This window comes from Myodes glareolus, chromosome 9 (genome assembly GCF_982192425.1).
Source record: "Myodes glareolus chromosome 9, mMyoGla1.1, whole genome shotgun sequence".
In the NCBI taxonomy this organism is placed as follows: Eukaryota; Metazoa; Chordata; class Mammalia; order Rodentia; family Cricetidae; genus Myodes; species Myodes glareolus.
The window spans coordinates 8085112-8157200 of record NC_142034.1 but is presented as its reverse complement, the minus strand read 5'-3'; the positions used below and the strand labels follow the sequence as shown (position 1 = coordinate 8157200).

The 72089-nt window shown below is 48.8% G+C and overlaps 1 long non-coding RNA gene across 2 annotated transcripts; it reads right to left on the bottom strand.

Annotated features, from left to right (window-relative positions):
• Positions 1-29801: 29801 nt before the first annotated feature.
• On the bottom strand, positions 29802-60541 carry LOC146893345 (uncharacterized). Of its 2 annotated transcripts, XR_015738670.1 has the most exons (5): positions 60453-60527; positions 49430-49596; positions 48862-49009; positions 31034-31131; positions 29802-30135 (listed from the first exon to the last, which is right to left on the bottom strand). It is a non-coding gene; the product is annotated as an uncharacterized LOC146893345 (long non-coding RNA). The 2 variants fall into 2 exon arrangements; XR_015003451.2 differs by lacking the exon at positions 49430-49596 and having other exon boundaries at positions 60453-60541.
• Between the last annotated feature and the right edge of the window lie 11548 nt (positions 60542-72089).

Sequence of the window (72089 nt, the reverse complement as noted above, 5' to 3'; positions counted from 1 at the left end):
TCCCTAGAGGTCCAAATGATAGGAAATCGACAGTAACCAGAGGGAGCTTGGTTCCAGCAACTAGCAAGCTGCGGGTATTCGGTTTCTATGGCTGCTGTAATTACCACTAACCGAGGAGTTTAAAAATAACCCATCTTTGTTACTTTGTATTTCAGGAGGTCAGGAGTCGAAAATAGGTTTATGCCACTAAAGTTGACAGGCGAGCCAAGCTTTCTTCCTTCTGGAATTGTCAGAAATGAATGCTTGCCTTGCCTTCCTAGCTTCTCAGAATGTCCAGCTTCCCTGGCTTCCAGGTCCTGTTCAGAGCTACAGCCTTGACCTCAGCATCAGGTGTTCTGTTCCCTTCTCTGATAGGACTCTTCCAGTCAACCTGTGGCTATCCCCAGAGCCCGACCAAAGAACCCAAGGCAATGCCTCCATTTCAAGATCTGTAACCACTTCCCCCACACCTCTTTTCATCATGCAAGGCAACACAAACACAGGTTCCAGAGGTGAAGGATGTGGACCTCTCCGAGGGTCATTATTCTTCTTGCCCCACGGCAATGGGCTTCAGGCCTGAGCAGATCTATGGGCTGAAAGGATGCCTGGGTCTTTCTTCCATCTCTACCTCCACACTCAGCTTCCTGTGTGTTAGTCTTAGCGCCCCACAGCATTTTAAATAGCCTTCCTCCTCACATCCAAAGAGAGCCCTGCCCACAGTTCCAAACTATGGCCCAACAGACTAGCAGACAGACAGGGTGGGTGGTGGTGAATCTCTCTTCCACCCCCCCCCCCCCCCAGTTATCAGTCTCTGTATCGATTCCTGGCATTAAATAAGGCTTGTGGGGATGCTTGGGAGAAAGAGGGCTGGGTTTGGGGTTAGAATACCTAGTTTATTTCTTAATCAGCGCATGGCCCATTTTGGGAGCCGAGTTGGTGATGCTGGACCCATCGGCTAGGAAGTATCCCACTGTAATCATTAGGTCAGTTTGAAGAGCCAGCCAGACCAACCACACTGAGGACACAGGAGAAATCCCAACCCTGCTCAACCTGAGTCATCAGCATTTCTAGATGAGAAGGACCCTGGAAAACCACCCATCCTGCCTGGCCTCACCCTAGGACCTTGAAGGAAAAGGTCTCTCCCTCCTGTGGTGAGATGATGAATCTGGGGAGGAAAGAGATGACGAATTGGGTGAATGTGGTCCTTCTGGCCTCTGGGTATAATTAGGACTTCTGGGAATGCCTGTGGTCGTATTTGCTGGAAGATTGCAGAATTAAGAATGCAAACCCCACTAAGGACCCATAGCTAAGAGTGAGCCTGCATCTCAGCTTCCCAGGGACAATGCTGATGCCCTGTGGTCATCAAAGATCTGATAGTTCTCCTCGTACCCAAAGGGATCCCTGTTAGAACAATCAGTGTTGTGATTACCCCAGCAGTAACAGAATGGAAAACCAATTTCTTTTCTCCCTCAACTATCCATTTATCACTAGTCCAGGTAGGGGTTACAAGGAAGGCAACAGTCCAAGAAGAACCCCCAAAACCACAGCTTCCAGGCTTTCTTGTTCTAGCTTTAAGGCCAGGCGTGAGCAGGCTTGGGTGGGACTCAGTGGTTTGCCTGGTGCACCTGAGACCCTGGGTTGCATCTTTAGCCCTGCAGAAGCAAATGAAATAAACACGGCTCAGGGTTGTATACATTCTCCTGTTCCAAAACCACTGTGTGTAGGGGATGTGAAGGCCTCCTTGCAGTTGTCCCCAGCCTTGGCACATTATCTGCTGGGCCCTGACCTCATTGCACCTTCATCCAGATCTCTGTTGGTTCAGGGAAAACACCTTCACAGCCTTTCCTCAGGGTTATTTATGGGAATGTCTATTTCATTATACAATGCATAAATGATGCTCTGTGTGTGTGTGTGTGTGTGTGTGTGTGTGTGTGTGTGTGTGTGTGTGTGTGTAGGCCAGAGGTCAACCTCAACTGTCACTCTTCCTCAGGTACTATGTTTTTTTGAATCAGGGTCTCTTTCTCCAAGCTGGAACTTGCCAATTTTAAGGCTAGGTCAGCTGGCCAGGGAGCCCCATTCATCCGCCATCAACACCTTCCCTAGCACTGGGAGTACAAGTGACCCACCGTGCTCAGTTTTTATAGATGAGTTCTGGGAATTGAACTTGGAACCTCAGGCTTACACAGCAAGCATTTTACCAAGGGAGCTATCGCCCCAGCCAGTCTCTCCCCCTCCTCTGCAAAATGTTTTCTACTCAAGGTTAGTTGAATCCACGGTGGTAGCAACTTGAGACAAGAGGACAGAGTGATTTTGCACACATGCATGTACACATCATTGTATGCAGATTTGCTTGTGCAAGCTGCAAGCTCCCATCATACACTTGCACACACACACACACACAGAGAGAGAGAGAGAGAGAGAGAGAGAGAGAGAGAGAGAGAGAGATCTGACCTAAGCACGTACAGCTGACTTTTTGTGATTGTTTGTTTTACTGAACTATTTGATATTCAGTCTCTTGTGTCTTGCTTCTCTTTCTCAACAATACCTTGGGGATCTCTCTGGGTAGCTCTAATTAATTGTTTTCAATAACATATCACATCGCCTGGTGTGAATGTTCTGTAATTTATGCACCCAGACCTCTGGTGTGAATATCCACTTTCTTTTCTCCAGAATATAATTCCCCACGTTCGCCAGCATATGAATGTGTTACCTCTTTGCCCTAGCGATTCTCACTCAGATGCAATTCAGAAATCTCTAAGCACTCGCGTCCGTTAGAAGAAAGCAATCGGCTGTCATTGTTTTCAGAGATGTCGCACTGACCGCTGAGCTGCCGGCACAGGTTGGTGTCCGAATTCCATCTATATTTGATCTCGAAAAGTGTCTCCAATTCTCATGTTTGCCTGGTGCCATGCTGGATCCGATGAGCTATCAAGGGTGGGTCCCCGCATGGCTGACACCTCTGTGCATTAGAAAGGCCCCTGGCTTTAGAGTCCAGCTTTAAACACTGACCCTGCTCCTTATAAGAAGAGAGAGTCATAAAAATACTCACTGTCCCCTATCTTTCAAACGAAATAAAATCTGGGATACCAACCACACAGAATGATCCAGGAACTTCCAAGCAACATGGATCTACCCCACCAAGGAATCGTGAATCACGTTGGAGTGTGAAGGGGTAAAGTTCAAGTCAATCAATGGCTCTGCTCTCCAAACACGAGAAGCAAACAGAAACAGGCTATGTTTGCAATAATTGGTTGTCCTGTCTTTGTTTGCAGAGTATCGTGCATGGCAGGGATGCTGAAAGCACTTGGTTGCTGACAACGTCCAGAGTGCCGGTAAGCCGCAGGAGAGAGGCCAGGCTGGAAGCGCTTCTCCCTTGCTTGTCAGGAGAGAACAACAACTGGGAGGCAGCCGTGCTGGAGGAGCCCAAATCAGCCTTGTCTTTAATGGTGCTGACTGTTTGTCACAGGGACAGAAAACTGATGGCCGCAAGGTCTTTGAGGGGTGATGTCATAGGGATGCAGTCCCATGATGAGGTTTGGTGGTCTGTTAGGAAATAGATTCCAGAACTGGGGAGATATCTCAGTAGGCAAACCTGAGTTAAGATCCAGGGACTCAGGCAAGACCAGATATTACAACCCCAGTGCTCCTGCTACAGATGAGATGGACAAAGAGGAATTCCCAGACACTCAAGGACCTGGAATACACAGTTACAAACAAGAGAGTCTGTTTCAAATAAGGTGGATGGAGAGGACCATCACCCAAAGTTGTTCTCAGACCTCTGCACAGATGCCATGACATGAGTATGCCCACACCCACATGAATATGCACCCAACACACACACATACACACACACACACACACACACACACACACACACACACAATGACTATTTTTTTTAAGTGGCAAGTAAGACCACAGCAGCATTCTAGGGAGGGGGAGGGCCAGCGGTACCCTTAAACCCTCCCATGTGCCGGCCACAGGTTTAAGGTGGCAGTAGCAGTTGAGAGGACGTTTGGGCACCAGAGTCCACTCCTCGACTCCTGCCCGTCATTCTCCCACTCCTCAGATGCCTCCACCCTACTTCCTCAGGCGGTTTCCACACCACACATCTGCTGTGGGGTAAAGGCCTCCCAGAATGTACCTGTTGACGTTCTGGTGGGATGGTATTTGGAGACGGAGCTTACTTTAGTTTTCAGATGGGCTGTCCCCTCAAGGCCCATGTTAGTAAACTCTTGGCCTTCAACTTGATGCTATTGGGAAGTGGTGGGACCTTTAAGACATGGGACCAGGTAGAGGGATAGTCATTGGTTGTTATTTTGCAAGGAACTGTAGGGCTCTGGTTTCATCACTCTCTTTCATCCCTGGCCCACAAAATGAACAGGTTTTGTCTCAGCATGCTCACCCCATCATGGGTTATCATACTTGTAATGAGTCTTTTTCTGTCCTGCCACCCAGCTTCCAAATAATGGCATGGAGACATTTTATTAATTGTGAAAGCTCACCCTATAGCTTAGGCTTGTACCTAACCATTTCTTGTAATTTAAATTAACCTATTTGTATTAATCTATGTTCTATCACATAGCATTACCTCTCTTCTATGTTGCATTTTCTGTTTCCTCTCTGTGTCTCCTGGCATCTTCCATATACCTAGATGCATCCTCCTCTTCTCTCTATCCGAAGTCCCGCCTATACCTCCTGCCTAGCTACCTCCTACCTAGCTACTGGCCGTTCAGCATTTTATTACACCAATCACAACAAAACATTTTCACCACAGTGTACAAATATCCCACAGTACTCACCACAGGCCCAAGAGCAACAGAGCCAAGGAAGCTCCAAGTCCGTGAGCCAAAAGAAACCCCCTCTTTGATCCCTTCAGCATCGGTTACAGTGATACACAGAACACTGACTACCACAATGTTTTGGGGAAGTTAATGTTCAATGAGGTTGTGAGGGTAGGGCCCCATAAGGGGGTGAGTGGCCTTTTAAGAAGTGAAAGAGGCAGACCACAGCAGGGCACTACAAGAACTCAGTCATCTTTAGGCCACAAAGAATGTTCCCATTGGAACCACATCCTGTGCTACCTTGCCCTCAAGCATCTCCAGCGCTGAGAACTCCATGTCAATCATGAAGAGGTCTCAGTCTAAGGATCATTGTCATGGCAACCTGAAGTAGCTGCATCATCAGCCTTGTTTTTACCTTTGAGAAATCTGGGCACAAAGGTCAAGGGACTGCTTCACTCATTGCCGTGTTCCCAGGAAACTTAGACCATGACACATGAGACAGCACCTTGGGTACTGGCAAGGCAAGAGAGCTCAGAAAAATGCCTTATGTCTGTGGGAAACTGGTGTGGGACAATTGTCTATATTCTGTCAATTATGTTTTAAATAAACGCTGATTGGCCAATAGCCAGGCAGGACGTATAGGCGGGACAACCAGACAGGAAGTAGAGGCAGGTCAATGAGAACAGGAGAATTTTGGGAAGAGGGGAGCTCATTCCTCTACAGTCCTGGCCCAGACACATAAGAAGCAAGATGTAGCTGTCCCACTGAAAAAGGTACCGAGCCATGTGGCTAACATAGATAAGAATAATGGGTTAATATGAGTTGTAAGAGTTAATAAGAAGCCTGAGCTAATGGGTCAATCAGTTTATCATTAATGTAGACCTCTGTGTCATTTCTTTGGGACTTAACGGCTATGGGAACCGGGCAGTACAGAAACCCCTTGCCAACAGGAAGCCAGGAAACAGTAGCAGAGCACAAAAACCCAAAAGCCACTCTCCCACACTCCCCAAACATTCCCATTCCTAAGGGTCAAACTTTGGTCTCAAAACCATCTTCAGGGGCAGCTGCACTTGCTGCTCTTCCAGAGGCTGAGTTTGCTTCCTAGTACCCACATTGGGTGGTCCACAACCCCCTGTAACTCTAGCTCTAGGGATCCAATGCCCTCTTCTGGCCTATATGGCTATGTGAACACACACACACACACACACACACACACACACACACACACACGGGGCGGGGGGCGGGGGGAGGAGAAGACCAGCATCAGTATCCAAAGTCTCCGAGTTTTTTCCCTAAAACACCGTCCCCTGAGCCACAGCTCCGAACAGCTTTTTTGAGGTTTTCTTTTAATGATCAACGCAACACAGTTTAGGATCACCTTGGAAGAGATTCTCCTTGAAGGAATGTCTACCTTAGGTTGGCCTGTTGGCATGTCTGCGAGGGATGGTCTTGACTGCCTTGATTGATGTGAGAACGCCCCACCCCGACGTGGGCAGCACCACTCCCTGGACTGGCCAGCTGTGCACTAGGCACGAATGCATTCCTTCTCTCTCTGCTATTGACTGTGAGTGTAACTAATGGCTCCAAGCTCTGGCTTGGATTTCCTCACAATGATGGACTCAAAGCAGGAATTGTGAGCTGAAATAAATCCCTTCTCTCTGTGTTGCTTTGTGTTGGGGTGTTTTTTATCACAGCAGCAGAAAGGAGGCTGGGGCATCCTCCTCCCAGCATTCCTGTCCCCCATGTCAGCATCCCCTCTGGAATACAATGGGTAACCTTCCTCGCCGAGTAACTCACCCCCATCCTAAAACCACTCCTAGGGCTAAACGTGGTTCTTGGCACATAGTGGGTGCTCTGTATGTGTTGGGGAAATGTTGGTCTGAAATAATTGGTGGCCATAGGCAGATGAAGAGAGAAAGTAGGAGGGACCAGCACACGCCTAGATCTGGGAAAATCCAAGTTCACTTCCAGCCTCTGCTTAAGGCTAATTCCAACCAGGAGGACGTGAGCCATTACTGCTAATTTCCCAGACCCAAGGCGTCATTCATTCATGGAAATTTCCAAAAAGGAATCATATTAGCGGTCAGCCACGCTGTTCTCTCCCCTCAAGGTAAGAGATTTATCGCCCAAACTTACACTTTATCGTGAACAACCGAATAAAAATGATCGATTTCCTTGCCCGCCTTACAGCATCCTTCCACGGTTATTAAAGTCTCTAAAAATGTTTTCTTTTTTAAAAAAATAAAAGAGATGAAAAGAAAGAGAGGTGGAGAGAGAGCCGGGAGACACTGGGAAGGCTGGTTACCGAAGCCATCCATCTTGTCAGCGCCAGACCACATAACCTTGATGTCACGATAGTTTCTGCTCATACCTAGATTTACAATTTGCCAGCCAGCCAAGGAAATGGAAACGCTGAAATTCCCCCTTAGAGGTGAAAGATAGAAGACTCTTTATTTATTTATTTATACATGTATGAATGCCTTGCTTGTGTGCATATATGTAGACCATGTGCATGTCTGGTGTCCATCCATGCAGGTCACAAGAGGGCATCGGGAGTCCTGGAGTTGGAGTTGCAAACAACGGAGAGTTTTGTGTGGGTGCTGGGAATTGAACCCAGGTCCTCTGCAAGAGCAGCCAGTGCTCTTCTTAACTGCTGAGCCAACTCTCCAGTTGCAAAATGGAAGATTCTTAAAGAGTTCAGGAGTTGGAGCACCCCCAACTCTGAAACTCCCTCTGGGCCTCCCCTGGGCTCTTAGCAAGGGTCTCTAACTGGGAATCCTTGACTTCCGAGAGCAATCAAAGAAGTGGATTTCAATCCCAGGATCCTAAACATATTGGACCACTGCTCTCCAGTCTTTATCTGCAGGAGAACAAACAGATATTCCTTCTAGAGGGCTAGAAACTTAGCTATTGGAAGCTTGATTCATTGTACCAGATGGGGTAGAATCTAGCGAAAAGAGGGGACGCTTAAGCCATGGACTAGCAATCCAGCCAACATTGCCAGGCATCGGTAGTGCCAATGTGAGCACAGGTATACAGATGGGCAGTTATGGGTACTGCATCTGCTCATTCTACTGGGTTCCCAGGAGCCTTTGGTTCGCCATCTTGATAATTTACTTTTATTAAGTGTCAAGCAATACAATTTTATGTCAATCATCTCTCTGGTATATTATGAATTCCTTCAGGACAAAAACATCACCACCACGCCCCCACTCCACCCCACCCCCAGTACTTTCTCTTGGATACTTCTACTGAAGCCATTCTATTTGGATATGACAAAATCTGGTTCAAAATCCCATAATTCGGAACCCATTACTAGGTCACCCTGGTCTCTTTCCAAATTAGCCCTCATTAGTCAGTCTTCCAAGGCTTGTTTCTGTCTTCTACTTACAGTTTAACTTGCCCTCAGTCAATTCCACCCCACCCTGCAGGTCCCTACGCCCCGGGTAGGGGTCTGGGAGCTGAGACCCACCATTCAAAGCATGGGCTTCCCCTGGAAGGTTCCCTCCCTAGCACCAGGTTTCACCTTCGAAGAACTGAGTATGCCGTGTGGGTGCATTTTTCCTGGTGTGGCCTGGAAGACAGCCATGAATCTGTCTCGGGCCATTTGACTCCGGCTCCCAATGCCAACCTTAACAGACACTTCCATCAGGCCCGACTCACCAACGATCTATAAGCCATTAACCAGGCAGTATTAGACCTCCCTGCGTGGCGTCTGCTGTGGGAATGAATACAGAAGAGGGAAGGGGAAGGAGAGTAGCGATGAGGGGGAGTATTGGGGGCTGGGTGGGGACGGCTGCTCTCTGGTCGGACCCTGTTGCACAGATCTAATGTGAGCTCTAGAGACCTGATTATCCACTATTTCTCTCCTCTCCATAGGGGTAAGGTCAGAAAGCCAGCTGTCTAGGAAGGAGACAATTGGGGGACCCAGACTCTAACCCCTGCATGGGCTAGGTCTGTTTAGACCCACGTGCCTATGCTCCAGTGAAATGCTCTTCCAGAATGGGACTGAGCAGGTACTCAGTAACAGCCTTGATCAGGAGTGGGCCACAGCCTGGATTCCTCCGGAGAGGAGTTCACATTTGTAATCCCAGCTCTGGGAAGACAGAAACTGCTAAATCTCTAGGGCTCACTGGCCAGCCTAGCCTACTTGGCGAGTCCCAGGCCAGTGATACACCCTGTTTCAAAATGCTAGGTGGACGGTACCTGAGAAACAAAGCCAAAGTTGCTCTCTATGCTCTCTCTCTACCTTTCTCTCTCTACCTGTGTGTGTGTGTGCGTGTGCATGTGTGTGTGTGTGTGTGTGCATGGCGGTATATACATGTGTGCATGTGGGAGGGGCATATGTATGCATGCACGTATGTGTGCATGTGAGAGGTACATATGTATGCATGCATGTGTGTGTGCGTGTACATGTGCGTGTGTGTGTATGCATGGTGGTATATGCATGTGTGCACATGTGTGTGCGTGGGGTGTGTGTGTGTGTGTGTGAGCGTACACATGTGCGCACACACGCATACAGAGATCTGAGGTCAATATTGGATATCTTCTATACCACTTTTCACCTTACGTTTTTTAGGCAGAGTCTCTCACTGAACCTGGAGCTCACCATTCTGCCTAGACTACGTAGCCAGCAAGCCCAAGAGACCCCTGTCTGCATGTGACCGTGCTAGCACTAGGATTGCAAATGCTCACTGCCATATTTGGCTTTTACATGGACACTAGGGATCCCCAGATACCATAACCACCCACGGACTCTAAGCACCAATTCTTTCCAGAAAGTCACAGCCAGCCATGGATGAAAGGCTCCTACAAACCTAATGCCTACCGTGTGGCACACCGGGAACAGATGACAGACAGGTGCCGTGCCACCAGATCAGAAAAGTCCCATGCTGGGTGTGTGGCACTCACACACTCAGAAGCTGACTGGACAAGGCTCTTTCCACCTCGGGCCACTGACAACATCTTCTTCTCATTCCCCATTCCCAGCTTTAGTCTAGATTTGTCGCCCAATGTAATACTTGCTTCTGTGCAGTGCTGTATTGATCTTTGATCTCATAATCCAGATATACGGTGTGTAGCCTGTATCTCCCCCCACACCCCGTGGTGACCCTGGATGAACCTGATCCTTTTACTGTGCAAGAAGAAGACTCGTGTCACTGTGGGTCACTGACTTATTTTATGGGTCTGAGTGTAGGGAGTGGCCTGAGGAACTGGAACTCCCAGGCCTCAGCACACACTGCTTCTTCTTCACACTACAGGGAGCCTCCTGTCGTCCTCGAGATTTTCCTAAATACCAGACCTTGGTTGGTGTCCTGGTTGGTTTTATGTCAGCTTGATGCAAGCTAGAGAAATCTGGGAAGAGGGAGCCTCAGTTGAGAAAATGCCTCCATCAGATTGCCTGTGGCTAATTCTGTAGAACTTTTTCCTCTTTTTTTTTTGACTAATGACAGATGTGGGAATACTCACAGATGTGGGTGGTGTCACCTCTGGGCCAGTGATCCTGAGCTGTATAAGAAAGCTGGCAGAGCAAAACATGAGGAACACACCAGTAAGCAGGGTTGTGCCGTGGTTGTGTCTCAGTTCCTGATGGATGTAAGCTGTGAGCTGAAATAAGCCCTTTCCTCCTCGAGAGGTTCTTAGTCAGTGCTTTAGCATAGCAGCAGAAAGAAGATTAAGACAATGAGGAACTGCAATACTGGAAGTTTATTGGGAAACTCCATAAGAAGGTGGGGAGTGAGGAAAGGAGGGAGGGGAGGCTGCCAGGGTTGCCATAGTCAATCTGGACACACTGTCCTCTGGTCCTCTGAGATGCTGGAGAGCAGGCTAGGAAGTGGGGTCCATCTGTCTAGCCATCTGAAGGCCAGTACTTCTAGCCTGACCTCAAGGAATGGACCTTCCCCAGGTCCGAAGCACCTCCAGCCCCAGACCGTTGTGGGGATGAGAATCTTCCACATGGATGAACTGAGCACCAAGGCTGGCGATGCAAGGAGGGAGGAAAGACCACCCCTAGCTCGTGCCACATCCATCAAGCATGTACCAATCCCTGCTTCCTTCTTTGTCTACATCTGGTTGTCTTTTTTGCTCAAAGATACTAGGTGAAAGGAGAGTCACTCCACTCCCCGCTCTCCCCAAAGGTAAATGCAGTCTTGAGGGACTTTGAAGGAGCAGAAGAGTTAATTCAAGGTCAGATGGCGCATGAGAGGAGATTCCTGTGAGCTGCGGTGCATATCAGCTCCCAGTCCCCTCCTGGCCGTCTTGTGGCTTCCTCCTACGATCCTCCTGGGCACCTTTTATAGGCAGGACTCAGAGGGAGGCACCATGCATGTAGCGGGGCAACTCGGAGATAAAGCAGATACCTTCTGGCCTCCTGTGTTCCCTTGGAGGACAGAACGGGGCCTGGGAGCTGCCATGCCTGGTGGGCTGAGTGGCAGGCCCTGTGTGGGGGGTTCTCACGGGGAGCCATAAAGGGGGAACGTGAACGACAACTTCATCTGCTGTTTCACACGGCTCCTGACACGTTTCTCCCCAGGCAGGGCATGCTCTGAGTTTAGAAGGCAAATGTGCTTGTCATTCCCACCTCCTGCCCTAGCGGGGCATCTCACACCTCAGCCTGGAAACAAACACAGGCCTCACCATGGGGCTTGCTTCCCTGCAAGAAAGACTATGTTCTGGCCCTGCCCTCCTACACACACACACACACACACACACACACACACACAGAAATAAGTACATGCACAAACCATGCAGGCATAAGCATAAAACATATAAGTAAATATACATTTGAACCCATGCACATAAGCACACGTGCATATACATATAGAGGCAAACACACAGGTGCATGCATGCACATAAATATATAATACACATACATGTATGAATGAGCACACGGATACACAGTAAGCACACACATATGTGCATGCTCACAAATAAGTATAACATGCACACATGCATGCACAACACACAAACCATAGGCATACATGAAAGCACATACATGCATGTAGTATGTATCTGAGTACTGGTTGGAAATAATATCCAGACCCCAGCTTCTCCGGTCTTTAACGAGCCATGTGTCCTGGGAGATTGGTCACAGAACTTCATTTTTGTCATCTGTGGTTCTGAAGAACTCTCACGGATGCACAGCTTCCTGTCCAGAGAAGGTATCACCCATGGAAAGGCTTCAGGGGTGTCTCCTAATGGCCATCTATTCCTCCTGAGGGCACTGACTGCCATACTGATGCACCAGGCCAGCTGAGGGGAGAATTATGGCACAGCGGTGGTCAGTGGGTGAAAGCTGACTCATCCTCTCTACAGCAGAGACCCTTGCTTTTGAAAGACTCTCCCAAAAGATCTAACCTGGGAAATACCCTTCCCTACTGGAATGGTGCACCGAGTGGCATCCAACCCTTGGTTCCGTTAGTGGCTATAAATACATGTGCCCCACCTGACCTGTGAGCTGCTGCTGCCTTCAGGGTGGTGAATGGGAAGCTGGGAGGGGCACTCCCTCTGCTTGACCTCTGTTTACGACACTCGTGGGGAACAGAGACTGTCAGATTCGGAATAGAAGGACAAGACAAAGGGTGATAGACAAAACAGCAGCACAGACTTCTATGGGAGAAGTGCTTCAAAGGGGGGGCCTCCAACAAGAACTAGGGTCCCCTGCCCCACTTACAGGCTGGGGTAATTACAGGACTGGATGAGAGGAGATGTAAGTGGGGCATCAGGGAGATAAGACATTTGTAGTTAGCCATTATTAGGGTTACTAAGGAAACTGAGGCGTGTGGCAGGACCACAGTTTGCTAAGGAAAATATTAGCTGCCAGGCGCCTGTGGGGGTCAAGGTATTGTGAAGGCAGCCAATGGGGGGCAGAATGGAATAATTAAGCTAATATTCTTGCTTTGTGTTTTGTAAGAATGAGAAACAGATGGGAGTGCTATGGGTGGGACTGTGGGCATTGTTTTCATAGGGCTGTTAGCATCCTTTTTATAGGATTATTTCTGGCTGAACTGGACATCATCATGGGGCAGTCTTTGGTACTGGAAATTTTGGGGGACGATGCTGTTGACCTGTCTTTTGGAAATGTCATGGGTAAAGCACTTCAGTCTCTGAAACAAAAAGAAAAAAGTCTAGGTAGTTAAATAGATAGAGTCAAAAGGCTCATTGGTGGGAGGGGAAAGATAAGGCGTATCAAGAAGGGAGGCAGCCAGAGAAACCGATGTCCTGTGTTGGACAGTTGTCCCCTGGAGCCACGATGGCAGCAAAATGTGGGTGCTCGACCTTGGAATACACTTGTTGTCTCTCAGACTCCGCGAAAAGGTTTACACAGAAGCAGCAAACAGTCTTCCTGGATAAAGAGATGGGTGCCCTGCTTTTCAAGCATGCCCAGAGCTCTGCCCTTTAGGAGAATGACACCTGCAAGTGAGTCTATGTGGTTATGGAGGGTGTGTTAATGGTGGTCATTTCACCTAGGGTAGCAGAAAGCCTTGGGAAGCTGCTGGAGGCTAAGGATTGAAAAGGATGCCAGATATGCCTGCACAGATGGCAAACGATAGCTAGGACCTCAAGGTGGGAGAATGTTTCAGGTTGAGGATGGAATTGAAGCAAGGGGGGGCATTTATCTTTTGTTCTTGAAAAGGAGATTGATGCCCAAGTCTTAGAAGACAAAGGCGCAGACACTGAATCAGATGAACAGAAGACAGACATAAGCTGGTTTTCCACAAAGGAAGGGAACCTCCAAGGAGTTGAGACCAGAAGATGAGAAGGAAAGGTGAAAATGTTTGGAGTGATGTCCCAGTTCTCTTGGATGAAGCCCTCGTTTTAGAAGACAATATTCTTCAGCCAAGGCAGACCTAGTGAGGGACTGGCAGGGGAACTATAAATAGGGGGTCCCTGTATCCCTGGAATTTAACCTTGATGTAGGTAAGAACCACAGATGGGGGATGAGGTGCATTAAGTTGTCAGGTTCGAGTAGGGTAAGGGTACAGCAGGTGCCTGAAGGAGAGGAAGAGACAAGGCACACGGGGAGGGGCTGGGGAGGTGTGGCCGTATTTGTTGAGGTTAGGGGTAGGAAGAGGTTCTAAGAAGGTTAGGGAAGGGAGTTCCAAAAACCAGAGGGGACTTTCCACTTGGCATCTGGCATAATCGTTGTTTGTGTGAATGGATTAATGGTGATTGGTAGAGAGCAATAGATGAAGGGTGTGGGCGCACAGAGAGATAGAGAGGTTGCCCGCAAAGGTGGCATGGGCTAAGGCTCTGAGCTTACAGATAAGCCGAGATGGGCCTAGGAGGTGAGGAGAGACTGGGTACAGAGTGGTCCTTATAAGGGGTCTGAGTAGATTCATTAAAGCATTGATTGTCAGAATATATAGAGATGAATGACTGATTATCAGAAACACGCGCATTGAGCTGAGGAGCTGAAGAGACGCAATGGCTTCTAAGTCAAGATCGTGGGAAGAGGGACTGGAGGAATGTTCAGTGGCTAAGAGCACTGGCTGCCCTTTCAGAGGACCCAGATTTGAGTCCCAGCACCCACACGATGGTTCACACCCATCTGTAAGCCCATTCCAAGGGAATCCAACGCGTTCTCCTACGCCGTGGGCACTGAACATATGTGGGCCCATGCATATATTCAAGCAAACATTCATACACAGAAACGAAATAAAAATAAAGTCTCAGAAAAAAATGTGGAAAGAGTCAGGGGTGGGTGGAAGAGGCTGAGGCAACCCCCAAAGGTCATTAATAGGAAAAGACAGGGAGGGACTTGCTTAATTGCTAAGGTAAAATTTCATGGGTGAGTCTGTCCAGGTATATAGTGAGACTGGGATCTCCAGGGAGTAATGGGTTTGGGCGATTGAGCTGGCCCAAGAGTTGGAGGGGAACGAAGAGCTGGGTCACATAGCAAGGCTTGTGAGAGCATCCAGCTGTTTGATTAGGGCAAGGATGAAACAGAGGACTCATGGGCATGTGACTCACAGCCGGAGTGGTTAGACACAGGGAAGTTGCTCACTCATGCGTGTGTTCAAACATGCCTCAGGAGGGTCTGGAGGTGGAGGTAGCAAGGAAAAGCAGAGGAGACCCCAAGGGCTTAAGGTCAAGTGAAAGGTTGAGTTTAGCTGGGTGTTGCTTAAGGAGGGTGTGTGTCTGCTTCTATGGTTTCTGTGTGATTATTTGGGGGCTGAGCAGCCGGGAACAAACAAGCGGGCTCCTACAACAGATCTAGGCTTGCGAATTGCGAGGATGGAGTGTAGACCAGCAGGGGTTAGTGCTTGGAGAAGGATGCGGACAGTATCTGGAAGGCAGAGAAAAGAAGGGAAGCAGAAGAACTATATGGGGTGAAGTCACCAGGCCCCAGAATTTAGGGAGGATTGTATCTGCCCAGGAGAGGTGTCAGGCAATGAGGGACCACCAGAAATAAGCATGTAAAAGGCTAGCCAAACATATTACATAACACTAGACACATACGTTTTGGCTGCGAGTGTATCCTGTCCACTCTCATCATAGAGAGAAAGGGAACCCCCGGATGAGTTCTGAATATTCGGCCAAGACTGATTAAGTAGGCTCCCAAATCCAATAAGAATGAAACAGACTTGCCAGCAAGTTCATGGTGTCACAAAGTGGTTCTACAGTTATGAAGGAGGGGCTGGTGACCAGTGGACGTCGGGGCTCTTCAGTCTTCTGTTCTAAACCCGAATGCTCAGCCAAGCCTGAGAGGCGTCTGGGACCTGTTGGGCGGTGGTAGAATGGAAAGGGTCCCCTTACTGAGTGCAATCTGGCTGGCAGTGTCCTTCTTACCCACAAATGGGACAGAAGCACGGAGGCGGCCTGGGTCTGGGGTAAGCACTTGTTCAATGGTCTTGTTGGCCTCATTTGAAGCAGACCTCACGCTGACCCACTTCCCGTCCCCTTGGCCCAGACCCTGTGAAAAGGCGGCTTCCTGTATCTGGCGTTTGGCCTGGTCCCTTTTAAACCTTGGCTCTTTTGTTCCTATGTTTAAAGATCTTGAAGGCTGTTTTAACTACGTCCCATTGAGGGTTCTGAGGGCCGTCGTCAAATTTTAGGAGCTTTAATCTCATATCTGCGGCCAGGTGTGAGCTAAAGACCAGGTGTAAGTACAAACGCCCCTGTCTGAGTCAGCTGACAGGTCGGCATATTGGTCATGGCCTCTTAAAGACAAGGGGGAAATAAAGATGGGTTTTCTTTTGGTCTGTGAGTGATCACTCTGATTTTTGTTCATAATTGACAGCCGTGAGAGCTGCCTTTTCCATACCTGCCAGGAAACAAGCGACCTTTAAAGCCTTTTTATCGAGATCACAGAGATGGCCCGGTAGTTCCAGTTAGGGTCAGTCAGGGAGTGTCAATCACCCCGACAACACCCTGAGCCTGAGGGTGGAGAGTGTCTACATGGACCCGAGCTACCAACCAGAGGTACTCACGGTCTTCATGGGAATGGGTAGAAAAAACGGTGACCCAGAAGTACCATGTCAATGTAAAGGATGGGTAGGTTGCCGAGATTCCTTTCAGTGGGTAGAGGGGTCAGGAGCACAGGAGCCTAGATTTTTTTCAGTCTGGTGGACGACTGCCAGAGAAAAAAGAACCTGAATGTAGATAGGATCTCGAGGTCTGGTCATTTATCTCAGAGGGGAGCAGACCGAGGAAGCTGGGGAGGGAGTGGGGCAAAGAGGGAGGGATGTGAGCGTGGGGTTGGATTTGGAGAGGAGATTAGAGGACAAGTTTGGAGTAGGGGGGCTGGGACACAGAGGACAGCGAAGGAGGGATTTAAGAGGGCCTGAAGTCAGAAGAGGAGGTCTGGCTCGGGAAAGCGTGACTGTGTTAGGCTTGGGTTGGAGTGCGGAGGTTTATGGAGGTGTGACACCTGAAAGGCAGAACAGGGCTGCCCTAAAGGTAACAGAGAATGGAGACAAGCAAGGTTTGGATGTGTGGAATGTCAGACTGTCTCCGTGGTTAGAGGAAGCCTTCTGGGAGCTCTCTGAATTTTGAAGTCTAATCCACCACTTTTGGGCAAGTGGTGACCGCTGCCCAGAGGATGCTGTGGGTAGGGAAAGATGAGACACTTTGTTTTAGAGGTATTTGTCCAGCTGAGTATTGAAATGGTATGGAGGAGGGGCCCCAAAGGGCTGTCTCATGGAGTTCTTCAAGGGTTTTAGTTAAGTAGGGAGAGTGAGAGCAGACTCTCTGAAGACAGGCAGAACAAGAGGAAGGAGTATCCCCACCACCTGATGGTCCTCCTGAGAGAAGCTGACAAGCAAATTGAAAGGGTCTCCACCCAGACACATCAATAACTACCTCTACGGCAGTTGGAGGAGACTCACTCACTCACTCAGCACCGGGTTCATCTCATGGGTAGAGACGAACAAAGAGAGACTCAAGGAAGGAAGAGATCTGACTCAATCCATGATAGACTAGCCAGTGGTGTGAACCAGGAAAGCCGTGGAGAAGGTCACTGTTGGAGTCACTCAGGAAAGCGAAAGGGGGAGATAAGGAGTTGGGATTGGCGTGGGAGGAGGCGGGCATGTCAGGAAGGGTTTCTGTTAAGGAACTTGATCCCTGGCTCCTGGGTGTTTTGGTACCAAGAATATTAGCCCCTTGATGGCAGGCCCTGATGACAAGGGATGACAGACTTGACAGTGGCGCGGGTTTATTTGGGAGAAGCACCTGCAAGAGGGGGAAGGGGATCTCCAGAAAGAACTGGGGCTCCTGCCCCACTTACAGACAAGGGTGGTAGGAAATATAACTGGGGCACTGGGGAGTTGAGAGATTTGCAGTCCGCCATTGCTCCCCTTGCTGGGGAGCTGGGATTCCAGTTGGATCACTGTTTACTACTGAATGTTTTGGCTGGAGGGTAGTTGTGGGGGTCAGGATATCTGCCACAGGAGCCAAGAGGGGGATAGAATGACAGAAGCAGAGCTAGAAGCATCCACAACCCTGGAAACTTGGTCTTTGCAGAAGAACTTTTCAATGGCTCTTCCCCAAAGTTGCTTAGATGGCAACCCTAGACCTGAAATAAAGCACTAGGGTTGCCACCGACCTTTGAAGATGGCTGAGATGGCTCACGGGGTGAAAGACCCTTCCAGGGAGCAGTAGTACACCACCTCCCTGGGCATTCGTCTAAACTGGTCCACAATGGTTGTTTCTTTGCATGTGTGGTGCTTGCTGAGATTGAGAAGCCTACTTCCAGCCCTGGCCATTCATAACACAGGTCTCAAACATTCCAGCCCCAGGGCCAAGTGAGTGACTCTCACCACACTCCAGGTGGGGAAACTGGGGCTCCAAGAGGGGAAGAAACTGAGGAAATAGCACACAGTGAATCCTCATACAGCTTGAGTCTGAGATCCTTGATGGTCACCAACCCTTGAACCCCTGAATCAGGGGTACCAAGGGACCCCAGTGCTACCCTGGAGGCGGGCTATACCATACTGGCAGCCAAGGAGGACTGTCACCAGCAGACTCCTAGGAATAGAAGACACAGATTCTCAAGGTTCACACACACACACACACACACACACACACACACACACACACACACACACACACCAGTCATGAGACCGAGGAAAGCCACATGACCCAAACCCCGGTCTTCCACTGTCCCTGTAGCTGCGTGTCCACTGCCCCCCCTTCCTTGCACCCTTCCCTTTTACATCAACATTCAATCATCTTTCCCATTCACTTCGTCTCTTCCATTTTTATCTTACACCGCCTGTGAAAATTGGTGTGAAATAAAAAGGCAACTCTGACTACAGATGTAATCAATTGATTTGGCAGGTAGCCTGCAGATGCCTAGGAAGAGGGGAACCCATTGTCCATGCAGACAATCCCCTCCTCCTCCCGCATTTTCTTTTCCCACTTCCTCCCTTCCTGCCTTTGTTGTCTTCTTCTTTTCAGCCTCCCTCTGATCTCCATGCTACTTTCTGCTTTGTATTTAATAGGAATAATCCCGTCCACGGGCCCTCCCCTCCCATCTTTCTTCTCACTATTTTATATGAGAAATTACAGGTGTCTTACTTCCCAGGTGTTCTCTAAGATACTGGGAGAGGCTCAGAATTTCCCGGGACGTTGTCAATCATCCTGAGGACGTGAGACCAGGCACAATTTCTTGAAGGATCCCAGTTTTCCATCCTGAGAAGAGATGGCTGCCCTATACGGACACTGAGATGAACTGTTTCTATACATCCAGGGTAGGAGAAAACAACCTAAGCAGGACAACTGTATACAGTCATCTTTGAGTGTCCACAGTAGATGGGTCCCTTCGATGCTTATGTATCATTGCTCATTCCCGTACAAACTCAGGAGCAAAACCCTTCTAAACCAGTGTTTACATCCTTTGTGGACAATATTCAGAACTTCATTCCCTCATGGACCAAGGCTCAAGACCCTTATGAACTGTGTTCAAGTCCTTATGGACTAATGGTAAGTCCTTTGTCAACCAGAGCTCAAGTATGCTCTGTAACAAAGTTGAAGTAAGTGTGTACCAATGGTCAAGTCCCTTATGTACCAATGTTCAAACTCCTTATGTACCAGTGTTCAAATCAAGTATGTAAAAAGTTTAAGTCCTTTGCATATCAGCGCTCAAGTCACTACCATAGGGACGTTCAAGTCCCTCTTGCAATGATGCTCTAACCATTATGTATGATGTTCAAATATTTCATGCACCGTGTTCAAGCTGTTTCACATGCCATGTGTTACTGCTTACATCCCTTGTGTAAAAAGGTATGGGATTTGCATGGGACCTGCACACATCCTTGTGTTTCCTTTACAGACTGTTTATAACGCCTGTCCCAGGGTCAGTCTATGGGAAACACTGTGGCACTGCATTGTCCTGGGAGAAGCCAGTGAGATGATGCCAGCATCTTCGGTACAGGCGTCTTTTCTCCCGAATATCTGAAATCACAGTTGCTCAAATATGAGGATATAGAACTAGTGGACCTGGGAAGCTGGCTGTTTTCACTCATTCATTTACTTATTATTTATAATCCAGGCACTGGGAATCTAGAAACAAAGACATGCTCACGCATGTCATCAGGCACACCAGAGCTAAACTAATGGTGGCCTCTGCCAATTTTTATCCTGAAAGTTTCTTGTAGAGCAAGGGATTTACTTATATTCACCAATGTTGCTCTATTCCTTCTAGAGGGGAGATGGACCACCTCTTTGCACCCATTCATCAACATTGCCGCTGTTTTACCCAATAATGGATGATGGCGGACAAGCACATTCGTCTACTAAACGCCAAGGTCATCCCTAACCACAAGGAAATGTATAATTGGGATTGAGGTGGGTGGCATGAAGAAAAACATGGGGTGGGGGCTACAGAGGACTTAGGAAGGGGAGCAATGGTGGCTGTAGGGGTAACATCTTAAAGAAGCAGCATTCTATCTACTATTCTAAAACTGGGGTCCCCTCAGCAGCTACACCAGCATCAGTACCACCGAGAAATGGGTAGCCTCTGAGAGCCAGTGCCCCCTCGGGCGTGCCCAAGGCCATGTCAGAGGTGATGGTAGAGGGTTCTTTGCTTCTTCTGTGTCTTTCAGTACTTACAGGGATTTTTCTGTCTGCATATATTATTTTTGTCTTTTTTTTTTTCAGAAGCCAATCTGGAGCAGCTCAACAATGAGATTAGAGGATTTTTTTCCCTTCTCTGCTTGGCAAGTTCCTGAATTTTATGAAATATAAACAGTCAATATTTTATAGTCAGTATTTATCAAATACCATTATGCGTCAGATACACCGATGGGCGGCTTCACTATCCACTCGGTCGGCAAATGTTTACCAAGACCCTTCCCTGTGCAGGCCTGGGGTGGAGAGGAGGAGAGAGCAGCTGCCTCCAGGGAACTGCCATTCCAGGGATGGGCACCAGCAGAACCCACTAGTCGCCCTGGTGATGATCTCAGTGCTCTTGAAGTTGAGGCAGGAGGATTGTGAGCTCCAGCCATCCTGAGCTTCATAGAAAAAGCCTGCCTCCTGCTACCAAACAATAGGAACGACGAATCAGAACCCATATCCAGGTCGCCTGGGAAAAATAAGATGTCCCAGGGTGGGCTGGTTTTGAGACAGTCGAGGAGGCAGCTGGCAACGGCTGGAAGGAAAGGGGAGAACTTATAGGTGAACGAGAAGTGAGAGAGGAAACAGTGAGTCCTAGGTGGACTCTGGCCGTGAGCAGGTGTGCTTGGAAGACTGGCGAAGGGAAGACAGGGGAGAGCTTGTGGACTTGGGTGAGTTTTGCATTGAGTGACTTGGAACCAGAGGACAACAGAGTAGAATCTGGGCGTCTAAAGGGATCCCTAGCACAGGAGAGGGCAGGACTGAAGGAGAGCAGGAACATCGCCCGAGGGATATGCCGTTAGCATGGTGGGAGACAGCAAGAGCTGGGCTGTGGGGAGGCATGTAAGAACAGCCATCCTCCGGTCAGCTTCTAGCCTAGGAGCCACGAAGGTTGCTGCCACGGTGGTCTTGGAGAACAGACGTGGGCTTCCTAGTGACACTAATGTTTTCCCCTAAGCATTGACATTTATCTCATATGCAAAGAGCAAGGTAGACGGAGGCTTCCTGAGAGAAAGGCCTTGCTGACTAGATCCATTTTGGACAGGCAAAACATGAGGGGCCACTGTATGACTGTCAATATTCACTTTTTCTCTTTTTAAGAAAAGAAGTTAAGTTGGCAAATTTTTAAGATTTTTTTTAATGTTTATTCATGTGTATGTGTGTGTACGTGGCCAGAGGGTGGCCATGGAGGCCGGAAGAAGGCATGGGATTCCCAGCAGTTGAAGTTACAAGCAATTGTGAGTCATTCCGCGTGGATGCTGGGATCCAAGAGTTCTCTGGAAGGGCAGCAAGCGCTCTAAACCACTGAGTCACCTCTCCAGCCCCTCAGTATTCACTAGTAACTTGAGTAGATTTGGGTTTACCTGGGAGACATCCCTCTGGGTGTGTCTGAGAGGGCGTTTGCTAACTTTAACCCAGCTTTGACATGGGCAGCGCCATCACATGAACTGGGATCCCTGGATTCATAAAAAGGAAAAGGTGAGCTATGTACTTTCTGCACCACCGTGTCCCGGAACTTCCTGCCTGCTGATCCAGCTGCCTCCAGCTCTCAGTTCAGTGGCTTCCCTTCTGCTGGGGACTGTGCCCTCAAACCGGGAATCAAAACAAGCTAAACAAGCCCTTCCTTCCTTCCTTAAACAGCTTCTGCCAGACAGTTGGTCCCATAAAGGGAAAAGGTGGCTACTCCACAGTGTTGGAGGATGACTGGAGGTGCAGGCAGGCAGATAGGATTGGGTGTGAGGAAGAAGCAGCCCTATTTCTAGGGCCTCATGGGCTCTTGAGTTCTTGGCCTCTTGGAATCCTGACAGAGAAGCACCTAGAGAATGGTTTGGTGAACCAGTTTGGAGCCCTGGAGTCAAAATCTCCCCTTTAGGGACATCCTTTATGCTGTTGGAAGAGACCTGGCCTGCCTGCATCTCTCCGTCCTCGCCCTGAGAAGCCCAGGATGCACTGCTCTCAGTCCACTAGGGCAGGACCAGTGGGAGACGGCAGAGTATTGATCACTGTGGTCCCCATCACAGGACATGTGAGCAGAGTCTATTCACAGCCACCACCACCTCCCAGCCCTCTCAGTGGCGATTTCAAGCAGGCAATTGGATATATGAGTCTGGACCCAATGCAAAGTCCAAGCTAGAGATAAAACTTTAAGAGTCTTCAGCTTCCAAATGGTGTTTAAAGGCTCGAGAATGAATGGGCGTGTGCAGAGCTGGCAGATAAGCCACGGAAGGACAGAGTCCCAAGCCTCTCCGACATCTGCAGACTCCGGTGGGCGGCAGGCGGGGAGGGGGGGGGGGACAAACGAAGTCAGCAACACAGACAAGGGTAGGAAGAGGTGACCCAAGAGCCTCTGGGGCCCTGAGGTCAAGTGAGAAAACCATTTTCAGGAAGAGAGAGGCCTTTCAGAGCACACACACAACCCCCAACACCGGCAGACATCCAGCAACCTCTTTGTACACATCTTTATGATCACCCTTGGCATGCCTTTCTGTGGTGGGGGGCGGTGTGTGAGAGTGTGTGTGTGTGTGTGTGTGTGTGTGTGTGTGAGTGTGTGTGTGTGTGTGTGTGTGTGAGTGTGTGTGTGTGAGTGTGAGTGTGTGTGTGAGTGTGTGTGTGTGTGTGTGAGTGTGTGTGTGTGTGTGTGAGTGTGTGTGTGTGTGTGTGAGTGTGTGTGTGTGAGTGTGTGTGTGTGAGTGTGTGTGAGTGTGTGTGTGTGTGAGTGTGTGTGTGTGTGTGTGTGTGTGTGTGTGTGTGTGTGTGTGTGATGTGATAAATCCCACTCAGGGACACAACTTTACTTGCTTGGACTGCTGGCTATTTGTTCCCCAGGTTCTACCCTGTCCACAGGGACAGCCTGTGTTCAGGGAGCGTTTAGTATGGCTGTCTTACTGTCATTAGGGATGTCTCAAAAGAGCCATCTTCTGTAATCAACCAGGGGCTGAAGCCACCAACGTACAGGGAGGGATACTTCTCTTTACAACTCCACAGGATGCTTTTGTGAGAAATGAGAACATCCTAGGTTCCCTGGCCATTCTGTTGTGACCCATTTCTCCCCCTCCAAGCACTCCTAATCTCAATTTTCTGCCTGCGTTTTCTCTCCTCGGGGCACTTATCTCCTTCCAACCTATAATTTCTTCCCTTGTGCACCTGCGATTTAGCGTCCATCTCCCTTCTTCTTCTAGACTGTGCACTCCATCAGGGCAGGGATATTTATCCGTTTGCTTCTTCATCGATGTGGCCCGCCTTTAGTAAGTGCCTTCAAATATTGACTGAATGAATTCACAGGCAAATCAGCCCTACCAAGCTCCATCCCCACCCCCATTAAAAGAATAAATAGACCAGAGGCCACACACGTGGCCCAGGTGAGTCACCTACTGATGGTTAAGCTTCAGAGTCAGGGAGCACCTTTTCTTTAGGGCCCCAGTCTCCTCCTGCAAGGTGAGAGGCAGGTGATGGTTGCAGGAGCGACCTCCAAGATTGCCCTTAATGCTGTGCCTGAGGCTGACCCTGGGGAGGAAGAGGGAGTCCAGGTTCAGCCTGAGACTGAGAACCTGTTGTATTCAAGAGAACCATCAGTATCCACAAGGCAGTGGGGAGAGGGGTGTTGTTTGAGTACCCACAGAACCCCTAAAGAAGAAGCTACCACAGGCTCGCTTCAGTTGGAAGGCTGTTGTAAAGTGTGAGCATTCTGTGGTGGGTGTGAAGAAGGCTCCTTTTCGAAACATCAGGCAGGCAGGACTAGAGGGGAAATCCAATGGTCTCAATCCTGTGAGGGCTTCGTCTATAGGGGACAGTAAGGACAGGGAGCCCGAAAACTGCTCAGTGGTAGCATTCAGCTAACTGGGCACAGCCTGGAGCCTTGGTGTGAGGCACACAGGACAAAATTAGTAAGTTTCAGCAAAGAGGGCCTCCTGGTGTGGGGAGATCTTAATCCTGGGTACCTGCTTGAAAAACAACAACAAAACAACAAAAGAAAAAAACCCCAACAAAACCACAAATCTAGGCTACACAGAAAGCAAGAGAATGCAGTCACCCTGCCAGCCCCAGTGACATCCTGACACAGGCTTGTCTAGAGGAGCCTGGTGCCACCTCCCAGTCACGTGACTATGGCCGATTGTAGACTTCAGCCTGCGAAATGAGAACAGAGTGAGATTGCATGTTTACAGTTGTTCTGTGAGCCCAGGACAGGGGCTGCCAGGCTTCATTTCCTAAGTGAGAGAATTTTCTAAAAAGAGCTCACATAAGGACCCAACTTTCTGTTTGTCACAAAGGACATTCAAACACAAAGAGGCAATGGTGTGTTCATTGTCTCTGTGATGTCATCAGGTATTTGACGACCCCCAAACGCCAAAGGAAAGGCAGTTCTTTGCACTAAAAAGAGGTAATAATTCCTTGGGGGGGGGAACAACCTATTAGGGAAAAGTCGTCGACCTATCTTCATTTTTCCAAAGATGAAGAAAATGAAGGAAAATTTTTATGTGAATGATGTGGGATTGAATCTTGATAAAGAGGGGCTAGCAAGATGGCTCAGCAGACACAAAGCATTGGCCGTGCAAACTTGAGGATCCAGGTTCGAGTCTTAGAACCCACGATAGAAAGAGAGAAGTGCCTTCTTCCACACTCTTGCTGTGTGCATGCCCACACTCACACTACACACACACAGACAGACAGACAGACACACACACACATACACACACACTTTTTAAAATGTTTAAAAGGCCTTGAGAAGGAGCCTGCATGGTGGGGTGGGTCTAGACCTTCCAGTTCCCCAGGGGTGAGGTCTGAGGTTTCCCTCCACCTGTTCTCCTCTCGGATGTTTCTACAGAGCCATTTCTTTCCCTGGGAGGAGTGGCGAGTGGAACCTCATTAAGAGTCACAGCAGTCACAGCCAGTGCTCACACAGCATGGTGTCCTGGGCCTTGCTGAAAGAGCTGAACCTCTCTGCTGCCCGCAACAGCCCTTCAATGAAGGAACCGTTTTCATCCTGGACCAACGGCTCAGAAACCTGCACAAACAGGGTCAGCCACTTCTCCCGGTCTCACAGTTAGCAGGCAGCAAGGCCAGATGCCCACTCAGCCCACCTGCTTGCACAGATGTGCATACAGCTGGCACGGTGTAACCCAGAGACACATGAGCAGGTGGCCCTGTGAGGGCTGAGGCGAATCTGCCCAGAGCCTCCTTCCCTGGCCCTGAGGCTCAGGGTGAAGCTGTTGAGTGTTAGCCACTCATTTCATTGTGATGGGTCACCTGACAGAAACAGCTTAATAGAGAATTTATCTGGAGATGACAGTTTTAGGGTCATCAATCCATCACGGCAGGGAAGATGTGGTGGCTCGGGCAGTGCCAACCACAGCCGTGGGAGTACAAAGTGACCCCTCCTCACATCTTGGCACATCAGAAAGTGGAGAATAGGATGGATGTAGACCAGGCTATATCACTTAAAGGCCTGGTAGCAATCCACTTCCTGTGGCTAGATCCCACCTCCCAAAGCTGCACCACCAGCTGGGAACAGGGTGTTAAGAACAGGTCGGCCTGTGGGAGATATTTCAGATCCAAATCACAACAAGGTGGTCGTCAAACAGATGTGACCAAGTCCACACCCTCTGGAACCTGGAGAAATGGCCTCATTTGGAAAAGGAGGACCCAGACATAAAATTAATGAGATCATCATAGATTGAGGGAAGGCCCTAAACTCTGAAGGATGTTTCACACTTGTACGCGCACGTGTACACACACACATGCGCACATTCACGAGACAGAGTCTTGTCACCACCAGCTCCTAGATCGCTCTGTCTTCACCTCCTCAGCATTGATCTTACAGCTTTTCATGTGAGAGCTGGGAACTTGAACCCAGGCCTTGATGCTAGAAGTGGCTGCTGAGCCACCTCCCCAGACACCTGGCGAGTGTCCTTACAAGAGAGAGCAAAGGGATAAAGGTGGAGACAGAGAAGACCCAGTGGAGGCAGAGGCAGAGAGTGGAGTGCTGTGTCTCCAAGCCAAGGAATGACAGCAACGGGGAAGGAAGTGGGAGGAGTGGGAGTCCTTCGCGGGAGTCTTCCGTGGGAGCCTCCTGCAGGAACCAGCTCTGCTTGAACCTTGAGTTTTCACTTCGGGCAATTATAGAGGAATCGGACTCTGCTGCGTCAAGCCACCAGCTGGCACTACTTTTCCCCCAGCCCAGGAAACCCGAGCAATCTTACCTACTTCTTCCTGGCCAGCTCCCAAGCCTCCCGCCTGGGAATAGCCTAAGAGTTCTGTTTCCTCCCCTCCGCCCCCTCACCTTCCCCCTTTCCTCACACGCCTGTCCCACTGAACCCATCATCAACATGCGTAACGGTGAGGTCCCCATGGCAACCACTCTGATGCCAGAACACAGGATTAGGACCACAGATCTGCCAGAGAGGTCTGGGGGCTGGGGGCCCCAGCTCTGAGTGAGAAAGCACTTGGCGGAAGGGGCAACACCCCCACAGTAATGCTGTTATTTAGAGGAACAAAGCCAGACAAGAGTCCCTAACTGCATGGCTAATCAGCAGACATGAGGACAGAAGGCTGGAAGAAAAGGCCCAGGACGTCTCTGTTTTGGGGACCCACATTAGCCCTGGTGAAGGGGAGGACAAAGAACACCCACCTCCATAAGTTTCTGCCAGAGACTGGGCGCTGTTGGGGGCGGTCTCTCCGGTTTCTGTGATCTGGGCTTCCTACAATCCTTTTGCTCCCTACAAGTCCCTTTGCTGGGCCTTGGATGCCCTGGCCTTCCTCCCTAGCAGGGCCAGCAGGTGTCTAGAGGCCTTGAAGCCACCGTTGCCTGTATCGCATAGCGCCCCCTGCTGGCCTCCAGATAAACACAGGGCCACCCAGCTCCCCTGCCTTCCTCCCCATTCAATGGCCCAACACTTCAGCTGCTAGCGTCTCTCTCCAACCCCTGCCTGTCTGTCACCATCCTCAAGTCAATTCTGACTTCAGCAGCTTCTTCACAAGCTAGCGATAACTCCACACGGAACACCTTAGCGTCTCTGCAGATGCCTGCCTGTACGTGCATGCAGCTCCCTAACCTCTCACACAGGGCACTCACACAGATTCGTGTCATCACGGATTGACAAACTAACATACACACACTCATACCCAGACACACACAGACTCACACCTGTACTATCTTATAGGCACTACCCACATATTTACACACCAACACTCTCATTAATGCACACAGACACCCCCATCCCTGGACTCACACTCAACACATACCCACACACTCACTCACAGACACACATTTATAACCAGGGACTCACACTCAACAACACCCTTACACACATCACCCAGACACACACCCAAAGAATCACCCTCATATTCCTACCCAGAAACTTATACACAATCTGTCACATACCAAACACACACACAAGACTCTCACTACCACTCAGACATATTCACACATACACAAACACACACACCTAGAGACGCACACTCACAGACACCAACATGATATACACTGACACACATACTGAAGATATGCATACACAGACTCAAAACCATGCATACACACACAGTCATACATTCACACCAACACATGAACACAGACACATTCACACAAACTCACACCCACACAGGAATGTACAGAGACTCACATGCCTCCGAGATTTCATTCACTCAGAGATTTACCCACATCCAGACACAAATTTGTATCCATACATGCCTCCCTGGGGACCTTCCTGGGACACCCACTTACTTGGAGGCAACAGCCTAAGAAGTTCCCTTCATGGATGCAGAACTGGAGTCACCCCAGCAGATCAGGTTTGTGACAAGCCATAGTAGATTCCCCATACTACTATTGCCTGAGGAACAGAAGAAAAAAAAAACTAGAAAATTTCCAGAAGGATCAAGTACCCTCCAGAATGTTCCAGAAATCTGCAGGTGTGTATAGTAACATAGCAGTGTTGTGCGGTGAGGTGGTCTCACCCCCTGGCTGTGCCCCGGAAAGGGCCGAGGCTCAGCCCTGTTTCCTCAGACTCTGGAAAAACTGAATTGAATCTGTGAAGAAACTAGTGACCCAACATCAGGAGTCCAGAGAGATCCTAGAGACACCGCATCCTCATTGTATGGCATTCCCATCCGTGACATGGGGTGATAAGAGCACAGGTTTCCACAGTAATGCACGGTACATAAAATGCCTGTCATGGAACCTCCCCGGTAGCAGGTACTTCCTGCTGCTGCTGAAGGTGAAGAGAGAGTTTGGCTCCCCCAGCATCCCTGAGAGGATAAGTTCCAGAGCTGTGGTTGGAGCACGGCTGCCTGACCGGCACCTGATCACCTTGGGGCTATGTTCTGCAGCATCTGCGGTCCCCATCTTCACCAGGTCCTACCTATCCGAAGGAAGCATGACCAGAGCTAGCAGCGCCCCTTACTGAGCCCCAGGGGCTGTGACACATGACTGATGACCTCTGGGCTCAGACACCTAAGGCACATTCACCTATTAAAGGAGGTGCCACAGGGCTCTGTACGGACTCTAGGGTGCAACCTCCAAAGATGGAACCCCTGGGATGAGGCCCCTGACATCTTCTCCCCTGTCCCGTCTCCTTGCCAGGCTTCGTTGCACAATGGGTCTAGTGTCAACTCTGGGTTGAAGCCTGGACTCCTGGACAGCTCAGTCATTGGTGGAGTCTGGAACCTCAGACAAGGCTGGTCTTCCCGTTCCTCTTCCTTAGAGGGCTCCCAAAGTCCCAGATAAACACTAAGTTCAAGGCCTCCCTGAGGTCCACTAATCTGTACCTGCTGCCACACAAGGTGATCAGGGACCCAACAGAAGGACTAATGCTTGGTGCATAACCTTTTTATCCACCAATCCAATCTAGCCGCGTGCACACACCTGTGCAGATGTGTGTGTGTGTGTGTGTGTGTGTGTGTGTGTCTATGTGTGTTGAAGATGTGTACGTATGCATGCAAAGGCCAGAGGTCAGTCTTAGGCCTTGTCCCTTGGGTGTCATCTACCTTGTTTATTGAGACAGGGTATTTCACTACCCTGCACCTCACCATTTAGGCTGGGCTGGCACCTTCCCAAGACTGGGGTTACTAGTGTGTGCCACTATACCAAGGCTTTCTCGTATGAGTTTTTATGGGCCATCTCCCCAGCTCCAGTGCTGGTTTCCTGCCACTGTCCTTCTGTCTGTATTGTGCTTTGGATGCTGTTTGGCCACCAAAGCCCACGAAGAGGCTTGGTCTCCAGTGTGGAGGTAAGCCAGGGTATCCTGGGCAGACTGTGTATCTTGGGGTGGAGCCCTCGCAGGTGGACCCAGGACTTTCTAGAGCAAGCGAGCTCTCGCTCTGAAGGGACTGACTGATGGAAAGGAGAGCCGGTTGGCCTAAAGCAAGGCTGCCCCTCGTGTTTACCGCTTTCCACCATGGATTGAAGCAGTAGGGGTCCCCAAGAGAAGTGGATCCCACATGTCCACCCAGGCTAGGGCATCCCAGCCTCCAGCAGCATGAAATTAAACAAACCTCTTTTCTTTATGCATTGCTCAGCCTCGTTTATTCTGTGATAGCCACAGAAGATAGACTAAGACACATTGTCCGCCCCCTCACCAGCCCTCCTCAGAGTGATGTGGTCCAGGAGAGCTGCGGATCTACATTCCAGCATCTTCTGCCATCTGTTGAGGCTCTTGTGTGCTGCCTGGGCAGAAGTGGGGCTGGACCCATCTGTCTGTATCCGGTGCTGTGCAGGGTCACCTTCCACGTAGAGTGATGATGAAGCCGGCTGGTGATGCCTCCTGACGGAACCAGATTTGACTTCTATAATGGCCTGAGAAAAGGTCACGGCCTGAGACTCTGTATTACCCTGTCACAGAAATTAAAGAAAGAGTTTGGCACAATAAAAGGCTGTCTGCTCGGTGGCCTGCTCACCCTGGCCAGCTTCTTCCTGCTCTCTTTGCTGATAATGTGGATAAGGATCCTCTTAGTGTGGCAGGCAGGATAAATTGGCTCTCCCTCCTCACAGGCAAACCTCGGAAGGCAGTTGTCCCTCCAACCTCTACATATCATAGCTTGGGATGAAAATAGCCACAGGGGTGCAGGGGTCCTTTGGAAGAGTGTTGGTTCACCAGCTTTCTCCCTGTGCCTTTCCCAGAGTCACCCTACTCTTGCCTCAAAGGACAAAAATAGAAAATACCTCAAGGGCTAACCATGTGCTAAATGGTTCCCAATGGGGATGGCAGAAGTGTGGTGTGGGCCCAGAGGTGCAGGTGCAAGTTCCGTATTCTTATTTTTTAATTCATCCCCTCTCCCCCAGCTCTTTCCCTTACTGCCCTCTCATCTCATCCCACCCAATTTGAGATTTCTCCTTCTTCTTACTCTTCCTTCACCTCCTCCTCTTCTTCTCCTTTTCCTTACCTTCTTTCTGTTCCTCCTCCCCATCCTGTTCCTCCTCCCCTGCCTTTCTCTTCCCCCTCCCCTTCCTTCTTTCCTTCTCCTTTCTCCTTCTCCTCCTCCTCCTTCTCTTCCTCCTCTCCTTCCTCCTTTTCCTCCTCTCCTTCTTCTTCCTCTTCTTCTTTGTCTTCTTTCTTCTTTCCCCACCAAGTCTAGTTTATGTTGCTCAGCTGGTCTTAAAAGTAGGGCTCGCCCTGATGTATGGTCAACCTATCAAGGGTCACATCATTACAGAAAACTGAGTCTTCCTCTCCCGGCAGCTCACAAATGCCAGCAGCTCCTCTGCCAGTGAGGATTTCATGTCTACCCACCCTCTCCATGCTGGTCTTCTCATCTGGCTTCAGCTTGTGCAGGTCTTGTTCCTGCTGTCAATCTCCATGAGTTCCTAGGTGCATCTGTTCTGTTGTATCTGGAAAATACCATTTCCCTGAGGTTACCAACCACCTCTGGCTGCCGTTCCCTTGATGTTGCCCTGAAAAATCTTTCCACTCCTTCCTTGAAGATCCCCGAGTCTTGGGGAAAGAGGTATGGTCTGACTGCCCCATTTAGCACTGAACACTCCACAGTTCTTTGCACATTGACAGTTTGGGGAGGGGGTGTTCTCTGTACTAATTACCATTTACAATGAGAAGTTTCCATGATGGCCATTGAGAGATGCTTTGATCTATGAATCTGACAATAAGTCATTGGGAGCTAATTTAATAAACTGTGCATGGATTTGGACTTTCTGCTACATGTTTTGAATTTGTATTTTTTTTTTCAAAGTCACAGAAAATTAAGCCGCCTCCCATGGGGCAAACCCTGCCTGTTGGAAAGACCTTAGTCTCATCTCGGTGCAGGCTGAGATGCAGGCAGGACAGGAAGCATGCTGCTGAGCTGCAGACAGCTGTGGGGCCCGGCTACAGACATACTCGGAGCAGGACAGCTGAAGACTTGGAAGAGTGAGATGGTCTCTCAGCATTACTTAAGCTGATATTGGATGGAGTTCACCGGGGTACAGGCAGAATATTTCTTGGCAGCCTCTCAAGCCTCTCTCTTTCATTCCTTGCTTCAAATACAGGCTTGGTTTTTTTTTGTACCCTGGAAGGGTTTGCAGTGCACTCTTGGTCTCTCTGCATACATTTGAATTTCATAAAGAAGCCCATAGCCCGGGGAAGGCACTGCCACACTGCTGAACCACCACAATGTATCCTTCCCTGCTGCCGCAGTTCTGGGCCTTCTGGGGTGACCTGGTGGGGGTTGTTGTCCTGTGGGAAGGAAATGGAAGTCTTCCCAACTCCAGTGGTGGCTGTTGAGTAAAGCAGAGGGGAATATAAGATGTAAGAGAAGATCGAGGCAATGTCGTGGAGGAGGAAGATGCTGCTTCTCACCGCGTGCTGTGGGGACACTCTCTCCTAGGGTAGGAGCCACGGAGCAGAAAGCAGTTCCTGGGTTCTGCAGTCTAGCCCCAGCCTTACTCCCACCCTTGGCTGCTCCCAACATCTAGGCTATCCTGGCTTTGCTGACAACCAAGGTGGGTCACCTCAAGGAAGTAACCATTCAAAACTGTCAGAGGCCTTGCATCCCCGGTACCCACAAGCCTCAGCTCCGAACGACAGTGAAGCCCAGGGCTATACCATTTTCAGGTGAGCCTTGGCAAGGTGCCTCTGGGTATTACAGTCCTTGCAGGAGTATACAAACGGCCAAGGGGGCAAGAAGAAAGCCAGCACCGGTGGCTCTGTCTTCATTCAGGGAAGGTGTTTCTCTGATTATTTCCAAGGCCATGAGCCAAAGCATGCAAAATCATAATGTGTTTCCCCCCTCACTTTTTTATTATAAGAAATGGCCACCGTCCACAAATAGACGGAGAGCATAACAAACCCCTGTGTACTTGTCATGTGACCCCCATGGTGACATCAGTCTTTCTCCTGGTTGACATCCTTCCATTTCATTTCTTTGTAGTTTTAGTCAAAGTGTGCAGACACTGGAAACCACAAATCTTCATGCTCTGGTTTTGACATATGGAGAGGTTCACATCAACCAACACTTTACTACAATATGGAATCTCTCCACTGTCTGCAGTGTTGCTCCCAGGGAAAGTGTATTCCTTCCATTAGGTAGTCCTTATTATGTTATACGTGAGTTTTTTTTTGTGTGTGTGTGTGTGTTATATTATATATGAGTTTATATATGTATGTTATATGTTATATATTCTGTTATAAATGAGTTCATTATACACCGCAGGACTGTTTTCTCCTGTTGTATAATAAAACCCCTTTAAGCAGAACCATGGAGCACATATGCTTTCAGCACAGAATCTCTTCTGTTCGCTTTGAGTAACTGCAGTGAGGGCATCTGCCCTTCCACAGGCCTCCAGCCTCCTTGTTGTTCACAGTAGTCTTCTACTGTGGCTCCTTTGGGTTTTTTGTGATGATGGATAGTCAAGTTAACAGGATGTAGAAGGACCTAGAAGACAGCTCTTAGTGTATCAGTGAGGGAGTTTCCAGAGAGAATCGACTAAGACTCCTTCCAAGTGGCCAGCACCTTACGACGGACAGCTCAGAAATAAAGAAGTCCAACTCAGAAACAGTGCACACCCTGCCTGTCTTTGCCTTTCTGGAACAGTGTGTCTATTGCTGTTGCTTACACCAGACTCAGCGACTCTGTCCTTCCAACATGACGTCAATGTCATTGTCTCCCTGGGGACCCTCCAGGGCTCCCCGGCCTTTGGTACCAGCTGGGGCAGCTGGGGCATCTATTCTTGTGGGCTGGGCAGCTATCAGGTTCTCAGCCTCTCCAGCGCGTAGATGGTCATCGTTGGATTACTAGTCCCTATCAAGCAAGTCAATTTAATAAGTCACCTGCTTTAAAAGATTTATTTTATGTGCATGACTATGGATAAGTGTGTACAAGGGAGTGGAGGTGGCGACCAATGCCCAAAGCAGCATCAGATCCCCTGGAACGAGTTACAGGTGGCTATGAGCCAGCTGATGTGGGTGCTGGGAATTGAACTTAGGTCCTTTGTAAGAGCAGTATGAGCTCTTAACTCTTGAGCCATCGCTCCAGGCTTCTACCAAATTCCCATTTAGAATATACACGCATCCTATCTGGTCTTTTCCTCGCATCGTTCTGCCTAAAGTGCTTGTGTCTACCCTTCTGTGATGGACATGTGTGTTCTCTTCAGTTTGGATGATTGTGAACAGAGCGGCAGCAAATAATCACATGCAAAATTTTGTGTTCATGGCTCTTGAAAACCCACCCAGTGATGTACTCCTGAATAAGCATATAAGCGCACAAATAACTTTGGGAGACACCGTCAAAATGCTTTTAGAAACCGGACTAGGGCAGACGCTCCGTGAATAAGGTATCTGCCGCACAAGTGTATATCTCCAGCACTCATAGGAAGGCTGGGTAGGCATGCTGGCTCCTAGCACTCAGAAAACAGAGACAGGGGATCTCAGGGCAAGCTGGCTCACTAGACTAGCTAGACTAGTGTTCAGCCAGAGACCCAGCCTCCACAACTAAAGTGGCAGGTCTTTAAAGTAGACTCCTAATGTCAGCCTCAGGTTTCTACATACTCACACACACATACACACACACACACACACACACATGTAAACATGAAAACCCACATACACATACATGTGAAAAAGAATACAAATGCTTTTATAAATTGGCTGTAATGTTCTATGCTAACATTCTACACTCTCCTGAGTAATGCATGCTACTTCTTTTTGTTTGCTCCATATCCTTGTCAACACTTGGCATTGTCAGCCTTCCCATTTTAGCCCTTGTAGTGGGTGTAGCTGTGTGGTGTATCGCATTGTGAGTTCTAATTGCATTTATCTAATTACTATAAAATGTAGATTTGAATGTGTGTACTGGCCATTCACAAGCTTCTCTTTGTGCGATGCGTCTTCGAACCTGTTTTCTCTTTGTACCCAAACATCCCTAGTCTTATCGCAACCACTACGTGTTCCAAACCCAAGTGCTCCGTCAGACAGGCGTTCTGCTCTCATTTCCTCCCAGTTCAGGGCTTGCTATTTCATTTTCCTAATCAGATCGTTGGATGCGTTTTTAATTTTGAAGAAGTCTAATTTGTAATTGTTTTATTTTACAGTTATTACTTTCTGGTTCCTGTCTAGAAGAATCCCCACCCTTTTTAAACTACAGAAGCCTCTTTCTTTTATTTCCCTAAAAGCCTTTTAACGCAGGTTTTTAGTACCTGAGTCCACCGTGTATCCCATATTAATTTCCGTGCGCTGTGTAGGGCTTCTTCCATTCCCATGCGGACACCGCTTGTTCTAACAACGTTTGTTAAGATTTTCCTTTTCCTGTTCAAATGTTTTGGCATCGTTGTCAAAGCCCAACTGATCGTAGGAGTTGTAGAGCTATTTCTGACCTCACTATTCTGTCTCGGTGACCAATTTGTCTGTTACAATGGCAACGCCTCGCTGCTTCTGTGACTTCATGGTGGGTCGTGAGGTTAGGAAGTGTGTGTCTCTTCATATTTTCCCTAGATTGGTTGGTTACTGTAGCCATGAGCTCTTTGGTTTCCCACCCTTATTGTTTTTGCTTTTGAAGATACGGAGCTCCGGGTAGTCTTCAATTCTCAATCCTCCTGCCTCAGATTCCTGAGTGCTATGATTTTAGGTATAGGCAGCCACCGACAAGCCAAGAAGCAAGCTCTCAGTGGAACTCAATTGCACCTGACTCCATACAAATTTGAGAAGCATAGTCCCAAATTATAAATAAAATAAAAAACTGAAAAAAATATATTTTAATTATGTTAAATTTTTAAAATTATACTTATTCATTTTTGTGCATGCATGCATGTGTGTGCATGCATACACATGCACTTATATTATGGTGCATGCGCAGAGGACAACTTTCGGAAGTCAGTTGTTTTCCTCCACCATGTGAGTTCCAGGAATTGAACTCAGATCATCAGGCTTGGCCACAGACACCTCTATCCACTGAGCCATCTCAACGGCCCCCAATTTCTTTTCCTTTTTTTTTTTTTAATTTTTAAAAGAACTGAGCTGAAACTATGATGAAAGGATAATTTCCATCTCCATAACATTGGAACCACGGACATAGCTCCTTATTTTTTTTTTATGAAATAATTATTTCCAGAATTCTAAAATACATTGTAAAAACTATGACACAATTTTCATTTCTCTCGGAAAGTATTTGATGGCTTTATCTACAGAAGCTATGGCAGTTCGCACATGAAATGATCTCCGCGGGCTGTGTCTGAACACTGGGTTCCTGAGCAGCTGTCCTGGAAAGCCGGGGAACATACAGGAGGCGGGGGCTCACTGGCGTGTGGGCGGGGCTTGAGGTTAGGTAGCCCAGCCTGCTTCCTGTACTCTTCCCGTCTCTCCTTCAGGACTGGGGATGCTTGTGACAACCAGGCAAACCATACTGCTGTCACTATGCCTTCCCCACTGTGATGGGCTGTATCCCCAAGAACTCTAAGTCAAGAAAAACCCTTCCTCCTTTAAGATGCTTTTTGTGAGCTATTTGGCCACAGTAAAAAAACAAAAACAACAACAAAATCCTCACTAGTATAAGGACTTACTGATCCTTTGACGAAGTAATTCCTGCCACGGATGATGTACTGTAAGCCTTCAAACTTCCATGCTGAAGCCCTAAACCCAGATACCATGGGACTTCACTTGAAGATAGGGCTTTGAAAAAGGAAAAAAATGTTAAGTAGGGCCATTATATAAGGTTCTACTCTGACAGGAGTTTTGACTGTAGAAGAGGGACTCTCTTCCCCACCATGCCCACACATGAGCACAAAGCACAAAAGTAGGAAAAGCCGAGAGAGGGAACCATGAGATGGCGGTCCATCCAAAGCCAGGAAGCAAGCCCCCTTGCTAGACCTCAACCACCCCATCAGATTCAAGATTCAAAATCTATGATAAAAACTTCTGCTGCTTAACTCACAAATCCATCGTTTTTGTTATGACATCACAAGAAGATTAATGTGCGTAGTCATTTATTTTTTAAAAATATTTGAAATTAGCTTTAGTTATCTGTGTATGCATATGTACCTGTGTCTGGGTAAGTGTGTGTAAGAGCTAACTTCTCAGAGTCCGCATGAGGGAGCTGGAGTAACAGGCAACTGTGAGGTGCCCACCGTGGGTGCTGGGATCCGAACTCTCTCTGCAAGAAGAGCAAGCTCCCTTAAAAGCTGAGCCATCTCTCCAGCCCCTCCATTCATTTTTGAAGAATAGTTTAGCTGGGTCTAGAATTCTGTGAGGCAGACAATCTTTCTTTCAGTTCCTTGTGAATCCATGTTCCAATGTCTTCCAGCCTCCTTCCTCCCCGATGAGAAGTTATCCAGCTCTCTGACCACTTAGGAAGTCTCTCTCTATTTTTGGATTTTTCCTTCTTTGATTGTGATGGACCCACATGTGAATCTCTCGGGGTCTCTCCTTCCCTTCTTCTAGAACCACGAATATGGTCTCTACAATGGCTTTATTTAGTCTTGTTGATTTATGAGGCTGCGTTCATTTTCTTTTCCACTATCTTTTCTCTACTCTTCTCGGTGGATAATTTATATTGAGCTATCTTCAAATTAACTGTCTTTTCTTCTTCTGTCTCCAATCAATCACCAAGCAATTCAAGGAATTGCTTTCACTCTTTCATTTAGGTCATGTACATTTCCGGTGTTGAACCACACCACCCAATACAATACCGATGGGGTATCAATTTTAACTCACTCAAATGAAATAAAATTAACTTGTGATCCATTTCTAGTGCTCAAAAACTCTGTTACCATTGACCATAGTGCTGAAAAATACGATGCAGAGAGAGAGAATGCTCTCCTTCATAATCAGGGGGCTGGTGTCCTTTTGCTCTACCTAGGAACTGTGGGTTAGTCAGGAGAAGCTCTCAGGTGTTCCTGTTGGGCAAGCTTCTACACTCCTGGGTGTTTACCAGCAGAGGGCAGCACTGGGAAGGCAGGCGCGGTAACCGAGGATGCTCTCTGGTGTTCCAGCTCTTGTGCAGACTTTGGCTAGCAGGACCCTTAGCCATCTGTCTAACCGAACAAATGTTCCAGCTCTTGTGAAGGTACGGGAAATCAAGATTCCTTTGTCCTTGGCATCAGGTCGTGTTGCATCTTCCAAAGCCGACCCAGGCATCAGGATTCCTCGGCACCTCACAGCAAACTACTGTGAAGGCTTCCAGACCTGGGAAGTCTGAGGTCTGTGACCCTAGAAGCGTGACGGCACTCTGGGATCTTCGAGCAGCCCGGCCTGTGTCCTCTCTTCTTGTTCCCTTAGAGCCTTCTCTCCTCCTCCAGCCTTGGCAATTCATCTTTCTGCCATCATCCGTGTTCCTGCTCTGGTCACTTCCCCCAAATGTTTAGCTGGTGTTTCTTCAGTTGTCCATCAGCCAGGCCCTGTCACCTAGGCTGCTCAGCTGTCACCGAGGCTGCCACTCCTCTGTGCTTGTCATGGGTGACACTCTGCTCTCTCTGCTGTCCTGTTCTTCATCCTCAGATTAGTTGCACAACGAAAGAGAGGCAAGGAAAGACCACTCCAGAGACGTTTTATCGGGCTTAAGATTGCAAACTGGAAGAGACAGGAGTATGTCTCCTGTCCACCTAAGTGAGCCGAATGATTTGTTTGACATACACAGAAAAGTTCTTTCTGTTTTGATCACAGAAAACTTGATATGTAAATGAGGGTTTGGATTTGCACCAATCACAGAACTGCGTCTTTGGTACCAGTCACAGCAGTCCTGCTAGGCCACCAAAGGAAATGCCTCCCACTAATGACTGCAGGGTCATGCAGAGTTCATTGTGGCTTGCATTACCAAAGTGTCCAATACACTGCAGGAAGCAATCATGACCGAGGCTGCACCTAAAGGAGCCAGAGTAATTAAACACAATTGTTCTTTGATTTTCTTGAGTGTCTGTTCAGAAGAACAGTCTTGGCATGAGGATAGTTCAGCTGGCTGCCTGCCTGACAGCCCTTCAGCTCAACGAAGAAGCCAGGGCAGTAAGAGAAAGCCCAGCAGCTGCCAATTAAGGAGTCAGATTGCCCCAGCCCTCCGGCATCTTTGCTTATTTACACCAATAATGACTTTAGTAGTGTTTCCCCGGTTAACACCTGCTCAGTGCTTCGGAGAAAGGAGGTGCCGTAGCTACTTCTCTAACGCTGTGGCAAAACACCATGACCAAGGCAACTTAAAATGGAAAGGATCTTTAACTGGGCTTACGGTTTCAGAGGATTAGAGTCCACAATGGCAGAGCAAGGCACGGCCGCAGGAACAGCTGAGAGCTCACAGCTCGATCCACAAACAGAAGGCAGAGAGAGCTAACTCAAAATGACGTGAACCTTTTGAAAACGCAGATTCCATCTCCAGGATAACCTTCATCCTGCAAGTTCACACCTCCTAATCCTCCACAAACAGCCACCATCTGGAGACCCATGCTTTCTAATATGTGAACCTATGGGGGTCATTCTCATTCAAACCACACAGGAGAGTCCCCTTATCTGTCTCAATACTACTGTAAAAAGGGTTTTCAGTTAATCTTTGTGGGTTAAAACATATGTGTGTGGCTGGAGAGATGGCTCAGTGGTTAAGAGCACAGGCTGCTCTTCCAGAGGTCCTGAGTTCAATTCCCAGCAACCACATGGTGGCTCACAACCATCTGTAATGAGGTCTGGTGCCCTCTTCTGGTGCACGGGCATACATGGAGGCAGAATGTTGTATACATAATAAAAATAAATCTTTAAAAAAAAAACGTACGTGTGTATGATTCACGTATGTGTGTGTGTGAGCATCCATGTGTGTGAGTATGGGTGTGACCCTGTCACGGTGTGCATGTCAAGGTCAGAGGACAACCTCAAGTGTCAATCCTCACCTTCCACCTTCTCTGAGACAGGGACAGTTTGCTATTGAACTTGTCATATACCTGGCTGGCTGGCCTGTGAGCCTCTGGAGATTCTGCTCTCTTCCACTGTGGTGGTTTGAATAGGAACGGCCCTCACAGACTCATAGGTTTGAATGTTTGATCGTAGGGAGTGATGCTGCTTAACAGAGACGCTACCTAGCAATGTGATATTGTTGGAGGACGTGTGTCACTGGAGATGGGCTTTGGGGTTTCAAATGCTCAAACCAGGCCCAGTCTCTCACCTTCCCTCTGTCTCTTGGCTCCTTTTCCAGCACCATGTCTGCCTGTGTGCCACCGTGCTTCCTACCGTGGTGATAATGGACTAAAACCTCTGAAACTGCAAGCCAACCAGTCCCAATTAAAATTTTTCCTTTATAGGAGTTGCCGTGGTCATGGTGTCTCTTCACAGCAATAAAAACCTTAACTAAGACAGCCCCCATCTCTCTGTAAGAGCTACCTCACCCAGCTTTACATGGGTCCTTGGGATTCGAATTCAGATCCTCATACTGGCATAGCAGGTGCCCTTATCCGCTGAGCCACTTCCCCAGCCCCAGTCTGCTCTTTTCAGTAGTTCCTGCCTCTTTAACAGGATTCCCTACTTTGCGTATATCTCCTATAGGCATACAATTCTCCATAAAAATGTTGAAGATACTTACAGTGATGCTGAATTCCTTATCAGTTACAACATCTGGATCATTTGGGTTGGTTTATATTAATTCCCCCCCCCCCTTGAATATAAGCAACTTTGGATGCCTTCTTAACTGCCCAGTGATTTTTGACTGGATACCCAGCAACTCAGGAAACTGTATCCCTGGAGCTCCCTGAGGGACTCATGGGCACCTCAATAGACCAGCAAATCTCTAATCCTTGGTTGCCATTACCACCTACAGAACCTCAGGAAGGGCCTTGTGAGCCTTGTAAGATCCAGGAACTTCCTGACACCTGTGAGTCACTTTGTTCCTGAGCCTTGGATATTTTCTTTGTCTTTATGGGTCTTCAGGAGCCTGCCCGTAGGAAGGGCTGTTTCAATTCAGAGACCATTGCTGCATGACAAGGTCTCATACACTGAATGATGGGGTCCATGGTCATCAACACCTCTGGTTGCAGTTGGCAGTGTCTCGAAGGAGTATAGCATACAGTCAGTGAACCTGGAACATTCCGTCCTGAGTGCACATTTCCCTTCCATCCTCCTAAAATCCTGAAACTCTTAGGACTGAGCATAAACAGAAAAAAAAAAATCAAATAAAAACTAGAGATATAATCTTGGAGTGTTTTTTTTTCCTCCAAGGGAAGAAATTGCAGAGCAGAAACATCTAATCAACATTATTACCACATCCACCCAAAAGAATTCTCCTTAAGCCACCTACTCACACCCCCAGGTCACACGCCTACAGATGTCGACAACACAGCAATAATTTGACATAAGTTGCACACGTGGGTACCGGGAAGGCAGGTGGCATAAACTCAAAGCCCGATCCTGCCATGCTCTACCTGCGTGGGCTGAGAAAATAAAGTCGGGACCTCTCAAAGCCACAGTTTAGTCATCGACGAAACTGGGGTAATAACAGCTGTCTCAAAGGGTGGTTAGGAAAGCTAAATGTTAAAGCATGGGAGCTCCCATCAGGACACAAAGACTGTCAAGAGTTCACCTTCTGTCTTCCTGTAGCTCTCCTTACGGCTCAGCCAATACCTGAGGTTTCAGTGGAGAGAACGAGAGACGAGCACATCTGCAAGACACCTCAAACCCAAGCCCACCCAACCCAAAAGCCAACTGGGGGTAATGATTCTCTAGACACGTGCCCTTTTCCCAGTATGCTGGCTGGTTTTTAGTCAACTTGACACAAGCTACGTCATCTGGGAGGAGGAGGCCTCCACCGAGAAAATGCCTCCATCACGTTGGCCTGTGGGCACATCTGTAGACCCTTTTCTTCATTGCTGATGATGGATGAGGGAGGACCCAGCCCATTGTGGGTGGTGGTACCCTAGGCAGGTGGTCCTGCGTGGTCTAAGAAAGGTTGAATGAGCCAAGAGGAGCAATCCCGTAAACAGCAGTTCTTCGCAGCATCAGCTTCATTCAGTTCCTGCCCTGACTCCCCTCCGTGGTGGGCTACAACTGTAAGCTGAATTACGCCCTTTCCTCCCCAAGTTGTTTCTGGGCATGATGTTTAGCACTGCAATAGAATGCAAACTAGACCACCCGGAGAGCCCCTGAGCACCGCATGGTCTATTCCAAGAGAACTTTATTCCATACCATAGCTGCCTTGGGACCACATCTCCATAAAGCCCTCCAGCTTGAGAGACCATCCAAGGACTAAGTCCCTTTGAAGCATTTGGTGGCCAGATAAGAGGAAAATCACTCTGGAAAGCTGCTACCCTGTAGTATGAGGGCTGGCTTGTTGGGGTTTCTGTCCTTCCCAGTACCCCAACAGCCGGCAAGCAACAAAGAAAAATTACACACAGGACTCCATAAGGTTATAAACTGATTGGCCCATTAGGTCAGGCTTCTTGTTAACTCTTATAACATATATTACCCCATTATCCTTATCTATGTTAGCCACATGGGCTCAGTACCTTTCTCAGTGTGACAGCTTACATGTTGCCTCTTCGGTGGTCTCCGCAGGAGTGGCTGAGAGAGAGCTTCTGCTTCCAGAATACTCCCAGTCTCTTTGCTCCACCCCTACTTCCTGTCTGGCTTTCCTGCCTATACTGCCTGCCTGGCCAATCAGCGTTTTATTAAAATATGATTGACAGAATACAGATAATTCTCCCGCACCATTTCCCTCTTTTTTTTTTTAAACAAAGGAAAATACCCATAATCCATTTGTTGGGAATGTGGGCGTAGTATTTCAGGCTACTTCCTGCTGGTTGGGGGCGCTGATAGTCTTAAGGGGACCTAAAGAAAATTTAGAGTTATAATCAAGTCATGACTGGAATATCCTGTGAGTCTCGATCATCTCAGGCAGCAGTCTTGGATCAGTTCTGGATGTAGACCTCTGTCATCTGGGCCATCTGTTCCTATCGGAGATTTTTCAGGTGGCCTCCCTTGGTCAAAGGTGATTATTCTTAACTCTGAATAAATCCAGAGTCTCTCGTTTTCTGTGGAAACAAAAGCAAAACCTCTTCTCCAAAGTAACATACCTTTTGACTTCAGTTTTGAAGCCAAGGTATTTTCAAAATTCCTATCTTGGGTTAGTTCAGCAGCATTTATAAACAAAAGTCTTTTAGCAGTTGTTGCTCCTTCCTCAGCAATCAAACAATTTAAAGAGAGCATAAAAGCATACAGTATGAAGATTCTCTGTGCATTTTCCATCTTTATGTGGCTTTATTTTAACCTCTATTTCTTTTATTTTTACTTTTACTTTTTGAGACAGGATCTTTGTATATCTTTGTCCTGGAATAACACTGTAGACCAGGCTGTCTTTGAACTCACAGAGATCCTCCTGTCTCTGCCTCCCCAGTGCTGGGATTAAAGGTGTATGCTACCACACCTTGAACTCACAGAGATCTGTCTCTGCCTCCCAGGCATTGGGATTAAAGGCGTGTACTACCACACCTTGAGGTCACAGGTCAATCTACCTCTACCCCTTGAAGTCACAGAGGTCAATATGCCTCTGCCTCCCAGGCATTGGGATTAAAGGTGTGTACCACCACACCCAACTACTCTCTTTCTTTCCTTTTAACTTTAAGAACTTTAACTTTTAGCCTGCATATACACACTGTAAACCATTTAGAGGTTTTCTTCCTCTTTGAATCTCTCTTTATTGTATATTTTTCTTTTTCTGGCTATATGAGTCTAAAACCGTGGCTTTGACGGCCAGACTCATGGTAGAGGTACCACTGGAGCCTTTTACTGCCACAACTCTATGGCGTTTCAAGGTCCTTGCCAGCAAGCTGCAGCATTCTGCTCACAGACCACACTCAGTCGGACTGCCTGCCTGAAAGAGTCAGAGTTTGCTCTGGCAGGACAGCCCACATAGCCGGCATTTTAAAACAGCACAGCTTTTCTCCTGCTACAGCTGAAAACTGAAAAGAATGCGTTCAGCTTGTCATCAACAACATTTAAGTGTTTTGTGGCAGGACCTCTTTAAAGAGCTGCAAGGTTTTGCAGCTAAAGCTGAGTCAGGAAGCCTCTCTCAGATGAGAGCGCTTGCTTGCCTCTAGCAAGCAAAGTAGACCTGAGAAATTGCTGCCACCAAGAAGCCATGCTTTACTCTATTCTTTTCCAAGCTTTCTCAGGCTTTCTGTGGATTCAGTTATCCACGTCTGGGCGCCATATGTAACATGAGGGCTGGCTTGTTGGGGTTTCTGTCCTTCCCAGTACCCCAACAGCCGGCAAGCAACAAAGAAAAATTACACACAGGACTCCATAAGGTTATAAACTGATTGGCCCATTAGGTCAGGCTTCTTGTTAACTCTTATAACATATATTACCCCATTATCCTTATCTATGTTAGCCACATGGGCTCAGTACCTTTCTCAGTGTGACAGCTTACATGTTGCCTCTTCGGTGGTCTCCGCAGGAGTGGCTGAGAGAGAGCTTCTGCTTCCAGAATACTCCCAGTCTCTTTGCTCCACCCCTACTTCCTGTCTGGCTTTCCTGCCTATACTGCCTGCCTGGCCAATCAGCGTTTTATTAAAATATGATTGACAGAATACAGATAATTCTCCCGCACCACTACCCCATCCCCTGTGATAATTAACATTGATTGTCAATATAACAGGATGTAGAATCGCCATGGAAACAGACCCCTGGCCGTGTCTGCAGGGGTCTTTCTAGAGTAGGTTGAGTGAGGTGGGAAGTGCTACCCTAACGAAGGCTGGGGCCCTGGATTGGATGCGAAGGAGAAAATGAGAGGAGCAGCCTGCCTTGTTCTCCACTTCCTGACCACGGATACAACGTGACCGGCTGCCTCAACATCCCGTCGCTGCCGTACCTTCGTAAGAAATAGACTGCTACGGTCTGCTTTCAATATGAGGTGCACTTGGAGGTCCCTGGAGTTAAGGACAAACCAGAGGTGCTAGGCCTCTCTCTCCCCTAGCAGCTGCTAAACTTGGGACTCTAAAAGTTACAGATGGTCTGCACATGGCTGAATCCAGCATTGGAAAGCGGAGTCAGTTCTAAGCCCCCAATTGTTCTCTGGATGAGGTTTTGTGACTCAGGCCAATGAGATGAGGTGTTTAGGGTGGGTGCAATGGGATTCTTCAAGGCTGAAGGAAATTTAAATCCATTGTCTTGCACAGAGTCAGACTCTGGCTGTTTCTGCATTTTCTCTGTGTTGGGTTCTTTCCTATTACGTTGAGTATTTTTAATGGTTTTGCTTTCGCTGGTCTCTTGAATTCATTATTACCTTATTTCCAACACCTTCCTGGCCACCATGGACTGCATCCCCTCTAACTACAAGGCAAAAATAGCTTTCTCTCCCTTATGTTGCTTTGCTGAGGGTGCAGGGGGTGGCGTTTTTTGTCCCAGCAGTGAGTAACTAGGGTGCCTCCTAAGCTTATGGCATCAAAGCTACTGTCATGTGTCCCTTTCTGCCGTGAATCTCACTCTCTCCTCGCTGCACTGCCACCCCAAACAGCCTGAATTGCAAAGAAGCATCCTTCGCATCTAGTTTTCCCAACACTGTAAGAGGCCAGCATTGTTGAACTACTTTAGCGCCTCCTGAGAAACACTCTTCGGGGTGTTGGATCCACCAGTGAGGCTGCGCCTCCCAGAATGTCAAGCAGACATTGACTCGTTGGTTTGTGTTAAGCCCCAACTGTGTTCTGTTTCTCATCACCCGCACTTCACCTGGAGCAGTTGGAACCTCAGCTCTACTCTAAAGGAGGGGCAGCCCCGAGGCTCCAATTACTCTCCACTGAAGAACAATGTCATGGCAGGGGAAAAAAACCGGGACCCAGTGTGGCAAAGAGCTTCCCCTGTGTCTTCACAGGGATGGGGCTGCTAGGCACCCAACATGTGCCTGCCTGGCCCTACAAACCGTCCCTGACGCCAGTGCTTGTGGGAGGATTCATTTCTGAGCCTTCCCATTCATACCTTCGGTTGTGATTTGAATGTAAAACGCCACCCTCACCTCCCAGGCTCAGATGTTTGAACGCTCTGGTCCTCCCCTCATGGCAATGTTTGGGAAGATCATGGAAGCGTTGAGGTATAGCGACAGAAAGGGAGTCACTGGGCGGTTGGACACTGAAGCTTATGGATGAGCCCTGCTTTCTGTGTGTTTGCTGCTCCCTGGTCCACGGAGATGTGAACGAGTGGCCTCATAGTCCTACCGCCATGCCTTCTCCTGCGTAATGAACTGTGCCCTGGAAGTGTGAGCCAAGAAAGTGTGAACCAAGGAAGTGTGAGCTGAATGAACTCTTCTTCCTTTGTATGGCCTCTTTTCAGAGCGACGACAAAATTGAGCTAAGACACTCTTCACTGAGGTTCAGATGTTTACGGGTGCATGTGGGAATTTAGGATGAACTGTGCCCTGAAACTTTCCCTGCCCGTGGCACAAGAGGCTGAGCCACCTCTGTGGTGAGTTACGTCTCTGATTCATTATTCCTTCCTTGCGTCCTTGAGCATCTCCCTCCAGGAAGGCAGCAGAGAACAAAACAGACTTCGGTCCTGCCTTGGGGAACCTAGATTGTAGCGGGGCGAGACAGATAATAAATAGATGGATAAATCTAACATTTATCCTGGAGCATACTGGGAGGATGCAGACTGATAGGGCCGTGGCATTGTTTACCGCAGAGTGCTTGGGGAGTCCCTTGTCCCTTTCTAGGACAGGAGAGCTGAACAGAGATCCAAGGGGCATGGAGAAGCCCGGGCGGAGGTGCTGGCCACAAATGTCTGAGGCAGAAGCACCCTCGTTGTGACTGCATGGTGATGGAGAAATGGAGACAGAAACAGAGTAACCAGGGAGCAGGGAGGCAGGACACGCTGTGAGGAATAGAAGGCCCAGTTTACTAGGGCCCTCCTCTGGGGAAGGCCAGGACCCCCGCAATAGCTCCCTAACAAGTATGCCCGCTGCTTAGTTTCATTTCTGTTGCCGTGCTAAAGTATCCTGACCAAATAATAATAATAATAATAATAACAATGACAACAAGAAGAAAGGGTTTTATTTTAGCTCACAGTCTACACAGTCTACCACTGTGGGGAAGTCTCAGAGGTAGGACCTGACGAGAACCAGTCACATGACATCCACAGTCAAGAGCAGAGGGGAACGAATGCACCCATGTTGTGTGCTGTGTGGCTCTCTTAACTCCTGTACACGTCTCAGGACCCAGCCTAGGGAATGGTGTTGCCCACCGTGGTCTGGATCTTCCTATACTAATTAATAGTCCAAACAATCCCCCCCAAAACACACACACACACAGACATATCTATGTGCCTATCCGCTCTAGACAATTTCTCACTAAAACCCTCATTCTGGGGGAGTCTAGGCTGTCAGGTTGACAGTAAAGAAAGAAAAAGGACACCATCAACCAGTCTTGCTGTCCTCAGATCCATCCTCCACCTCCTTCTAGAATAAGCACCTTAATGTGACCAGACCCTTCCCATAGGGAACCGTCACAAACTTCCCTGATCTGCAGGACCAAGCTCTTGCTTCCTAAGGGGGAACCACAGATCCGGCCACCTCTGTGACTCAATTGTCTCTGTTATTAGTAATTAGCTCTGGCGTCTGTACCATTAGCACACAAGGATTAGACAAATTCATCCCTGTGAGTGCCTCACACAGTGGCTGGGGAGTGTGAAGGGCTGATACAGGTTATCAAGACATTGCTAGGTCACACAAAAGCCTTTCTCTTTGCCAGTCCAAGGACATGAGGACACCGTGCCTATGTGCCAGAAAGTCCAGGGGTCACTGTCATCAGGGGGATTAGACTTGAGAAGGAGGCCTACCCCTCAAGGATGCCTTTGTTGAAAGCCTGCTTCTTCCTGGTTTCCTTTCCCACCTTCTCATCTTTACATTCGGAGATGGCCACCGAGGTCATCTCTGGATGAGTTCATGTCTCCTTCGCCGCACACTCCAAGCCCTGGACCTGAGAGCCCTCACTCATCTGAACGGAGCAGCACAGCAGCCTGGCAGGTTTTATCACAGCCATAACTCTCTGGAATAGCAGCCGTTACACCAAAGCTACTAGCACAAGGCTGCTACCGGGCCATCCGTGGCTCTAGGGCAATAAATTTCCAAGGCATTTATTTAGTGCCTACTGTGTGTGTGCCAGCGCTTACTGAATGGCCCACCTTGCAACTACCACCATCATTCCTGCTTCTCATCCCCTGGGTGAGAGCTGTATCCTTGCCAGGTTCACCTCTCCGTGTGAACGGGAAGAGGCCCCTCACACCCTAGTCCAACCTTGCCACCTTCCCATAGTCGTCATGGTGTCTGGATGTGAGCACCAGAGGGGAGAACAACACACACCAGCCTCCTGCACCATTCACATACCCTTCTCCTGTTGTCTGCTCCACGTTTCGTGCCCTGCGGCCACTTTGAACACATCGTGTGCTTTTGACTTTTTGTTGGCTTAGGATACACATCACAACTCCCATCCCAGCTTATCTGATTTCTCAGTATCTTCTGGATGCTTCCAGCTCCCCTTTCTCTCTCTCTCTCTCTCTCTCTCTCTCTCTCTCTCTCTCTCTCTCTCCCTCCCTCCCTCCCTCCCTCCCTCCCTCCCTCCCTCCCCCCCTCTCTCTGTGTGTGTAAGCATGTGTATGCATGTGTAGTATTGTGTATACATACATATCTGTTCACACAGAGGTCAAAAGAGAATGAGAGGTGTCTGCTCTGCCTCTATTCCCTTGACACAGGATCTCTTTCTGAAGCTGGAGCTAGGGGAGTGGCCAATAAGCCCCAGAGACTCCTGCCTCTGCCCTCCATAATGCTGGGGTTACAGGCGTGTGCACACGTACCCCCAGATTATTTTTCATAAGGGTACTGAGAATTTGAACTCAGGCCCTCCTACCTATGCACTCCTGCTCACGGAACCAAGTCCCCAGCTTGACCCTTCTCTTCATCCCTTTGCTCATTAATCTCACACCCTCCTCAAAGTACCCACCAGAAAGCCCACCAACCATCCTAACCACAAATATCAGCATGCCCAGACTCCAACCTCCCATCTGTGGCGGCCCCAAGCCCTCTGTTTGGTGGTCTGGAAATCCCAGATGCACAGGTACAGGTTCCCTCTCCACCTGGATCTGCTCCAACCCCGAAACCTGGGGCTCACAAAAGGAGAAGAAACGTGGAGCCTCACCTCTGGCTGATGAATGTCACATCTCTGCTCTGGGCTGGGAGGAGGAAAACAGCCCACGTGGTCTGGAGGCAAGCTACCGTGGGCCGCTCTCCCGCCAGCTTCAGTGAGTTGCTTGCCGTCTGGGCTCCTACCAAGACGCCTGTGAGCCCTGTGAACACACACAATAGTCAGGACTGCTCCCACATGTGTGGGTGCCAGCAACTTCCCCATCCTTTTCCTTGGTCTATTCCCCCCCCCCCCACTCCGGTATTGAGGGTCGCTGGAAATGCCTAAGTCAGCCCAGCCTTTGTTGCTATTCTTAGCTCCCGAGTGGTGAAGGCCTGCCAATGCAGTCTGTTCTTCTGTCTCTCCAGTCACAGAGACTTATTTTCAAACAACAACAACAAAAAAATTTCTTTGTTATGTGGTGAAAAAAAAAAAAAAAACTCAAGAAAGGCCAACTGCTCTTCTTCCTGCTCTCGCCGAGTGCAGAGCTAAGGAGCTCAGGTGTGCTCTCCTCTGCTGGCTGCTGGAGGGGACCAATGGGTGTCTACACTTGTCCTTGGGAAACTGACCGTCACTGTCTCACCTGCCTCTGGTGGCAGCTGAGAGCCTGGACGGCACTGCTGGGCACTGCTGGGCACTGCGACACCATGATTGCCCGCGATGGGCAGGAAGGATTCATCCTCCTGAACTTCTCAAGGGGAACCACACTGGGTTGAAATCACAGGAATGAGATAAAAGCCACCATTCTTTCTTTTAAAACAAAACAAAATAAAAACAAAAAACCTTATTTTTAGTGCATGGATGTTTTGCCTGCATATATGCCCATATGAGGATGTCAGATCCCCTGGAATTGGAGTTACAGACAGCTGTAAGCTGCCTTGTGGGTGCTGGGAACTGAACGTGGGTCCTTTGGAAGAGCAGCCAGTGCTCTTAACCAGTAAGCCATCTCTCCATCCACAAGCCACCATTTTCTTACTCATGCTACCCATATGGACTCTGACTGGATGCTCTGTTTCTCTGGGCAGCTCTGGAATCCGTAGAGGCCGGACTGTGGCGATGGGATATGTTGGCTCACACTGGCTGCCAACCTGCCCCTGGGGCTGGGGAGTGTCCCATGCTGTGCCCAGAGACGGAAAAAGTGCCCCAAAAACTGTCATGCCTTTTCCCCTAGGGAGCCCTGCAGCGGTCCAGGTGGACCCCGACCACACTTGCCCCTACCCTGGGGCTGTGGCTTCTAGGCTGTCTCTCATTGGTAGCAAAGATGTCTTAAACAGTGGCCCAGGCAACACAAACATGGGTGGGGAGGGAAAATAGATCCATGACATTAGTTAGAATAAGAACAAATAAGTAGGAGAAAGAGGGGGAGGGAGGAGAGGAAAGGGAAGGGAGGGGAGGAAGGGATGGAGAGAGGAAGGGGCAAGATCTCAGTAACCCCATGGATTGACTTCCCAGAGATGGAACTGTGTCATTTAAACTTTGCCCGGAGCTGCACAGGACATGCGTCCCCTGTGCTCAGCCCACACCACCCACCTCTGCCCACCTACTGGGGTCCCTTTGCTGGTACAGGATGCACAGCCTCATGCTCCTGTAATGTCTGAGGCTTTTCTGATACCCAGAACCTGCTCTGTGCTGTACCCTTCACCGTTCCTCTCTGCTCTCACTCACTCCCTTTGTACCCATAAAGGGTTTCTCCTACTGTAGCTGTGGGTGCCTTGCCTGCATAGTCCTGGGTGCCTTGCCCACATAGCCCTGGGTGCCTTGCCCGCAGTCTTTCCTGCATAGCCCTGGGTGCCTAGCCCACATAGTCCTTGCTTTGACCATTCCCACCCATGTCCCCAGTTTCTAACTCAGTCAGAGCTCTCTCTATAAACGAGAATTTCTCTCTGGAGTTGTGGTAATCAAACCTCACAGCTCTTCATCCCTGAGACGGAACTATCTAGAATCATGCACACCTCTGGCCCCCACCAGCTGCAAAAAGATGGGGCAGCAGGGCCAGTCTATGAACACACAGAATGGGGTGACTCTGCTGGCAACCTCATCTACCCCACTCCTTACCTGTGATTCCTGGAATCATCCCCCAGAAAGATCTGCTTCCAGTGCAACCTAGCATGACACACATACACACACACAGTACACACACGCACATATACATACACACACACATACACACACACACACACACACACACACACACACACACACACTACTACCACCACCACCTGCCACTAGATGCTCTCCAGAACCTCACAGTACCCACTAAAGTTTGTTTACTAGTCAAAGCAGGATGTAATAGAAAGGAATGCCCTGAGTCTGTAGGGAACATCCAGCCATTGCCACCCCCTATAGAAAGTCTCCTGTGAGATCCACTGCGTTCCTTTCTGCTTGGTTACTCTGTCCAGGATTTGGGTATGTAGGGAACAGCATTAAAGACCAACATTTATTCATACACGGTCCAACCCTGGCATATAGATCCTGCCCAACCTCTCTAGAGAGTTCACCCACCTAGGAGAGGAATCCACCTCACTCCAAAGCCAGCTCTCTCTGCTGCATTTCTGTCCACCCAGCAGTCACAAAAGCCCAGATTCCTTGCTTGTCAGAAACCAAGCCTGGCCCAGGAGCCCACGGAAGTATTGTGCAGCTGGATGAATCTTTAAAGGTCAAGTCTGAAAAAGCACATTCTGAGAGGAAAGTCAGAGAATTCTTAGGGCCATGACAATTCCAGGGAAAGAATTTGATGTTCTTCGAGCCCTAGAAGTGGGGGGGGGGCAGTGCTGTCCACTTCTTCTCCAGCCTCCAGACAGACAGACCACAGGCTGCCTGGGACTCATAAGGTAAACAAAGTAGTGTTCTGAGAGTTGGGACCCTTGATATTCCTGCCCTAACTCTTCCTTGAGCCAGCTGTGCATTAGGCCCTTGCTCAACACTTCTCTGGGCCTCAGTTTCCCCACCTGCAAGAGAATAGGGTCACTGAACAATCTCCAGGATCCCTTCCTGCATAGTGGCTTTGGAATTTATCACTTATTTCTTTTGTTTGCTTGCTTGTTTTTCATTCTGATGCATGGTTCCACTCTAGATCCCAAGATGGCCTATAACTTGCAATCCTCCTGCCTCAGCCTCCCAAATGCTCGATGACACGAATGTCCTATCATAATGAGCAGTAGTGTGGTGTGTGTGTGTGTATGTGTGTGTAGTGTGTGTGTATGTGTGTGTAGTGTATGTGTGGTGTGTGTGTATGTGTGTGTAGTGTGTGTGTATATGTATGTGTATGTGGGGTGTGTGTGTGTGTGTGTGTATGTGTGTGTGTGTGTGTATGTGAGAGAGAGAGAGAGGCTGTGGAAATCAAAGAACAAATTAGGAATCAGTTCTCTCCTCCCACAGTGTGGGTCCCAGGAACCGAACTCAGGTTGTTAGGTTTGATGGCAGGTACCATTACTAAGTCACACCACCAGCCTCTTAGCAGCATTTTAAGCTTAAAAAACCCTTCCCTTTGTGAAAAACACTAAGATAATATGTCCCCTCCTTCTCCCTCTTCTTCCCCTTTTGCAACCCCTTCCAGCATTTCTAAGGGGAACTGCATGTCTCCTCCAGGAATGTTTTCTCTCAAGAGCAGGGAAAATATAAACCAGAAGGAAGATAATGGTCAGAGAGGGCCATTATGGTGAGACTGGGCGGAAACAGTGAGACCTGGGGATGTGGGTAGAATTTAGCCAAACACTGTCCTCCAGTCTCTGAACTCATATGAGATCCTTCCTTCCTTCCTTCCTTCCTTCCTTCCTTCCTTCCTTCCTTCCTTCCTTCCTTCCTTCCTTCCTTCCTGTAGCCTGTGTTCATACTAGTTTGTATGACAGAGTTTGCATACACATATATGAATATGTATGGAAACCAGAGTCAACACTGAGTATCTTCCTCAGTCACATTCCAAATTTTTGGTTTATTTGTTTTGTTTTGTTTTGTAGGATCTCTCCCTGTACCTGCAACTTACCAGTTATGCCAGCCTGACTGGCCAGCAAGTCCTGAGACTCTCTTGCCTCTGTCTCATTAGCACCAGGGTGGCAGGTGCATGCTGCATTCCTGGTACTTTATGGGTGCTGAGGATACAGACTCCCGTCCTCATGCAAGAAGTATGACTGACTGGCCTGTCTCCACTGCCCCAGATGAGGCATCTGCCCTGAAACCAGCCACCGGGAAGCATCGGACTTCCCAGCTTTTCCTGACATTCTGTGATGGTGGTGGGACTCAGAAGAGTTTTCCAGACCAGATTCAGTAGACCCCAAAGTAGGAAGGGGGAATACCATTGCCTACCACTAGGAGGCAGAAGTTAGCCCTGGGCCAAGGAAAAGAGGCTGTGGAATGAGAAATCAGGCATGGGGATAATTTAAGGTAAACGAATAGATTAAAAACCACAGGCTACTTTTTGGAGCCCCAAACCAAGCCCACGGATATTGACACTGGAGGTGTCCGTCCAGGAAGACCAGGAACCCACGAGACTGCTGGACCACCAACAGCCACGTTCCAGTGGCCACCTCCAGAATGTGGCTCTTCCTAATGGAGGCTTCAAATCTGCTTTCCGGGACCCAGGGTGGACTACTAGAACCGCCGAAAGGTGAAAGAGCTCAAGGAGCCCACTGCAGGTCTTCAAATAGGCTCTAGCTGCAGCTCTCCTGCCCTAGAAGATGGAAGAACTACAGGCAATCAATGGCTGCTGAGAGAGGGAGAATCAGTCTTCACTAGGGGTAAAAACCCGGTAAATCTTCCAGTATCAGGTGGTCAGCTCTAAACACACATACGTATGAGCAACAGTAAATGGACTTAGCAGGGTGTGTGTGTGTGTAAAACAACAAGTAAAGAAGAGGCCATGGATTTGAGGAGTTGAGGGGCACACAAGAGGAGTAGGAGGGGGGACAGGGAAGAGCGGAAATGATGTAAATACAGTGCGTATTATGAAATGCTCAAAAATTAAAATAAAAATATTCTAAAGAGAGACAGTAAGTGGTCTTTTATAAAAAAACAAAAAGGGAAATGCCTAACCAATTTAGAGTGGAAGGAGGGGCCGGGGTGAGTGGGCGTGACCATCCATCCGGAGAGCCAGTTGAGAAAAGGCAATGATCTTTGCCTCTTTGCAGCGGGGATTGGTATCCCTGTTCTTCCACCTGAGAGGCATGACCCAGGAGAGTCCTGAACCACCACCCACCTTTAAAGAGTTGTCCCTCTGCTGCTGCCAGCTCATTTACACACTGATCCACAAGGAGCACATGAGACAGAAGGTGACAGGCACAAGACTGGGGGTGGGGAGGTTATAACAAGACACAAACCCCGACTCTTTGCCATCTGCCTCAAAACTGCAGGTGTGGCTTGTCTTGAAGATGAGCGTCACAGAACTTATTAGCCAGGTCAGGGTTCAACACAAACTAATGGAGGCTTAATCAAGACAGCAGGCAGCTCCTTCCTTCCCCTCGTGGTGTGCAGGGTTAAATGGCTGGTGAAGCAACTCCACTGCGGCCAATACTCAGGTGCTGTCTGTCTTTCTGCTTCGACTTAGGCTGGCTTGAACTTCTATTGCAAAGCCCCAACTTGGCACTCAAGACTGTGGGAGCACCAACCATTGCTTTCCAGGCAGCAAGGAGGAAGACAGAGAGAAGGGCTTCTGAGAAGAGCCATGCCTTCTAGCAGGACCTGCTGTCCTGGGAACTACCTGCCCAGCCTGCTCTCTCTGAACATGGCGTTCCATATCCTATGAGTAAATGTGGTCGTTCATTGCTGCTTAGAAAGCCAGAAAAGGGTGGAGGGGGAGCATCTTAGCTGGTTTCATTGCCTCCTGAATATATTAGGGATTCTCCTCAGAAGGAAGATGATGGGGGCTTCCGGGAGGGAAGAAGTTTTCAGCCCGCCCCTACCCACTCAGGTCCCGTCCCCTCTGTGTTTCCACTGTGTCCCTTCGAACCTCCGTTCACTGTGTTTGAGAAACAGACGACCTTGGGTCAGGCCAGGCGTCTTCCCTCTGAGAGAAGGCATAATAAAGATTATTAAAACCAAAATAAAAGGAGAAAAAGAATCATCTTTAACTCGTAGGTGGGGGCAGGCGAGGTGGGGAAGCTGCCCAGCCTGGCTGCCCTACCAATGTCAGGGCTCCAGGGGAGCAGGCTAATTGTGGGCTTCCTGCCACGGAGCCTTTTGAAACAGAAGAATTCTTTTGAAATGTGGTTAATTACCCCCTACCTGGCTTTAAGAAGACACTTTTTGCGTTTGAGGCTTTTTCCAAATGAGGCCAGCCTGGATGCCTGCCTTCTTCCCTCAGTGACTAATGGTGCAGAGAGGTAAGGGCTGGCAGGGAGCCGGTGGGCAGAGGAAGAACAGTTGACTTCAGGGTGGCTTCTTTCAGCCCAGTCTTCTGAGATACGGAGGGTCTGCGTGCAGGGCCAGGGCAACAAGCCTCATGGTATGTTGAACCTAAGGGTGGTTGTCGCGGAAAGCAGTGACAAGCTCTTTCTCCCTGCTCCCAGCACAAAGGCTGCAGAGGACGGTGAGGAGCAGGTCACTGGGGAGGAGGAGGACTCAGAGGAGGACTAAGAGCAGAGGAGGAATGGATTTGGCTCTGGTTTATAAAGGCAGGGCCAACCTCCACAGCCAGAGCTCCACAGAGGGCTGACCTGACTGCAGACAGCTCTCCACCCTGCTCCTCTGCAGAGCCCAGGACCATGACAGACCTGATCAAAATAGCAGAAGTCAGGAATGAGCCTTAGTATGAGAGAGCTCCAGGGAGGGCTGGGGAGATGCTTGCCACAAAAGCATGAGGACCTGAGTTTAAGCCCCAGACCTATGTTAAAAACAAACAAACAAGAAAACAAACAACCAAAAGCCCAACAACAACAAAACCCCACAGATATGATGATGCATACTTATAATTCTAGAGATAGAAGAATTTGGGGGGGACCCACTGACCAGCCAGCCTAGTGGAATTTTATTTCAGATCAAGTGAAAGACCCTGTCTCAAAAAAGAGGTGGATGGTGTCCTGAGAAACAGCACTTGAGGCTGTCCTCTGACCTCCACAGGCTTGCAGGGGAATGCACACTCACACACATGGGGTGGAGGGGCATTCTTCCTCGGCTCCACTCTCCATAGAACCCGGATGCGAAGCACAGGGAGATGGAGGGAATGTTAATGGATTCCTTGACACATGGAAAAAGAACTTCTCAGCTGTCTTAGCTTCTCAGAGGAGGAGAGATGGGAAGAGGTCTTGCAGGATGCGTAGGCGTTCCCTGGTTGGACGGGGAAGAAAACGTGCATGGGACGTGCAACAGAGGTGTGAAGCGGCAAGGGATGTAGAGGGATGCGTCCCTGGTGGGGCCTGGCTGAAGATGGATGTGTACCCAAGACAGTAACCTGGAATAACACTGGAGAAATGTGTAGTCCTGACTCCTGGGAAACTTCCGAATCATGCCAGGAACTGGAGCACCAACCAAAGGCTACTGGGAGTCTCTGACACTAGCATTGGAGCAGCCCAATTGGAAGCACATTTGATTCCTGCCTGTGGACAGGAAAGTGGCCTAGGGATAAAGCTTTGTGCTGTAGAAATCCTACAGCCACTTGGGCGTGGCCTCTTATACTATATATATGCTGATGTAAAACATGTGTCTGGCCTCTCTTTGGGCTGTGGGATTCAGTTGCTGCTCCCCGTTCAAGCAGAGGACTGTGATCTGTGAGTCTACCCCTAAATAAATAACTCTCTATTACACTCAACTCTAAGCTAGTGTGGGATTTCTTTTTAGCATCCGTCTTCAGCTTTGCACAGATGAATTGGGGAATCACTACAGGGCTCTGAGAAGGTGGTAGGATCCCAAGTCACCATGGGAGTCCTGTAGCACAGGATAAAAGGGCTGAGCAGAAGGGTACTGCCAGGACTCAGAGGCGGGGGATGCTGAGCGGGTCTAGGTCAAATCCCAAATCCCTGATATGGGTGACAGGACTAGTGGTGACTTTATCAACTGGGAAAAGAGGAGGATTGACGGAAAAGTGACAAGTTTGCAATTTGACATTTCAATTTTGAAGTGATAGGACTTTATAGGACGCTATTGGATACATGGTGCTGGAGCTGAACCAGAGCTGCTGTGGGGCATCAGGTACATGGGTCTCTGTGAGGTGCATGGATGGACATTTACATCACTGCCTGTTGTGTTCCTCGGGCCTCTAGGAATCGAGCCACATCCATAGGAGACTAAGTAAGCCCTTTGATAGGCTGGACTCTTCACTGGAATCTTCGTGGATAGGGAGGACCCTCCTCATCCACGAGATGAAGCACGTTGGAACCAGATGTTGTTCAACATGAACTAGAAATGTCTTCACTGAATTCTTCACATAGGGAGTAGCAGGCTGATGAGAAGCCGGGAGCATCCTGAAGAGGCCCCTGTCAGAGTGGCCTCCAGCCCACCTTCTGCTACGGTAACTCAAGAAAGCACAGAACCACCTCTGGAAAGAGACCAAGATGGGGTGGTGGCAAAGCCTCGTGAGAACCCAAGGGCAAAGGGGGAGGCTAGAAATGGGGTGAGAACCTGAGAGTCAAACTTGAGGCCCAGAAAAGATAGGTCAATGGCTAAAAGACCAAAGAACAGATTGAACGAGTGGATAGATAGCTCAGAGCAAAGTGGGCCAATAGGTGAATGACTTGAAGACAGGCTGGAACAATGGACCAATGATCCAAGAATAGGCTAGACCAATGGATGAATAATCCAAGGATGATAAGACTAATGAACAAATGATTAAATGATAGTCAGGACTAATGAATGAATGACCCAAGGGCAAACTAGAGCAATGAATGAATGATACGAGGATAAGGTGGGTCAATTAGTGAATTATCCAAAGACAGGTTGTACCAATGGATGAATTACCTGAGGATAGGTTAGACCAAAGAATGAATGATCCAAAGACAAGCTAGGCCAATCAATGAATGATACAAGGATAGGCTAGACCAATGAATGAAGGATCCAAAGAAAGGCTAGATCAATGGAAAAATGATTCGAGGAAAGGCTGGTCCGTTACACAAGTGCTTCAAGGACAGGCTAAATAGTGGATGAATGATCCAAGAACAGACGAGAGCAATGGTTCTCAGCATGTAGCTGGTGAGCCCTAGCAGGTATAATGACCCTTACGCAGGGGTCACTTAAGATCATTGGGAAACACAGATATTTATTTCCATTAAAATATGATATGGGATGCTCTTCTGTACATGTGTTGCTTTTATTGGTTAATGAGAAAAGCCGCTTGGGCCTATGACAGTGTAGAATATAACCAGGATGAAAGAGATATATATATAGAGAGAGAGATGGCAGAGTCAGAGAGACACCATGTAGCTGCTGGAGGAGACAGATGCCCTGGAACCTTACCCATAGGCCACAGCCTTATGGTGATATACAGATTAATAGAAATGGCTAATTTAAGATGTAAGAGTTACTTAATAAGAATCCTGAACAAATAGGCCAAACAGTGTTGTAATTAATATGATTTCTATGTAATTATTCAGGTCTGGGTGACCAGGAAAGGAAAGAGCAGTCTCCACCTACAAAAATACATAAGAGTAGCAAATTTACAATTATGAAACAACAAAAATAATTGTATGGTTGGGTGTCACCACATGAGGAACTGCATTAAAGGGTTGCGTCATTAGGAAAGTTGAGAACCACCGGAGTAGAGCAATAGACAAGCAACTGTTTCCTCCAGCATAGCTCTACTGTCTCCTTCCGTGACAGGGACCAGCTGCCTGCTCCTTCTGCTGGCAGACATCCATTGCTATCTGCAATCCCCTCTGGGTACCTGGTGATATCTCTGACACTGTACAGGTGGCCCTGGCAGGACAGGTCACGCCTCCCTCTCAGGTGGCTGGTAGAGATTGAATTAATCTCATCAGATTCGTTGTCTGACACCCCTAGAAATTGCAAGGCTATTTATTCCCCTCTCCAGCTGGAATCCCAAGTCCGAGTGCTAAGCCCACTTCAAGGGACATTGCCAAAGTCAAGAGGTTCCTGTGTGATCCAGGTGTGCAACCCAGAGAGAAAACTGTGCTTGCAAAAGCAGTGATGGTCAAGTGTCAGTCTGGAGTGGCCCATTTGGAAAGGGAATGGATAACACCTTAGCTAGGGCAGGGAGGGAGTTCTGGCTGCTTGAACCCCTCCAGAATGGGGGTGTATTGGGGTGGAAGGCTCTGTTGGGGGATCAAAGAGGCTATAGAAACAAAGGACTATGTGATGGGAAGAGAAGGCCCCTTCTCAGTTGGCAGCCTCCCTGCCACGACAGAGACCATGGACCAATTATTCCATCAAGTTAGATATTAGAGCATCCAACTTCATTAGAGCTTCGAGGCGCATGAAACGTTAATCATGGAAACCTTGATATTCTGCAGGAGAGACTCACTCTGGGAAGAAAAAAACACACTTTCATTTTCCTTTGAGGTTAATAGAAGGCTAATTTGAAAGCACTCGGTTAATGAGAAAGCTAAAAATATACCTGCCGTAGGATCACATGCCTCAGCCCAGGCCCGGTGGCTGCAGCCTCCCCCAGTACACAGAGTATATGAAGTCCAGAAGGAGCAGCCCCTCCCCCAGAGGTCCAATGCCCATGACCCTAGTTTGGCAAGGACTGTCTCTTCCCTAGAGACTGGGTAGGCAGAAGAAAGAACAGTGGAGGCCCAGGGCTGACCTAGAGAAGTCGCTGTGTGCTCAACATGAAGTCCCCAGGGCTGGGAGGAGGGCTGGGGTTTTGGACAATCTTCTCCCTCCTCCCAGCATAACTCAAACAAAAGGTGCACAGGGGGGATGATATAACAGTCAAGGAGGAGGATCCTCCCTGAGTCGGGTAGAAAGGGCTCTGTCAGAGGATCCTAGTGGCTCACCAAGACACTGGAAGCCATTGGGGAGGAAGTGGTATGGGTTAAAGGACGGGGAATGGTACAGTCTGACCTAGTGCTGGCCCCATGAGCGCATGTGTGAACTTATGCATCTTATACTAAAAGAACCAAAGAGAAGCCAGAAATGTGTCTCAGTTGGAACAGTGTTTGCCTAGCATAAACCTAATCCCTAGCACTGCATAAACCCGGAATGGTGGTTCACACTTGCAATCCCTACGCTGGAGAGGTAGAGAGAGACAGGTGGATCAGGAGTTCATGGTCACCAGTTACAGAGCTGTGAGCCAGAGGCTAGCCTGTATTATGTGAAACCCTGTATTTAAAAAAAAATAGCCTGGCAGTGGTGGCACGTACCTTTAATTCCAGAACTTGGGAAGCAGAGAAAGGCAGATCTTGGTAAGTTTGAGGCCAGCCTGGTCTACAGAACAAGTTCCAGGATAGCCAAGGCTACACAGTGAAACCTTGTCTCAGAAAAAAAAAAAAGAAAGAAAGAAAGAACAAAAGCAAAAACAAAACATAATAAACAAATGTAGAAGGAGGGCCCACTTGTTTGTCCCAGCCACCCAGCTAGCTTAGCCTCGAAATAACCACACAGAAATTGTATTATTCAATCACTGCTTGGTCCATTAGCTCTAGCTTCTTATTGGCTAACTCTTACATCTTAGTTTAACCCATTCCTATTAATCCATGTATCACCACGTGGTAGTGGCTTACCGGCTAAATTTCGGCAGCATGTCTTACTCCGGCGGTAGATCCATGGTGTCTCTGTTTTCTTCCTCCCAGAATTCAGTTCCGTTCCCCCCCCCTCCACCGCCTACCTAAGTTCTGCCCTATCAACAGGCCAGGGCAGTTTCTTTATTCATTAACCAATGAAAGCAGCACACAGACAGGAGGACCTCCCACACCAAACAAACAACAGCAAAAATCCACATGTCTGAAAAATGATGCTCTGAGATCTCAGACATGAAGTCACCATGAGCATCTCCCCTTTGCCTCACTGCTTGAAGTCCAGATGATGAATGTGGGTTTGAAGCTGGCAAGACCCAGAGCTGACTCATGCTGTTGCAGAGGTCATGGACACTACCTTCCAGAGCAGAGATTCTCAACCTGTGAGTTTTGACCCCTTTAGGGGCTGAAGGACCCTTTCACGGGGTCACAGAATAGCAGATATTCTGTGTATCATATATTTATTTGCATTATGATTCACAACAGTAACAAAATTATAGTTATGAAGTAGCAACAAAAATAATTTTACAATTGGGGGTCCCCACAACATGAGGAGCTGTATTATAGAGTCCCAGCCATAGGAAGGTTGAGAACCACTGCTTCAGAGGTTGTGGGGGTTCAATCCATGATGATCTCTTCATGCTCACTTGGGGGTGCAGCTCCCACCAGGCTAGGACACAGAGGCCTCTGCCCCCATCTTGCCTAGGTCCGTGACCTGCTGCTGTTTCCAGAACAGCGTGATCAGATGTGACAGAAACACACAGGCTGGTTTCCTTCTCTCTTGCCCCTCTAACCTTGAGTCAGCCAGGGAAAATGGGACCAGGTACAGCCAGCCGCAGGAGGTAGAAGGCAATTGCACCCCACAAGGGAACTTGGGGATTCTAGGGAATTCACTTTCCCTGAACTTCAAGTTTAGAACTTGGAGGGAGGTTGGTTATCCACCCAACCAACACCTGTGAAGGATCTGTGGGGAGCTTGCTGTGCCATCCACCCACCAGGGCACAGAGATGGAGCAGGGCTAGGATGAAGATGGGAAGACCCACCAAGAATGTAGGTGGCGCTGCTCCATGGGTTGGGGTCCTGGACTCAATAAGAAGGTTATGAGTGAGCTGAGCACCAGTGTTCACCTCTCTCTGCTTCCTGTCTGAGGATGGGTTGTGACTGGCTACCTCAAGCTTCGGCAGCCATGGGTTCCCAGCCATGATGAACTTCCCAGCCTTCAAAATATGAGTCAAAGTGAACCCCGCCTTTCCTAAATGTCTCTTGTCAGCTCTTCTGGAGTAGCAACAAGAAAGCAGTTCGCAACATGGGGAGACAGCCAGGGCCAGGATGGAGATTGTGGCTCCCTAGCCACAGCAAGAGCACCTCACCTCTTCCAGGGAGAGTCAGAAGACGCTCCGAGGGAGAATCCTGGAGATGTGGCGCATGACTCTAGGGGGCTGAAGAAGAAGGGCTGGAGCCAAGAGCAGAGGACACACAAACTGCTCTGGGGTAAGGGCAACCTGGGAGGTGTTTTCAGAGTAGCAGGAAGCTAGGGGTTCAGGGTCCAGGGGGATTCAATAGACACTAAGGACTGGACCCACGTAGCCTTAGTAGCTAGCTCCTGAGGGTAAATGGGCCCACGAGTAATCGCTCCAACCCTTCCGTAACCCTGCTTACCCAGTGTCTTTCATGGAATAGAGAAAGGGATCTGGAGGAGGGGCTAAGGTAGATGGTTTGCTGTGACTGGGGACCCTCAAGTGGCACTCAGCTGCCTCAAGTTCATCAAGGGGTGCTTCTGAGGCCTCTAGGTTTGTCCTTTCCTTGGGGGTTGCATGCCCAGTGATACCTGGAACCTCGGCCACCTGGGGAATACTTCACACCACAGAATATAACTCCGTAATGTGCAGCTAATGTTCTGTGCCAGTTACACAGTGGCATCACCATTGCCAATAGAAGACAGATCCTACTCCCTCCCTGCACAGCCTCCCAGGAATGAGATAAGAATCTTGGACCAGCCCTTGTGGCACTTGGAAGGGGCCATCCGTACTGGGATCCCAATCAGGAAAGTTGTGGGCATCCTGGGCCAGCAGCCCACAGACACTCCCGGTGTTAGCTCCCACTCTGCTTCTCTCCTAGTGGCTTGCACATCCAGATTCTCTCCAGATTGCACCATGTTCGCCCTTCAAAAGACCCTACAGGGGTTTAAGGCTTTTCTTCATAGTTGTCCCAAAGGGGAACCCATACCCTCCCTGACTCTTTCCCGGTTTCCACCCCTCTGCCCAGGTCTGAGGAAAGTTACTCCAGCTCCAGGAGCTCCCATGTCCTCCTCTGAGAGAAAATAATGGCAGTTCTTATTTCCCAGGGACTCGTGGGCTGCCTGTGAAGGCAGACAGCCCAGTACCATGCTTTAGCATGGCAGTACTCCACAGGGGCTCACCAAGAGGATGTGTCTGTTGAGTACGCACACAGAGAGAGTATTCCAAGGAACTGGCTCACAGAAGTTGGAGGGGGGAGCTAGCAGGCTGGAGGTGGGGAAGGTGCAGTTCCAATGCAAAGGCCCTCAATGGAGAAAACGCTCCTTGCTCTGGGGAAGTCAGTCTTCACTCCGGCCTTTCTCGGACTGCACGAAGATCACAGCTTCATATCAAAAGGAGCAGCGAATGCTGCAGACCTCCCTAAGTCCTGCATATCCCATGCCAAGTCTGATTGGCAGAGGATGAAGGTGGGCAAGGAGCATGAACGCTCGGAATTTAACCCCGGTTAAAGGTCAATCTCATTGAAAAGAAAAAGAAAAGAAAAAATAACTAAGGGCGGAGAGATGACTCAGAGGTTAAAAACACTGGCTGCTCTTCCAGAGGACCTGGATTTGGTTCCTAGAGCCCATAGGGTGGTTCAGACCATCTACAATTCCAGTTCCAAGGGATCCAACATCCTCTTCTGGCCTGGTACATAAGCATATATGTAGGCAAAATACTCAAACACATAAAGTTAAAAAACAATCACACATTCTCCTTAGGGCTGGAGAAAGAAGAAAGAAGTTGATAGCGTTTGCTGCCGTCATGAGGCGACCCAAGTTCAAATCCCAATGGCCACAAAATGAATCAGGCATCTTACAAACACCTACAACTCTGGCTATCAGTGATAGGGTGACAATTTGTATGTGTGTGTATGTGTACGCATACATAAAAAATAAATCCTCCACAGAAACACCCAGAATAATGCTTGACCAAAGATTTGGGCACTGTGATCCACCCAAGCTAACAGATAATATAAACCACCGCAGCAACAAATACTGCCCCGCATCCTGCCATCAGCACCCAAGAGTCTCTGTCATGGCATGGGATGCTGATAGCCAGTGTGTGGAAGTGCATGATGGGAGTACATGGGGACTCGTGGACGAGCAGGTGGCATATAATTAGATGTCAAGGAACCAGTGCTCCAGGATGCCCATAGTGAGGACAGCTCAGCTGGGACCAGAGGTGTCACTTTTTCCTATCCATCCGAAGCCAGAGTAGAGAGAGAAACAGCTGGGTTCAAATCTTGACTCCTGATGATGACCTAGGAAGGCAGTGGTCTTTTCCTGAGACCCAGGAAGCGGGCTGAAGCAGGCGGGAGACTGACTGACTACACAGCCGTGCAGCTGCTGAGAAAAGGAAACCTTCCTGACTGTGAGGTACCCAGTCAGGCTCAACCAGCCAGCCCGAGACGCCGTCCCCTCCCAACCTTGCAGACGCGACTCAAGGAGCACGTCCGATGTGGAGGAGAAACTTAATTAGGATTGGAAAAATGTGAATTCCAAGGCTTATTAAATTCATGATATTTTTACTTACCATGTACCCAGAAATATATTTAGCAAAGCAATTTACACCATCGCTGGCTGATGGATTGTGGTTTTCTAAGTTGGGTTTTAAGATGTAAATGGGCTCTAATCTGGGCTGGGTTGGGAGGCAGGAAATTTCCCCTACACAGACTGGTCCTTCTACCCCACCCCACTCCCCAGCCGCTCTGGGCATCCTCCCAGGGTGGACAAGTGGTTCTGGGCTCCCTCCCACCTCTGCGGAGGCTCTTTGAGAATGCCTGGTGGAAAGAGGAACGGGGCAGGACGCCCAGAGGCAATAAAATTCGTGTTAGCCATCATCTATCAAGGGTGTACCTCTGCTGAGCTGAAGCAGGGCTTCTATTTACTGGGGACTCTCCCAGCAGTGGGGAGCTCAGGACTTTCCGGTACCTTGCGTGCCAGTGCTGCTGCTTCTGGGCTCTCCCTGTCCTCCTCGGGGGGCCTTGGTACCCTGGTCTACACAGTGGAGAAAAGGGTTCATACTGGCAGGGTGCTAAGTGCGAGAACTTAGTTTAAAATTGGATTATCAGCGAGACAATGAAAAGGCAATCCACTAATAGCTAATAGCTAATGTCAGGGTTCTAGAGCAGGAGTGGACACTAATTGTCTTAACAGCAGGTGAGAAGACAGGTGCCTCAGCACTCAAGCCAGGCCTCCTCCATGTCTTCAGCCTCGATAGCCATCCACGTTTAAGCAGGTAGTTCGTCAGCTTCTGTTAGACCCCCTACACACGCGCCTCGTAGACACAAGCAATACCAAACAACTGCTTGCAAATAATTCAGAGATTCCGCCTGCCCCTAGCATCCCTCAGGAAGCCCAGCTCCTGCCTTCTGGCCTCTACATCTGACTTCCACCTGGGGCTCCCTTGCCTGAAGCAGGGGTTCACTGGAGCAAGACAAGGAGCCCGTGCGGAAATTTTATTTACTGAAATCATTTGCCTGGAAACTGGATTTTAAATGCAAATCTGAACATAGGCCCTGCTCAGAGGAAACCATCCTGGTTGATGAGCTCCTGGGTTCCCCTGTGCACCAACACCTGGCTGAGCTAGGCTGGGGTGTTCAGGAGCCCCCTGCATGGGAATCAGTGCTTCCTGGGAAAGAACAAGAATGTTGATACATTGCTGGGGCCAGAAATCCACTTGAGAGGGTGCTGAGACTCCAAAGAGCCCTCTCCTTCCATCGCCTTTGGTGAAGGGTCAGCTACACTCCTGTTTCCTTCCCTGATCACTCCAGGACCTTATGCTCCAAATGGACACTTCCACCAGGAAGACACCACGGATCCCTAAGCAAAGTGACAATCTCTTTTCTAGACCCACGCTAGCCCTTCTTAATCCTGTGGTCTTGCAGTTATAGACACACCTGTAGCTCATAGTCTCTCCATATCCAGATAACCAGAAGCTTCCAGAAGCCAGAAACCCTTGACTATCTATCTGTGTGTAGGTAGGGAGGCACATGCTCATGTGGGTATGCACATGTGTGTATGCCAGTGTGCGTGTGAATGTGGAGGCCAGAGCTTGACATCGGGTGACATTCTCAATTGCTCTCTACCTTATATTTTGAGGCAGGGTCTCTCACTAAACATGGAGTTCATAGATTCCACTGACCAGCCAGTGAGCTCCCAGAGATCTACCTGTCACCTCCCAGCACTGGGGGGAGGGCAGACTTTTGCCACTCTTTGTGATTTTTACATGGGTCCTGGAAATCCAGACTCAGGTTCTCACGCTGCGCCATCTCCACAGCCTCAAGCCCTTTGCCTTCTGCTTTCTCTGTCCTCTCTCCCAGTTCTGCCGGGTGCTTGGTCTGTTTCGAGTGGTCAGTGGCTACTCCAAGAAGGCTTGTTGACTGAAATGGAGACACAATCTTGAAGGGTATTTTTTAAATGGTTTCAAGTGAGAAGAAAAATCTTCTGTTAAAACCTACAGTCTGAGTAGAATTGGACACTTGGGAGGGATGAGTGTTGGCTAAAGGGAAATAGTGCAGCAGGTTCGCCTGCCTCCCTGGTCATGCAGCCCCCACCTTCCCACAACCACATAGCCAGCTCACCTATGGTTCATGCTCCAGAACCAGGCCACAGCATCCAGTGGGGCAAAGGTACATCTCCTTAGGAAAGACAATCTGCTGCCCTGGAAGGTTCTTAGAGATCCTATCAGGGCTAACACAAGGTCTGAGAAAGGACCCACAGCGTTATATAGACTGAGAGTTAGAGACCTGGTATTGGTAAAATTCCTTCCCTGGAGGAGACATAAGCAATGTCTACTTCTCCCAATGACAAAGGAAGGAATGATTTCACCAAACCCAGGAGTTTATTGTGCTTCCTCACAAAACATAGGTAAGAGGTTACTTACAGGGGTGTGGGTGTCCCTCCCTCTCAGGTCACACCTGGAAAGCCTTAACCCAGCAGGGATAAGGGTGCACCTTAGCTGCTTGATGGAGCCCCCTCCCTAATCCCCCCTTCAAACATTCTAGCCCCCTTCCAAGGCCACAGGCAGTTAGAGCAGAGCTGCACACAGCAGGCGGCAGGGAGAAACTGGATACCCAGGTGAGGGACTTGTGACTCTTCTCAACCTTCCATTAAGGATTATTAACAGTCAACAAGCTCAAAGAAGATGATCCTTTTGCAAGCAAGTGCAGCTCAACTTACCAAGATGGTGGTTGTTTGGCTCAGGGGACACACCCACAAAACCTGGTCATAGAATGGAGAGCAAAACTCAGTAGTTCCCTAGTGATATATATACATTTAAGAAAGGGGCCTTCCCCCCATACCTACATGCGACTCCTTGAACTCTCCTACTTGGGCGCCATGGAGAGTTTATAGAGGAATATCGCAACATTGGCTCCCCAGGGTGGCCCAATGCCAACCACAGGGCATGGGTGGAAACTGAGTAACCATTCAACCCTAGACTCTCGCTTTGCTACAGGTGTCCTCTATAGCTCCCCACCTTGGTTCCACACGACAGGGTCTCTTACTGAACCTGGAATTTGTCACTTCAGCTGGGCAACTGGCCAGCAAACCCCTGGGATCTGCCTGTTTCTGTCCATAGTGTGGGGGATACAGACACGCACAGTCACACCTGGCACGTTACCCAGGTGCTGGGGATCTGAACTCAGGTCCTTATGTTCTCACAGCAAGCGCTCTTACCCACTGAGCCCTCTCCCCGGCCCCTAATATGGTATTCTAGATCTTTTCTCACGCAGCTAAAGTGGTCCAGTCTCTCTTGCCTCCTTTCTGCCTTGTCACCTGTCTGTGTTTGGTTTCGGGGTGAAGTCTGCTTGCCCGCACCCCTGCCCTGGAGACTGCCCAGCACAGGAGGGAAAGAACAATAAACACGGGCGTTACAGAATTAACAGCTCAGAGTGCAACACTGAGATACAGATGGACTGACAGTAGAGTTGGAGCATCTGAAGGCTGAAGGACATAAATTCATCACTGATGTCAAGCTCCAAGTTTTAAATAAGTGAGGTCACTTCCTGTGTCCTCCCCTAGAAAGTCCACCTGGCCCAGGACTGTGACATTCTACAGTTTGGACTGTCAGAATCCCCCAGTAGCCTGTGTCTCCTCCATGTCAGACCCTTCACCCTCCGCCATATGGATCCCTTAATCAGCTCGTCAACATGCCTTAGCACACCCCAGGAGTCGATGCACAGGCAGGCTGATGCAGAATGGAGCACTCCAAGGTCAAGGGCGGGAGACCAGCCGAGAGAGCTTTGGAGAAAAGTCATGCATTCAAAATTAGGCAGGCTTTCATGTCCCTTTTCACAATCGGTTTTCAACCAAAGACCAACTTATCTCCCACCTGTGTCCCTTTGTGTGGAGACATTTTTGGTTGTCACACCTGAGGCGGTGGGTGCTACGAGCATCTGAGGGAGAGCAGTGTTGTTACCCAGCATCCCACAGTCACGGGATGACCCCGCCACAGAGAAGGATCAGGCCACAGGCCTGGAAGCTCCGCTTGAATTTCGATTATTTGGTCACAGTAGCACACGTGTAGACCCTTCCAGACACACAGTGCCTATTTTTGTGGATTCCCAAGACAAAGCCTGTGCCGCTGGGATCACAAAGCCTGTGCCGCTGGGATCACAAAGAGCCAGCGGGCAGAGATTGGGAGGGGCAGAAACTGGGGTGCGGGCAGAGTGGTGCTTCATGCGTGGTCTCAAAGTTCTTTATAAGGCTGGGAGAGTGACTTTCGAACAAGCACACGAATGCAAAATTTTCTTAAGTGATTTCAAGAATTTATGTGGAAGCTCTTCTCAAACTAGCTCACCCCTCTTCCCCCAACTCGGCTGGGCTCAGGGTACAGAGCAATGGAAGGGTCATCTTTTTTTTTTTTTTTTTTTTTTTTTTTTTTTACATAAGTAGAATGAGGGCTCTCTGCTGACAACTGGATAGCCTTGGCTTTCAGAAGCCAAGAGATTTGAGGTAGCATGTGCGTGCGCGTGCACACACACATACGCACACACCCACAACCACACCCACGATCCTAAGCCTTCATTCCTGCTCTCAGTCAATGCCTTCAGTGCTTCTCACTCTTCATTTTAAAAAGTAGGAGTTCAGGTGAGAGAAAATCGACCTAAAAACCAAGAACGTTTCCCAGGATGCTCAGAATGCTCCAGTGCCACATGGGGAGATGGGCAGAGGCAAGGTATAGTCTTATTCATTAGCAATCATCAACGTAGGAAATCTGAAAGGACCTGAGTCTTTGCCTTAGCTGGTCCAAACACACATGAATATGCAAGACTGCGTGACAATAAAACTTTATTTGCATACAAATTTGATAGTAGTGACATATATGTGAATTGGTAGACCTTAAGATTTTGTTCTTACCCTTTGAAAAAGTAGAAATCATTTTAGCTCACAGGGAAACAGAGAGGGTGGGCTGTCTTTGGCCTTGGGGCTTTGGTATTTTTTAAAACAAACAAATGGACAAATAAAACACACAGCTTTCCCGTAGCTCAGACGACCTCAATCGAACTGTGTAACCAAGGATGACCTTGAACTCCTGACCATTCTGCTTCTATCTCCCAAGTGCTGGGATTACAGGCATGTGCCACCCTGCCCAGTTTAAGGAGTTTTAGAGAGGGAATCGAGAGTTTCATTCACACTAGGCGAGGACTCTACTACGGAGCCAGTCACACCCCCAGCCATGGTGTCCTGACCCCTCTACCAGGGGTCTGTGATTTTCTTTTTCATTGCATCTTCATGCCCTCACCTTCCTCTTAAGAAACTTCAGGTGCCTGGAAGATGCCTGGTCCTTGAGCCAAAAGGTTTAGGGGGAGGAATAATATTCTGGCTGCCCTGGGAGCCTTCTGGGGTGGTTTGCCCTCCCAGAGCCTGAACACCAATGGGGGTGGATAGCCGGAGATCAAATGACCTACCTGCTGCCCCTGCCTCGGGGCTCCTACAGCTTGAGAATAACATCTAAGAAGTTTTGTGTAAGCAAGAGCCGTGCCTACACCTTTCCTCCACAGAGAGCCGGACAAGTGGGGTATCAGAGAGATCCCCGCTAAGCACAAGGCTGAGCACTTGGTGAGTGGCTTTGAATTCAGCCTTTGTAAGTTTAACTCAGAAGCAATGAGGGGTTTACCTTTCATACCGCAGCAGAGGCAAATGAGGAGCCCCAGGAACAGAGACAAAAGGAGTTCTAAGAGAATGGCAGGGCCGCCGAAGGTCTGGGGAAAGTGTAAGCATCTAAGCAATATGCACAGACAGCTGGCGGGGCGCAGCTACCTGCTCCCCTGCCTGTTAGAATATGCTGGTTCTAGGAGCCTGAGGAAGCGTCCGCGGCCTTAGGGCTTAGAGAAGACTTGGCTGGACCTAAAAGAAGTCAGCCTGTGGGGACGACAACTTTAGAATAACCTGGAAACACGCAGGCGCGTGCTCACAGACACACTTTCATTCATCCATCAAATATTTATTCCCTGCTTATTATGTTCCAAGTACAAGACCAGACACTGAGAGAATGGAGCTGCAAGAAGCCCCAGGAGAGAGAGGGGCTGGCAGATACAAGAGAGGAAGCTATCCTGGGACTGAGGACTGCCAGGGCAGGGGTGAGATTGGAGTGGGTTGCCTGGCATGGCAATTGTCCTCTTTTGTCAAAGCCTGGCTACCTGTTGCCTACCTGGGTCCTGATACTCAGTTGTCCCACCTCAAATCACGCTCCCCGGGAGAGGGTGTGCTGTCAACCCCGGGGGCCACAAACACCCAGGACCTCACCTGGACCTCTTCCTGCTTGGAAGTGTCCTCCCATCCTACCTTGTGGAGGCCACTGTTGAAGGAAGGTAGTAGCCACAGGCAGGACCGGGTGGAAGCAGAGGGGGAGAAGCAGATCACAGACACAGGCTCTCTACTCTCCGAGCCGTCCCTGGCGCCGACGGCTTCGTGTTTCCGAGGAGCAAGAGAACAAACGCGGAAGATAATTGTAGTGGAACGGCTGATAAGTAACGTTTGGTCTCCTTTTTACAACCATTCCCTAGGGCCCCATTATGGTAATTTTTCTTCTATAACTGGCAAATTGTATAACGAGTCAGATGATAAACCAGCAAGCAAGGCAAAAATTTGCATTTTAATACATCTGCTGGTGCAATCACACACACCCCCCCTTCAATCTCTGAGGGGTCAGCGACTCTCTGATCCTGGGTCCCCTGGCATCATGCCCTCCCGACTCTGCTTCTTACTCTCAGTGAGTGACGCTGGGACACACTATAAATATAGCACTTCAAACGAAAGCACGGTATCTGCTTTCTTGGATGTTCTGAAAACTAAATGTAAGGATGGGCCCTAGTGTCGGCCAGCCAGGCCCCCCCAGGTTCACTGCTTACTGAAGGCTATGCTTACCCAGGAACCTAAGCTGTGACTCAGTTTCCTTCTCTGTCTAATGGAGGCAATTCTAAAACCTATAGTAGGTTTGATTTTTGTCTTTTGTTTCTCCTTTGGACGGCTGGAGAGGTAGCTCCGCAGTTAAGAGCACTTACTGCTCTCTCAGGTTCAGGTTCAAGCACCCACATCAGGCAGCTCACCACCACCTGGAACTCCAATTGCAGGGTCTTGTGTCCTCTGGCTTCCGTGGGCAGCCACAGGCATGTGGTGCACATAAACTCCCACAAGCACACACATACATATACACACACAATTCTTTTTATTGATAATTTAAATGTATTAATAATTAGTTATTATTAATGCCAATTAATTATTAATAATACCAATGTACATGTTCATGTGTGTGTGTGTGTGTGTGTATAGGTACATGTGTGCACATATGTGTGAAGGCCAGGCTGACACTGATGTCTTCCTCAATCACTCTCTATGTTTTATTTTTTTGAGACAAACTCTCTCACTGAACCTGGAGCTCACTGTTTCATCCAGATGGGGGCGCTGTTGAGCCCTATGGGGTCCTCATGTCTCTGCCTCCCAGAGTTGGAACTACAGATGCCAACCACATCACCAACCTTTTACCTGGGTGCTGGAGATCCGAACTCAGCCTGAGCCATCTCCCTAGGCCCTATACAAGGTTTGTTAATTGACGCCTGGTAGACAGCATTTGTGATAATTATTCATTATTGCAATAAATATTATACTATTATTAATATTTATTGATGAATCGACAAGTATCTCTACAGCTTATTAATGGCCATTAATATTAATTATTAATAAATATTGATGTTATTAATTGTTGAATATTAATGATTCTGCAGTGGTAGTGATGATTATGACTGCTACTGATAAATAATTAACATCATTGATAATACATGGTGGTGGTGCTAAGGATGATGGGAAGACTCTTGGGTCCACGGGGCTATGATTTTATGTGT